At 39.0% G+C, this 58,292-nt stretch overlaps 1 protein-coding gene across 1 annotated transcript; it reads right to left on the bottom strand.

The window, feature by feature from the left end:
* Positions 1-3,353: 3,353 nt before the first annotated feature.
* On the bottom strand, positions 3,354-56,862 carry olfm3a (olfactomedin 3a). The gene is made up of 6 exons (XM_041814430.1): positions 56,740-56,862; positions 17,864-18,007; positions 14,684-14,839; positions 8,438-8,657; positions 5,892-5,998; positions 3,354-4,132 (listed from the first exon to the last, which is right to left on the bottom strand). Exons 1-6 carry the CDS (start codon positions 56,860-56,862, stop codon positions 3,455-3,457), a joined length of 1,428 nt encoding a protein of 475 aa, XP_041670364.1. The 3' UTR covers positions 3,354-3,454.
* Positions 56,863-58,292: the final 1,430 nt, after the last annotated feature.

The following is a 58,292-nucleotide window of genomic DNA, read 5'->3' as shown; positions in this document are numbered from 1 at the left end:
GGACCACACAGTGACAGATTCACAGCTCCACATCAGGTACCATAAAGCAAACATGTCCTGAAGATAGGGACACGACGGCGAAGAGAAAATTACAGTGAGCACTGTGAATCATCTCAGCAGCTCGTCGCTACTTCAGTCTAATTCAAACACCAAATAAGACTCTGAAAACATCACAGAGATTCACACTGAGAGCCAGGAAATCTCTACTTTTCAGATATACTGTCATCACCATTGATTTTTCAGTTCTAGTACTGTCACTTATAGATCACAAGAAGGCTATTATGTGCAGATATTACTTTAGTGTTTTTATTCTTGTGTGTTTTATGGGCTTCTCAAGTGGTTATTTCTTTTCACTGAACCGGCAGAAGCTTCATTGTGGTGTAGAGTTTTTGGGAAACTAATAGCAGATGCAACAGCAATAAGATTCTGGAAATAATATAATGTTAGAGCGCTAATGTGAGTCAGTCAGTAGAACAGGTGGTCCATGAACAGAGCCGTCAGTCCTTTGATTTCAGCCTTGGCCTTTTGATCAAGCAGCAACCTTCAGGGTTGAGGGATGAAACCAATGCAGAAGTGCAAAGACTGCAGTTCCTCAAGAGTCCACTAGAGGCTGGCTGTTAAAGTACTGGTAGTAGCACACTACCCCAGTGCTAAAATGCTGATTTTTACAGCAGAAATAAAAATGTTTAAAGGGTTCTTTCAGGGAATAAAAGTCAGAAAAAATACCTCAGCTATATTTTAGATGAATTTCAGTACAGTATTTCAGTATTTGGCTATTTTCTTCTAAACTTGGCACAAAAATAAGGGAATTTGTGTTTGGTAGATTATTTCTTTGTTATTGCAATGCTTCTTGGGAATTAATCTTATACAACTGGAGAGCCTGTTTATTTCCTTTTCAAATGGTGCCAAATTTGCAAGGGTCATGCAAAGAAGAGCCCCTCCAGGGTGGAAACCAATGGTATAGCCCTTCCTCTGTCACAGGGAATAGGTGACTAACTTAGTGGACAAATTCGCTCATGGTGCAGAAGTGTTTAACATCAACAAAACCAATAATCCACCTAAGCACGAGCCAAGGAATCTCAACAGAGTTCACTGTTCAACAGGCAACATCCAAAGACGTCTAAACATGTTGCCCAAAGGCATGATGGGAACACCTCCCCAGTTTCGTATGGCAGTCAGCAAAGCTTAAATCAGCTCTCTACAGAGTTAGATTAGCACTGAATAGATCAACTCTGTCAAATAAATGCAAGACTGGAGGTAGTATAATTCAGAGAAGATTTAAAATAACTCAGAAATGTTTAATGCAAAGATATTCAACACTACAGGTTTTGCTGTGTATTTATTTAATGAAAAACTAAACGCCCACAAATGCAGCTATTGACAGTCCACTAAAGTTCCCAGTTTACAAAGTCCCTTTTTAACCTATACAATGATCTTTTCCCATCATTTAATGGGGCTTAGTACTGCTATTTCTGTGCTCATGATGATTAGTGCTGGTCTTTATTATACGAGGGTATGGTCTTTTATAATAGTATGATTAACGCTGGTCTATTATTGGCCATAACAGAGAGTATGTTCTAGGCCTGCCCTTTGTAAATTGTCTTGAGAGAACTTTGGTTATGAATTGGGGCTAAACAAACAAAAACAGATTGATTGAATGATATAAACTTGCCACCAGCTTGTTTGTCTCTATGCAGTGATAACTAGAAAAGCACTCAGAGAGCGCAGACCTCTGCAATTAGCCCTATCTCCAAATAGTGAAGAAGCCTTTAAAAAATTCCTGGATCCATCCCCATGTGCCCCCCACCACGGCATCCACCGATTACTCCCTCCCCAGACGCGCAGTGAGGCTTTGCTACAGGTGGACTGTCATGGTGGAAGCATTGCCTGCCGATGCCAACAGATGCGCTGACAGTCTCACCCAGGGTCTCACTGGACGACTGGAAGTCATGGCAGAGGGTGAATATTCCTCTATTCCTCCCAGCATTGTGAGTATTCTCACTACAATTTGCTGTCTTTCTCTCTGTTAAGATCCGACTCATCTCCTCAACTGGGCGTGCGTCTTTCAAACTCTATAAACTCCAAAACTTTGAATAGAAACACACCCAAAAATGCTGCTGGGATTAAAGTTACTCATGTCCGCCATCTCCTGGTGTAAAGTGGTAACAGCGCAGACCTCCGCCATTAGCCCTGTCTTCCAATTGTACAGAATCCTTTAAAAAATATCTGGATCTAGACGGTGATCCGGATCACTCCCAAAATCTAATCAGTTCTTCCTTATGCCATCTCTGACATTTCCTGAAAATTTCATCAAAATCTGTCCACAACTTTTTGAGTTATGTTGCTAACAAACTAACAAACGAACAAACCCACCTGATCACATAACCTCCTTGGCGGAGGTAATGATAATACATCCTAAAGATGTGGATAATTGTAGACTTGGTTCATCAGTTTATCCAGCAAACTTTCTGACGCTGTGTTGACCCTGTTGTGTCCGCTCTGTCTCTACATCTCTCTTACCTATCACATGTATGTGGCATGTCCCGTCTGAAACCAGAAACAGATGCAGAGGACACATGGCAGCCATGGTGTGTATCATAGTATACAGTAAGTATACCGTTGGCCTAAGATGACTCCATTTTTGCTGCTATCACTAGTCATTATTTTAGTTTGTCCTCCTATCCCTCAGGAATAGAAGGTAGATATATTATCAACACATTTTTGTGATGTCTTGTGTCTGTGTCAGTTATTCCTCAAGGAAGACAAAAGAAAGATGACAGATTTTGTGCTGTGATCTGAAATTTGTGATAAGAAAAGGCCCAAGTCTCCCACAAGGGCTGCCTGTTTCTACTTCTTATAGACATGTACCAGGACGGAACCAAGTTAATGAAATGTACAATCATTTAATTTTTAATGAAAATGCACAGATTTTCTCCCATGATTTAGTTTATAAAAAATACAAATGTTTTCTTACACAGAGACATACATTACAGCAATATTTACAGGCCTATCTTTGAAAGACTGGCAACTTTATATATTATACAATCAGTCAAGTTCATGGTAGCAAATATGCAGAAGGGTTTACATAGTTTGAATAGATTAATTATACAAAAATGCAAACACAGATTTGCAACAAAAGCACAGATATTGGAAATCACTGCAGACAAATTGTGAACATTCATGCAGAATTATATAAAGTCTTACAGACTGAACAAGGAGCAAATAAGGCAAAGCAGTCTGATCAGCAGCAAAGGAAAGGTGTAAAAATGTAAAACATGTTTTTGTATCAGTCTTTGCTCCATGCTCTGTTCAGCTCAGAATCCAGAGCCACAGGTCAGAAAAGTTCAGGAGTGGGGAGTAAAGACCCCGCAGCCCATAAGAAAAGAAACCATGGATTATCTGGTCCTTTCATTCGGAATGATGGTACTCGAGTTGTTTTTTAAATGTCAGACATTTAAGAGTCGTCATCAGTTTTAATGACATGAAAGAGTGTGACGTTAAAAATGACCTGGTGTCCGTTGTTCCAGGCGTACAGCGCCCTCTCTCTGGCATTGTAGTCGAGCATGGAGATGTGAAAGTACTGGTTGTGAAAGGGGATGTCGATGTACTCATAGGTGGACGTCTTAGTGGAGAAGGCGTAGTACACCTTTGCTCCTGACAGGTGAGAGTTGGTGATGTAGAGCGTCCCACAGATCATGAAGGATTCACCTGCATTCCTTTTCGAGTACTCCGTGTTCCAAGTCTTCAGCACCTGCAGTGTGTCTGGGTCAATCTGAGAGATGACCACATTCCCCGCATTCTGATTGGTCGCGTACACCGCCCACATTCCCAGCTCATCGGCCATGACGTCGATGTCAGAGTACCCACCCCAGGTGTACGGGTACATGTTGTGGAAACCGGCGAACTCCAGAGCCCTCTGAGCTAACACACTGCCTGACTCAAAGCTGTACTTCACGATGATGTTGCTCTGGTATTTGTTGTAGTAAAGAGATCCGTTGTAGACAATGTGATTGGTTCCCTCCCATTTAAATGGGAGGCTGTAGGTTCTTGAAACAACTCCAGCTACAAAGTCATCCATAGTTTTGTACTCACGTACAATCTTGCTGTTGGTATAGCTGTCCATATACCAGACCTAAATCAGAGAGGAAGACAAAAAGGAGTGAGAAACAGCCTCAGCCATCTAAAATAATCTTGATCTCTGATCATCTTTAAAGCCCCATTCACTGGATGTTTGTCAAAACTTTATAATCCCATTGGCCTTTGCAGTTTTGCAGAGTTAGTGCTATTATTCTCTGTTTACAGCAAACTTTCAAGAGTCTTCTCCATGTCCTTCACTGTTCTCCCAAACTGCTTTTACTTGTCTCTTCTCAAGAAATGTTTTTAACAGACACAACAAAAGACCATATTTTTTTAAATCAGCCTTTTTGAATAAGAAGAAATCTCCAGTATAGCATTTAAGCCTGAAGCAGAAGATTTTGTTTGAGAACCTGGAGCTGAAAGTTAAGAAAAACTGGGGTGACTGAAAAAGCCTTGATGTGTTTTGCTGTATTTATATTTATTCATGTTGGTCCTAGTGATTAGCTACAACTTTAGTAAGATACTTTTTTCACACTTAAGTTTTTGTGCAAAAAAACCCCAAAAAACCAAATTATCAAGCAATAAAATGATATAATAATGAATGACTATGGTCAATCATCATCCTCCCAGCTTGTGGATAAACAGTGACATAAACCAGTGTCATATATAAAAGACATTTCAATGGACTCTTTCAAACAGGCAAATCCAAAGAAGAAACTGGAGCATACAAGTCCCTTTTTTGCAATTTAATAAGGTGCAGAGGACTAACACTGCGACACGCTCTGTCATCTCGGGTCACATGTACAGTCAGGTCAGGTATGGGGGCAGATGCCACTTTGGCACTTTGCCATGACCTAATCTGGCCTCCTGATGGCCATCATCCAGGCCTGTGCCAGGCCTATTCTCCATCCAGTGTTAATTCCGGCAGCTATTTTTAAATTTTAGTTTTAGTTTTAGTCTTGAAATGAAATGCATTTTAGTTTTAGTCACATCTTAGTCATTTCTATCCTTTTTAGTTTTAGTCTAGTTTTAGTTGACGAAAACTCAAAACATTTCAATTTAGTTTTAGTCCATAAAAAGTCGTCACATTTTAGTCTTTGCTTTTAGTCAAAGCGTTTATTTTCTTGTCTAACCTGCCAAATCTGGCATCCCTGCTACAACTGCATTGTTTTTGGACAGATTTACCCACAGTGGAGAAATATCATGGATTTTGAATATCAGACAAAAACTACATTACATTTCAGTCTAGTTTAAGTCATCTTGATGAAAACTAAACTTGCTTCTTGTCAGTTTCAGTCATCACAGATCTATTTTTTTTAGTCTTATTCTAGTTTACAGCCATTTTTCTCTGGTATTAAGGTGATGTAAGCATGCAATGTTTTCATGAAATGAGGAATTAAAAGGTCAGTGCAGGTAAGGATTTGCAGGAATCCTCCATTCAACTTATACTGAGCGACTGAATGCATGAGTGAAAGTCTGGTTTCCATGCTGATCATCACCAGATTATCAACCATGCCTCCCATATCTGTTTTCATTAGAAAGTCTTTCTGGAGTTGGACTTTAAAGCCATAACCTTTAAATTATTTACATTCTTCTTTAAAATCACAGCTCAGCAGATCAGACAGTATATTTCTAATCCAGACAGAGCAGCCCTTTTTTTATTTTATTTTATTATAATATAGAGCGGTGCTCAACAGTCGGTCCATCTGCAGCTGTAGAGAAACTGTGCCTACTTTGAAGACACAACATAAATATTATACACTGCAGAGCCCTAACCCCCCCCCCCCCCCCCCCACCCCAATTCAATGACTCACCCTGTTGTTTCTGGTCGATGCCAGAGGATCAGTCATCCATGCCCCAAACCGGGTTCCAGATGTCTTTATTGTAACAGGTCCAGTGATTTTCATTAATTTCCCACACGCTGTTAATAGAGAAATGCAGCGATAAGATGTGCTGTGCTGGGTTTTGTCTCTAACTAGATTTCTCAAGCCAATTTCATGCCTGTGCCACCAGAGTGTTTGCCCTCTGTGCATACTAAGATAGCACTGCATGGCAGAGAGTGGCTTTTTTCACTGGAAGCATCATGGTGCAACAACTGTAGACTAAATAACTTGTTTAAAAACAACATGCATACACAGATATTCATGTATCAACAGAATCTTGAGTTATGAGCTGATTATTTGGCACAGATTGGGCTTGAGCATAATCAACAAAGGACTATAAGCAAGAAGAAATGATGACAATGCACCAGCAATGAATCAGCATAAACTTTGTAATACAAACTGTGTCAGTGCCATTCACATTGCTCTGACACTACACTTATTAAAGCGAATGTCCTTGCTTGTCTCTTTAAATGTGACGCCACTATATATACAGAAAATGAAAAACAATTAAGTAAATGAGAATCCTGCTAAGCCAGAAAATCGTCTCTGTAGAATAAGCTGGTGCTCTGAAGGAGGTTTTTAGTCCAACTTTTCCACCCATTAAGAGGCATTTAAGAACAGTTCATGACTTTTAGATGATGTTTTAACATTTTAATGCTTTAACAAATCAAAATATACAGTAAAACAGATGCTAATGGCTTTTTTTCTTACAAAAGATCAAGGTTCAGATGCTGCAATTTATCTCAAGTTTTAAAAAATTCTGGCTTCCTGTTTTTGTAGCAGCAAAACAGCGAGTGATGCAGGCTTTTAGCAGTAGCTTGTTTTGTAATGGTGCCTATTAATAAACATAGACCTGGTAAGTTTTGTGCACTGAAGTGTTTCAGACTAAAAGGAAAGCACTTTTTGCCTCATTATACCCTAACAAGTTTGACTTCATGAACTTCGGAGAATAATCTAGTGGCTTCAATTAAACCAGCTAAAGATCACTCTTTACATCTGTGCCTGGATAAACTTTTCTGCGTCTCCCAACTCCTTGAAGCTGTTAGCTAGGACCTGTAGGCTTTTTCTGATGGACACCAACTACCGTTTTAGCTGTGGAGCTCTTCTCCGTCTCCACTGAGTTATAATTTCACTTTATCCGACAAGTCACACTAAAGTCAGCTTAAATCAGTCTTACTGCAGCATTATGAATCCAAACAAACATTTACATTGTCACTGACATCTAATTTTACTTGCATATGTGACTGGTATCTGTACTGCCTTCCCATCACAGCTTTCCCTCTGCAATTCATCAGTCGTCAAAATGAGAAGCTTAGCAGTTAGCATGTCGTAGAACCGTTTATTTTCTAAGTAGAACATAGAAATAAAGTGGTATGATGGCTATCGGGGGTTACTCAACCAAAGTGAGAAGAGGTCATATGTCAAAGCATGAGACTGGCAGGGCTAGCTAATAATGTTAGCCATGCTCCTCAGTATATCCACAGTACAGGCTCACATCACACCTGCTGGCACAATGACCCTGTGATGAATTTGTCTGTTTTCTCAATATTTCCTCCTCTTTAGACTTGTCGGTTAAAGCAGTTTAATGGGCGTTTAGTCAAACAAGGAAATAGATGCTTGGGAACGTCCTTAGTTGTGGCACAATGGGTCCTTCAGTGGATCCTTAGCACCCTGCATGCCTAAAACTTGCACAGGACTGTAAGTAAGGTGCAAATATTGACTCTGTAAGTTTATTGCCAGTAAATTTTGGCTGTCTACGAACATGTTTGTAGAAATTTACGTAGCTTGAAAGTCAACTTAAGCCTTTTCTTGACTTCTTAAATTTTAGAAGAATTTTTAAAAATTTCTTTGTTCATCTTTAAACTTCAAAGTGTATTTAAGGAGTGAAAATAAAATAAATACTAATATATCAGTAGCAGTATGAGCAAATTTGTTAATAATGGCCTACTGAATATCATCAAAAATTCTGCATCATGCATCCCTAGAAATGAGGTGTCAATTACAATAAACAGACTGAAAGGATGTTTAAAACACTACAAGAGGATGCAGATTTGTGTTAGAACATATTCAAGCTCTTTTAGCTCTGTCTGCAAGACAACAAGACAAAAACATTTTTTATTTAGGTCCAGGCTTGCTGTTTCTAGTCTGATGGGTTCCAGGCGAAATGTCCTTGCTCCTCTTCACTGACTTTGTAAAAATATGTTTTCAAAAAATGCTTTCCTTTTGGTCTGAACACACTCTTATACACTAAACCACAAAAAGTCAGCCCACAAAGTTCTGTTTATTACAAAATTGTATTTCTACATGGGTTTTTTCAACACCAGCAGCAAAACAACAGCATAATTCAAATAGTCATGGACAACTATAGAAGTTATATAAAAATGCTGTAATGCAATGTTTGATAAAACTCTACATTATTATTTCTATCCTATCTCTTATGTGGATAAAAAAAATACAGATGATGGGTTAGGACTTACTCAGTTTGCCCATACAGCTACGGAGCCGGCTGTCCAGTCTCAGGACTCTCTTGTAGAGCTCATCATAGTCATATGCGCCGAGCTCCTCCTGGATCCCTGTCAGCACCATAGACAGGTTCTTGATTTCCTCCTTGAACTGAGAGATGAGCGCTGCATCCATCTTATACTGCTCCAACACGGGGATCAATGGCTTCAGCTCGTCCATTTTATCTTTAAGCTCCTGCAAAGTGACGGTGACACAACAGAAATGTAAAACAGAGGCAGGTGGATGGGTCTGTGCCAAAGGCAAAAACTGCTTCAGTATGTAAGTTTCTGATTTATTTATTTATCCTCTGCTGCTTCAGTGCTCTCTGATAACAGGGTCCCTAATTGAGACATCATGAAAAAGAAACTGAATTTGCATGGATCATGTCATGGAACTAAAAGCCATCTTTAAAGCAATGAACGAATCAGCCATTCATGCATCTGTTCATTCACCAATCCATGCATTCATGTATTTAAAATGTATGACAAAAGAAGCCATTTCAGCTTGTCACAGACCTAATACTGTTTATTTTTGCAGTGTGCCCTCAGTTTTCAGAAGATATTCATACTTGTTTGTGTTAGCTTCTCTTCCTTTAAACCCTGGCTTCTCTTAATGAGGTTATTGCCATGCGAGTCGTTGTTCCACAGTTATTTTTCTAACTCATGCAGGGTCTTGTAACTTGCCCCACTGGAGGTATTTGTACTCCCAGACAAGCTGTCCCTTTTTAAACCACACAGGAAAACATGCAACACAGCCTCAGAAACAACCAATAAATTTAATATTTTCTGGGTGAGATTCTGAATATTTTCTTCACTTTTTATTCTAATATATACCCAGAAAGCCTGTACAATGGAAATTTGTTTTGGCTCTTCGGCTTGTGTCATAGCTTTAGTCAAAACCTTGCCCAAAATGATGGAAAATATCCATTTACTTATTTGTCATGATAAAACAAAGACTGCCATACCAAGGCTGTTCACAAAACACTCACTTTGTGTTTGCTGGATTCTGACCAGCCAAGTGAGCTCTGAATGACCGGCCTAAAGTTTCTGTGATATTTGTTTCTCTGCCAAGATCCTGATGAGGACAAAGGGCCTCATTCACCAACTGTTCTTAGGAAGACATTTGTTTTTAAAACCCATGAGAACATTCTGACATTCACATTTTTTTTTTATATCTGGGATTTGTTCTGCGCTATAAACAAAATATCATATCAGTCATTGCAGTTACCTCAGCATTCACATGTAATGAATTAATAACTGACCCATAACAGAGTGTGAAGACCTTAATGAGATACATAGTGAAAACCTCCTTATTCTCATTATCTCCCCCTTCCTTTCAATTGAATTAACTCTCTTTTCATGCTTCTTTTTCTCCTCCTTAAACTGTGTAGTGTTTTCTTTACCCCCCTCTTTTGTTTCTGCAGGCTTTTTAATGTGTCCCACTTTTCCACAATTGTGACCCCTTTCAATGGCCAACCTGCAGTCTTTTGCCAGGTGGTTTTCTCCACCACATCTGTAGCACTTTTTAATGTCAATCTGGGTCTTTGATCGTGTGTCCACCTTGTGACCTTGTTTACAGACCCTGCCGCTCTGTTCCATTTACCGGGTTCTTTCAGGCCATGCAAATCCCCAATGCCTGCATTGCTTATGCAAACTTGAGCGCTGTTTTTCAAAAGTCAGTATGTCCTCTGACAGCAGCCTCCACTGTATCCTATCTTCATTAATGGCACAGATCGAACGATCTCTCAAGGTCATTGTCAACGAACAACCAAAGTCACAGTCCTGCGCCAGCTTTCTGACAGACATAGTTCTTGTTCTGGCTCTGGCTTCGTTCTGGAGTCTCAGAACGTTGGTGCTTTCTGGCGAACCATCCCACATTCACACCAGTTTAAGCAGTACTAAAGTATGTGAAGGACACATAACACCACGTCCAGCTCTACTTTTGCCAAGTCTGTCTTGCTGTCTCGGTATACCTTCTTCAGTTTCTTGAGATTAGTAATTATTTGGTTGAGTGTTCAGATAAACCCAGCTTTTGCCATTTCTTCCACAAGTTCAGCATATAACTTGCTCTTCCTTGTACTACTCTCTAGCTTCACCTGGCATTTTGCTGATGCCCAGATAACAACCAAACATTTTGTCTTCACAAACTAAAATATGACATGCCCACTGATGATGTCCCGGTTTGCGAGGAAGAACCAACTTCTTTTTGGCTCCAGCTGGCCAGTTTGAAATTAGAATTATGAATCAATACATTTTAGGCTTTTATTGAAAATCTGTACATAATCAAACATTTTTTATGGCAACATTTTTGAACCAGTGCACCCAAGAAGTCTTCTGAGAGGTATAAAGAACAATTGGAGTGACAGTGTGGCGTGCAAATCAACACAGACAGACAGACATACACTTCAAATGATGGTAGTAAGATGTGATATCAGTGCAATAACACTACTATAAATACAATCTAGTCAAGCTACATTGAAGAAGAACTAAAATATGTGCATATTTATAGAGATCTTTTCAACAACAGCCTTAGGGAAAAACACCAAAGTTTAAAAGATGCTTGAAAAGCATCATTTCAGCTCTTATCAACATCAAGAAATACAATCCTAAACACTCAAGCATTGATTTATTCATTATGCCATATCAAATGCTGACCACAGTGAAACCCAGACTGAACGCAGAGATTGATTTTCGTCCTTTGTAGCTGATCTGTTGCATGAAGTCTCTCTACAGTGGTATTGTGATAAGTGTCTCTGGTCTCTAAAGTCCTTTGTTTGTGTGTTTACTTTCGCTCCTCTTGTTTTTCTTTTCCTTGTTCCTCCATCTGCTACTCCTGTTTCAGATTTGTCACCCGTGAGCTCACTTCGGCTCAGATGTTTGCAATTATCTGGTACTTAAGGGAAAAGTAAGTGCAGAGAAGAAGGCTGATTGTGTTGCTACTCAGCAGTTGTTACCTAGCCTGTTTTTTAGCATGCATTGTTTAAGCTTTTAGCATTGCTCCAAGAAAAAGGCAATTGAATCAAAGCTTTGTTCTTTATGCCACAAGAGTGCCTTTCTCCCTCTCTCTCTTTCTCATTTTTGAAACAACAAAGAGCACCTTTATCACGCTTTGTTTAAAATTCACAGCACTCAGGAGTCTTTTTCTCTGCAAACTCATCACCCCTCTCCAAAAGTTCACTTTTCTGATTACATTTTCAACAACCAAATACATTGAATACATAATTTATATTCCAACTAGAAGCACAATACCTCAATCAACTTTGCCATTAAGAACCTTCATCCCTGCTCCACAGATATTACTGATACCAAAAACCAGCCTAAGGTCTCTTAGATCCCTCTCAGTTCACTTCTTGGGTCTATTATACTTAAAAAAAAAAAAAAAAAAAAAAAAAAGAGGTATTTTTTGGGTAACGTCAAACTCTACTCTGCGAGCAAACATCTTTATCCTGTTGCAAAAAAAAAAACTTCAATTGCTTCTTTAAAAAACAATCAGACTCAAATAAATGAAGTAACCACAGACTAATATGAGATCTCACCTTACTCAGTAAACACTTTGACTGCCATTAGTGCCAATTTACAGATCATGTTTACGAAAAATAATCCAGGTCTAATTGCAGAAACAGCTGTGTGAAAAGGTGTAAATGACATGAGGATGAACATTGAGATAGAACACTTAGAGGCACTTCTCCATTGTCATATTTTACAATATAATGCAGGAAATGTTGGTGTTAAAAATCACAGATTCTCTGCTGTTATTTGGCTTTTGTAGTTGGCAGTGCTGCATAAACATGACAGCATCACAGTGTTATTTCTTGTTTAAGCTCCACAATAAAGTCCACCCTCTAAAACATAAGTCAAAAGGCACAGCGTTAATGCACCCCTCGTTATGTTGTAGGTAACCTGGCAAGCCAGATGGATTTGTTTCACACATTTATCTGGAAAAAACACTCATACATAGCGTTTGGGAAAGGGCAGAGCCTTTGAAAAAATACTCATAGGGTGATTGGATGAATGTTCTGTCTATCACACCTTTATTGGCCAATCAGAGCAACAAAACACGTGATATAGCCGCTACCAAGCTGCGCCCCTACCGAAGGAATAAACTCCTTATAGAGCTGCATAACGTGAACCATGGCGACCGTAGACATGTAAGTGCACAACTTTGTGATTTTTAAAAGGAAACATGCTGTTCTTTGTTCTTCTTTTAACAAAGAAATGTCATCAAGTTCTGATAAAACTGGCGCTTTAGCAGCATCCATGCTAATGTCTTCTGCCATAATTGCACTGGCCTCTTGTTCCTGATTGCATACGTCATGACTCCACCGCGCCTGAAAGTGCTGCCCCTCGACGCTGACTGGTCCCGTCACTTTCTAACCAGGTCCACACAGTTCAGACGGGAGCTTTGCAAGATGGATTCACCAGTAAGAAACACAGAAAGGGGCATATTCATCTGCGCTGTGAGGTTATGCAGTAGACCAGTCACTGCAAATCCACACCACAGCGAGACGCTGAGCCATTACGCAGTTTTTTGGGGGACCTTTCCATGCAAAATAGCCTTATTTTATTAAGCATCTTACAATGAGGATGGTTACAACACAGCGTAAATAGATTAAAGATTAGCCTTCTGTCTGTGAGAGCTGAAGGAAGTGCGCTTCAGTTTTTATGATGCATAAACTTTCCAGAGATCAGGAAACAATTCCACCTCTGTATAACTTTAAAATAAACAATGATAAATGATGATGAACGGCACATGCTGTGGAGTATAGAGTGGGTAGTAATGGTCAGAAATCCAGTGGATGTGGGATTAAGAAAAGAGTCCTGCGCAGGGCTCCACTCGAGATGATTCCCAAGGTGCTCATGGTGGGAGAATTCCCATGTCACTTGGTTTGTAGGGTACCTCTGAAAATTCTCTTTTTGAAGGGCCATGCACTCCGAGTACTTCATCCTAAACCTCTATTCCTACAAGATGTGACTGTGGCTCAGCAGGTGGACTCAGTAATCTCTCAACCAAAAGTTCTTGGGTTCCATTCCTTAGCTCATGCTGTCAGGTGTCAGAGTAACTTTGCCAAACACTTAACCCCAAATTGAATGTAGCAAATGGGAAGTCCCCTTAAGTAGTCAGACAGCTAAAAAAGCTCAAGTGAGTTTAATATTGGAGAATAGGACACCCCTCCTCATGATGTCCATCCATCCATCTATGTTCTTTACTGCTTATCCTGCTTAGAGTAGTGGGGGACTGGAGCCTATCCTCACTGTCCCCTGATGAAAGGCAGGGTACACCCTGGACTGGTTGCTAGTCAATCACAGCGCTGACATTAATGGAGACAAACAACTTGGCAATCATTTCTTTAGTCTGTGGGAGGAAGCTGGAGTACTCCAAGATGTAAATCTGCAAAAATAGGGGTAGGTCTAAGTAGTAGGGGCAAGAGGTGCATTTAGATTCACCCATAAAGTGTTTAGAGATGGTTTATGCTTTACAATGATTTTAAACCAAAGAGTTCATTGAGAAGAACTAAGAACTCAGCTGCATGAGTCATAACCTGGAGAATGAGATCAGAGAACTTAAACAAAGTATTCTGAACCCTCATTGGTCACGTTTTGCTTGCAAGTTTTAAAACAAAATCCTTGCTCTGATACACTTTTGCTGGTTTTCCTACAGAACATCTCAGACATGCTGTCAGTTTGCAAATTCAGACCCCTTTGTTCACAAGGTGCGAATCTCCTACATGGACCTGAAGTGAGACTTTAAAGTGTAGTAGAATGACATTCAGAATAAATGCACCTGAAATAGGAAACAGTCTGCATACAGATTTCTCTCTTTGAAAACTAAAGGGCTTCTTTTATGTGGAGATTTTTTGAATTCACAGCGTTTGTACTGTTTGTCTTAATGTTTAAAAATGTTTTCATGTGTGCGTGGATGTCTCTGTTTATTCGCACTCTGCAGCTGCCTTTAGTACTTTTATGTAAAACACTCTGAACTGCTTTCCTATGATAAGGTGCTTAACAACTCAACTTGAATTGTGAAGAACAAAAATAAATGAAAGAAGCTGGGGAAATTTAAAGTAGAAAAAAAATCACCATTTTCATCTTTAATCTAAATGCCTTTGTGACATAAATGCTGCATACATTTCAAGGGATTTATAACAGAAAAATTGCTGATTAGAAAAGATCAATGCCCAACGTGATTAAACCAGGCTTTGGTTAAACCAGGATATCAATTACCTGGAAGTTTCTGGCCATGATGGATTTCCTGTCGTCCTCGATCTGTCTGAATTTGGTCCTCAGGCCTTTCATCTGACTCTCCATCTTCATGACGTATTGGAAATCCCTCTGAGTCCTCAGGTTTAGCACCTCGATCGACTGAGACATGTTCTGCACCTGGAATACAGTGGTAAATAATCAGCTGAAACAGTTTTAACATTTGCACATTGAATATTTAATAGAGCATGGTTATGTATAGTAGAGTTTAGTGTCATGCAGCGCTATAGTTTAGTTTACTCAGCAGGTGAACAAATGATGCCTTTGTCCTTCCATTCTTTCACTGCAGCTAATTGAAAGGCACTTTGATGGCGTTTCCCCAGTGAGTTTTTGTGCATGTGTCTGAATCTGTAAAAAGGCGAGTGATGGAGAAAAAGAACAAAAGGAGCAAAGCCTCGCAGCGCAATACCTGTGTTAACGCGTGTGATGAAACATGTAGTGCTAAAGTATTTCACTGCTGAAAAGGATTTTGAAGTGGGAGAGATTTCTTTCTTGTCATTTCCATCAGGCGTTTTGTGTGCTTGTGTGTTATTTTACATACTAGCATGTTATTTTTCATGGACATGGATATTTTTATCATCAGAATTCAGCTTTCAGGCTTTTAACCTGAGCCAAAAACATGAATATACAGTAGCTTTTTCCCTGACTCATGTCAAAGAATACATTTGTTTCAAAATGATCACTTTAAAGGCTTTTCATGGTCTTTCCCTCTGTATCTGAGACATGTTAGGACTAGATGTGCGCTAAATGATTAAAGTTGCAAGCCTCAGTTGTTGGCAGCAGAATGACTTGCCAATTAAACTAATAGATTTTAAATCAATTCAGGCCTGTAATTCCAGCCAAATGCTCGGCTTCACTGGAGCTCCAGTTGATGGCTGGTGCCATACTGTCACAATCCTCCACTACCCAGATGTAAACAAGCATAAACAGAATAATAGCATCAATAACATCTTACAGGAGTAGCATGACTTGGCAGAGTTTTTCTTGCATCTTCCATCGAGTTTTACAGCCTTATCTGATGACAACTATGCGTACCCTGACATCAGCCAATAGGATGGTATTTTCTCTCTATCTTTGAATCTTCATGTACCAGACTAACATCATTTGGTTCTCCATACCCAATCTTTTTTCCATCCAGGGATATTCTGTTTACATACAGCAAAGCTAGCATAGCTTAACTGGGCTAACTGTCTTGACATATTAGCACATTCCTCCCTCAAGCTCTATTTCAAAGGTGGTCAGTGCATATTCTCCTCTTACTGACCCAAAGGACCGAGTCCACAGTCTTCTTTCTTATTTGATGTTTCATTATTTTTAGAGTAGAGGGAGACTTCGGAGAGGATTTTCATTCCTGTGACATCCCACTCCAACAGAAAAAAATGGCACCCCACCCTAATTCAAAACCTGAGTTAAAAAACAAAAAAAAAAAAAAAAAATGTCCCATACACTGCCCTTTTTTGGTCTTACTCCCGTCCTATCCCGCTCATTTGAATAACTTGCTCTGCCTCTGGAGCTCATAGAGTTGCTGGTGTACTTTACTAAAGTTAGACATGTTTTACAGGTTGCATGAAGCTTGTTAGCACCATCATGCTTGACTTTCATGAACTTCTCTAAAATTTGGGACATCCCCACAAGTTCTGTAAGCTTGAGTGGCAGACCGTTCTGTTGGTCAATACTCAGAGCTTCTATTTTCCACTAAAATAACCACACCAAATGAACATAAAACTGCATGTGCATATTCATATATAAAAACTGGTGTACTATTATGGTGGTGACCTCTATTTCAGAGTGAGACTGTTTGCATCACACACAGTGATGCTGTTGTTGCTACGATTAACAAGTCTTGACCTGTCATCTTGATGACCTATTAACCTGTTCACAGTTGTGAAGACAGGCATAATGACAGTTTATGAGGCCTGATTGGATCACACTTGTAGTGTTGATCAAGGAAACAAGACTGTTAAACAGCATTTACCCACAGTGACTATGATCCTGTGTTAAATACACAATTTCTACTGTTTCCTGGATGTTTTTAAACTTTAGACCAGCCCAGTAGTCTAAATTTAAGATCCATTTGACCAGATTTTTCAAACTAATTGTTGAACCTCCCTAGTTTGGGCCTAAGAGACAGCTTTAGTTGTATGTGAGTCTAATCCAAATATCAGAGTGAGAAATAAGAGGAAGGAACATTAGTTGTCGTAGCGCCAAGATTTAGCGATCTGCCTGACCCTCAAATTCCACATACTCCACCTGCACTGTGCCCAGGAGGTGCGTTCCCGCAGTGCAATGTGAGGCAGCACAGTGCAGCCCTGAGCAGCTGGAGACTCAGGATCACAAGATCAGGGAGAAACTACAATTTCACATGTGAAGAATTGATTCGACTTTATTTCTGATGCTTTTTCTCCTTCTGCCATGAGTGTGTACATATGAAAGTTAAACGGTTTATGTTTGCCACAGAGGATGTATTGATTTATAAAGTTTGGTGATTTCCCAACTCAAAAGTCACCTTTGTTTGTCAATGGCACTGTAGTGGCATTTTATCTATCAGTGATGGGAAGCATTACAAAGTAACTGGTGGAGTTATAAGATTACCGTTTTCTATACCAAGGAAATTAAAGCATCAGTTCTGCAACTTAAGTAATTTGCTGAAATGGAAAATGTTTGCCCAGTCAATTAAAGCATAGATCTCCAGACTGTAGGTACAGTTTCCAGAGTGTTATTGTATGGGTGTAAATTTTCTATGACAGCTCCCTACAGCCCCATGTTGTTTTCAGACAAACCCAGCACTCTGACATAGACTTTAATCTAAACAAACAGACACATCTGTCACATAATGAGAATAGACTGCATAACTGAGCAGTGGAGGATGAGTAGGTGGATCTGCATGGTGCACATATCACACAAAGATTAAATGTTTTCTATGAGCTCTCTGTGTCTTCTTTTTTTGTAAATAGTTATCTGCCCATATTTGCTGAACGTCTGCTCCTTGAGGCTGTTGACCTAGTGTCTCATGATATCAGGCGCATGATTTCAACAGAGATGTGTATATTTTCTTCTCTACTTTTACTGAATATCAGTTTAAAGATTTAGTATTGTGAGGAGCCTTTATTGTAGCAGTAAATGTCTCCTTGTACAGGCTCTTACCTTCTCCAGCAGCTGACGAAGCTGTCTGCTCTTCGCATCTCTGGAGCACAGACTCTGTTCTGGCGCCACCACAGTGCAGATACACCGACCATCAGCATCCTGAGCTGAGCTGTACACCTGCCAGCCCTCCTTTGGGCCAATAGTCTGCAAATGCAAACAAATACACAGTCACGGTCATGGTGATTGATTTCATCTTTATCAAACAGGGCTTCTGTAGGAGAGCTGATGACCTCTATAAATCTAAGCACAGTAAAAAGGGAAATTTAGTGAAGTTGTTTCAACTTTTGCCTAAAGTTTTATCATTTACAAAACTAAATTGAGAACAGGGTGAGATCTTGAATTCTCCTGAGGTTCAGGTTTCAAAGGGATTTCAAACCAAGGATCAAGGAATAAGTTCAATATTTGATCCACTCTAGTTTAGTGTTTATAACCTTTAAGGAGGGCTATCAAGATAAATGGCATTAATCTTGATTAACTAAAATCCACAAATAATGCACTAACACCCTAAGTCAGGATTAATCATGCTTTTTTGGCCCTTTTAAAACACTTTGGTTAAGCCACTGCAGCCAAAGTAATGTCAAAGAAGTCCACCTCTGCTCCTTAACCTCCTGAGACCCAAGCTTTTTTTTTTATTATATATTTTTAATTTCTCCACTTATCTGGGAACCTGATAAGTGTCAGACTAGAGTCTTGTCTCTGAACAGAGGATTTTCACCTCAAAATTACATTATGTTGTAAGAGGACAGCAGGCTTATCTCACCACACCACACAAAAATGTGGATTTTTTTAATTTCATTATATTTTGAGTGTGTTTCAGCCAGTAGGTAGGGTGACATTCAGTTGGTGAGAAATGGTGTCAGTCAATACGAGACATGGTCTCGTCTTTCTGATGATGGACCAAAAGAACTTGTTAAGGCCAGGTTTTAACTAAATTTCCACTAAAAGCCTAGGAGGTTTTTGACAATTCCCTGTAGAATTTTGAGGGACTACCAAAACTTAGAAGTCCCTAATTTTCTAAGACATTACCAAAAATGTGGTTTCTTTAGAAGACTATCCCAAAATGTTCCAAAATATTCACCAAATGTTTCAGTTAACGTTTCTGTATAGTATAAATATTCATATTAAAAGTTCACCAAAAATTCCATGAAAACTTCAGAAAAATTTCAAGGAAATTCCTAAAAGATTCAAAGCAAAATCCACCCACAATTAACAAGTATATTACCCTGGATTTTCATTGAAAGTTATGGAAAATTTCCAAAATAATTTCTCTCAAAAATCCAAATAAATTTCCAAAAAAACCTGTGAAAATTTAGGAAAGAAAAGTCCCCACCCAAATTTCCAATGCCGTTCTCTCCTGAATTATATGCCCCCCCCCCCCAAAAAAAAAGTTCTAAAAAGAAAAATATATAAAAATCCCCAACAAACCAAACCAATTCTCCAAAGAAATCCATAAAATTTTAGGAAATTCCCAACCCAAATTCCTAATACAAATCTTGAAAATATCTACAAATAAATTCCTCAATTCTCATGAAATTACCAAAAAAAAAAAAAAAAAAATCCCCCCTCTCTGAAATATAAAAGCCAACATATACAAACATCAAACGTACCCCAAAACAGTCAAACACTGCCTGAAATTTTAAAGTGAGTTCTCTAGACAATACAAGAAAAGTACTCTTATGGAAATTCTGGACAATTATCTTAATAATTCTAGTGAAAGAATTCACTTTGTTGTAGAAAAGCCAGAAAGCCTGAGGACCCAAGGATTAACTGGTTTGATTTTGTGGGTCATAGGTCAAGGGTCAAGGTCATTGTTGTGTAATTTTCATTCCTTGCTTGTGAGGATGGTACCAGAAGAGTGCTTTGTGGGACTCACTTCAAAATTTGGACATCCACCATGGCACAAGAATAAAAATTGGAGTTGAAAGATCAAAAGTCAAGGTCATTGGACCTCATGTTCATCCCTAGCTTGTGAATATGGTATCTTGAGAAAGATGTCAGGTGTTCCCTGCACTTTCAGTCTCCCACTTATCTATATCATGCATACCTCAGCATGTGCAAACAGAGCTACTGCCAAGAGGTAGGGGAATTTATTATTTTAAAAACCTGCATGGGTTTGCTCTTGTTCAAATAACCAAACGTTTTAAAAGGCAGAGCAGGATTGTCTTTGAACCTTTTTTGTATTTTCCAGACATTTTTCCACTCATCTTCAAAACTTCAGAGTTATTTAAAGATAATTCAAAGCTATTGGCCTCTCAGAATCCTGTATTTTTCAATGCCATCACATAGTCCTCTTTTAGAAAGTGTTGCAAAACTTTGAAACTTAAAATATGAACTCTGGATTGTTATTCCAGATCTTTAAACATGTGGCATTCTTACGCTGACAGTTCCATTGTGCTAAAACACAAAAACATTTCTTAAGATGCTTCCTTTTAATATTCATGTACTTTCCCACCAAAGACTCTGCAGGTAAACCTTGTCATCCACCATAATCCCAGTGACATATCAGTGGAGAGAAAGGTAAGTTTGGAACAGAGGGGGTTTATGAACAAACAGAGGGATTGAGGAGGTTTTATGAAAGTAAATAGTAGCTGAAAAAAAGAGAGAAATGAGGACAGTGCTGACAGAGAGTCGAAAAAGGACCTGACTGTCAATTAGAGGGGAACAGATAGAGCTAGGAAAGTAGGTACACAGACGGATATATCAGCACAGAGAAAGGCAAAGACAGCAGGTATGAGAAGATGAGATGAAGCGAGGGATAAACAGAGAGAGCATCAACATGTGCAGGGGAGAAAATCAACAAAACAAAAGGAGAAGTAAAGCAAAGGTGAGGGCTTCAGAGGTTGTTTCAGGACAGTCCATCAAACTGATGCTCAATGGCTGAATTAATATGAGCCACTGATCCATGATGGCACAAACACAGATATGTGTGAAGCAATGACTGATTTTACTTACTCCCTAAACACTGACAAGCAAGGCCGTCTATAAGAGGGGGATAAAGGGGAGAGCTTTCTGGGGCCCAGCCAAAAAGGGGGTCCATGGAGGTCAGGAAAATCATGGTTCACTGTAAAGTTAAGCTGTGATAGCCATATTTGATCTTTTTAAGCTGAATAACACCCATCCTTATTAAACAACAAAACATTCATTAATTTATTTATGCAGTAGTTTATAGCCTTCTTCAAAATGTACACCCATTTTCTTACCGAATACAACAGAATAAAAATAGGTTTGAAGTGGTTCAGTGTGTTTAAAATAGCACAAATGGGTTAACAGAAGCAAAATAAATGTCAGAAAGTCACAAAAATGGATTATGAACTGTTAAAACAGGTGGGAAAAATAGAGAAAAGGGATTATAAGTGGCAAAAACAAGATTACAAAACATGAACCTCTGTTCAAATATGCAAAAAAATGGCATAAAATGTGGTGTAAAGGGTCCAAAAAGTGGCAAAAATGGTTAAAAGTGGAAAAGAGGTTAACAGGTAAAAACTAGTTAGAAAGTAGCAAATTGGGCGAAAGACGCAAAATGGTTTGGTAACGCAAAAACATCAGATAAAGTGGTGAAAGGAGGTTAAAAAGTGACAAAAATTAGAGAGAAAGTGCCAAATATGGGTTAACAGACACAAAAATTGGTCAAATGTGCACAAAACTGATGAAAAGTGGCAAATAAAAGTGGCAAAATTTGGCTGAGAAAGTGATGAAAAGAGGTTAAAAAGTGGCACAAATTAATACCTTCAACATCAGACCCAATAATAGCTTGAAACACTTCAGCTCCAAAATGAAGTCACTGTTAGCCAGGATAGCTCAAACTGATACTGATACCTGACTGATCCAACGTGTTGACATCATCAGTAAATCACAACTGGGAAGGACCCATTCTCTGGGTTTGTCAGGGGCCCAAGCCAAATCTGTGGGCAGGCCTGCTAACAAGAACTTCTGTTCTTGAAAAACAATGCTGCCAAGTTTTTCATTAGAAATTAGTCATATCTAGTTCAACTTACATTAATAAATTAATTCATAAGTGAAGAAATAAATACGCAATGGTGGTTTGCACTGTTCTCTCACAGCAAGAAGGTTGCTGGCTCAAATCCCTGTTGAGCAGGGCCTTGTTGTGTGGAGTAGGCATGCTCTCCTCATGTAAAGCTTCTCTATTCCCACTTCTTGGCGTGGGAGTGACCTGTAGTCTTTCTCTGATTTTGACTGGCAACCAGTCTAGGTTGTACTCCACCTCTCACTCACTTGGATCATGTCCAGTCCCCTGTGACCGCTAACAGGATAAATAGCATACGTAATGGATGGCTAGACATTGTAAATAAAAGTACAAAGCCTACTGGTGATCATTAATCAATATGAAAATAAAATTATTTGCATGAAAGCTGTTAAGTAATCTAAAAAAAATATTCAATGTCTGGTTGGACTGGAAATATTACAGTTAATTACTTGTTAAAAATTTGCAACATCTGGTTGGACTTCATAAATTAATCAAAGTGAGCAAAAAATGTCATAAATAAATAAGCATCATCTGGTAAGACCCACAGTGAGGGTTTATCAAAGATCACAAATAGACGGTTTTTCCATGTTACTATATGAAATACACGATTACTACATTTTCTTTATTAATGAAATTAAAATGCTTTTTCATGCACTGACAAAGCCGATTAACATTTATGTTTTTTAGTGACAACTTGTGTCAAAGAATGTAACAGCAAATGTGACTACTGGTCAGCTATAATAGGCACAGATCTGCACTATTTAAAAAAGTATCCATTTAAAAAATGACATGAAATTGATATTATGGTACTTTTTGCTTTCTTTTGATAATGGTATTGTACAGCAGTACTACTAGATAAAAAGGGAGTATTTATTAAATGCCTGCTCAAGCACTATTCCCCTTTCTTTCTCTAAAACAAACATGTGAATGTAAAGATGTTTTAATCTTGGGACTTTATATATGAATTTTGGCTACACTGAGCCAAACCAAACTAAGCAGAAATTTCATGGATATTTTTGAGGAAAATATTTGAAAATGGTAGGTGATTTTGTGGGAATTTTGGGAGATTTTTGTATATTTTGGAGAGTTTCATTGAAGTTTCTTGGGGAAATTTGCTAGGAAATTTGGGGGTATTTTCATGGAAATTTGTGATTTTTTGGGGGTGGTTTTTTTTTTTTTTTTGGAAACAATTAGACATTTTTGTGTAAATTTGGGAAAAGCATTTGTAATTTTGGTGAATTTTATTAGAATTTTTGGGGAGAATTTGATTTGAATGTTTAAGCATTTTCACAGAAATTTGGGAAATTTATTTGTTAATTCTGAAAATTTGATTTGGAACAGAAAGGATTCCCTTCAAATTTCCAGATTTTTATGGAAATTTCAGGGGATTTGGTTGGATGTTTGGGGGAATTTTCCAACAGTTTTATAAATCATGGGAATGTAGGCTATTTGAACATGTTGGGGCATCTGCTTTGAAATTTTATGGGCAATTTGCTTTAAAATTCCCCCTAAAATTGAAATTTGAAATTTTTCTTTTCTTTTCTTTCTTTATTTTTTTGATTTTCAGAAATATGTTTTTTTGTTGTTGTTTTTTTTGTGTGTTTTTTTTTTTTGGGGTGATTTAGCATTAGTCTTGCCCTCATGTTCATCATATTTCTGCCTTATTTTATTTTTATACAGCACATCTTGCAAACCTCATGTGCCATGTCCATCTCATTCGTGTCCTGCTTGCATTCCTAATTTTCCTTCCCCTGGTGCTGCCATGTTTGTTTCTAACTCTCTCCTGACCGTCACCTCTGCTGACCTCACTGGACAAACAATTGATTTTATTTTTCCACTATCATAGACTTCAGTTTATAGTAACAATTTATTTGAAAAAATGGATACTTGGTGGATGAGACGATATGATATGTCAAGCAAGACAGAAAAATATACTTTTATACTTTTTGGGTTCAGCACCCAGTGCTCAACTTTATGGGATGTGCGTGCCTTTGAACTTTTTTGGACGATATGATAGGTCACGAGACAAAATATCACAATACTATACTGTATAATTTCTTTTTCTCCCACCCCTAGGGGTTACTGGAATGTTTAGGCTTTTTGCAAATGTTTCACAGAAATATTTGGGGATTATTTGAAGTAATTTTAGAGTACTTTTTATTGGAAACTTTAAAAATATGTTTAAGAATTTTCACAGACATTTTCAGATAGTGTCCTTGAAATTTTAGGGAATTCATGTTCATTATGGACATTGTTTTTGGTTACTTAACTCCTATTCCTACTTAACCCAAATAAGTGGGAGAAACTATAAACGTATTCCAAACAAAAGCCCAGGTCTCAGAAGATTATTCTTGAAGACTAGCTATGATTGCTTTGAGCAAAATGGAAACGAGCCAAATATTGCTCTTTGCCTGTGGCCTCTAATAACTAAAACAGCCCCTGGCTTTAAATGTCAGTAACTTAGTCTATTGGGACCAGTGGGTTGCTAGTTCAAGTTTCAGTGCAAACCAAATGAGAAAATTGTGTCCAGCTGCAGGAGAGGTGCTGGTTCACTTGCTTGGGTACCCTTCAGCAGGGAACCGAATGCCTACTTTCTCTTGCAGCCCCCCTCATTCTAACATCTCTCCATCGGTGCATGTCCATTGGATTCTGTTTGAGCATGTATGCATTCCTGGCCTTTGTATGTTTGGTGTGATCATGATTGATCACAAACTGAAAAATTGGAGTCTCCACTTGGGATAGACTCCATCCTCCTCTCTAAAAAGTATGCTCATATGCAATAAATGTGTCTTACATTACAGAAGACATTATTTCCCCAGCTGCCATGCAAGCTTTTATAATATAAATGCTATTTTACCTTATATAAATCAGAAGTGACTTGAGGCACCTAAGCATTCTTTCTGTTACACTGGGTTAATCAAATGACTGTATTTGACCACAGGAGAATTAAAATGGACTGAAGTATATGACGCATAAAAATAACATGATTTAGTTTGTGCAGTTTGATGGTTTTATATTTTCTTTTTGGGCTACATTGTTAATGGGGCAGAGACTAATTTTTCATCCTCTCCATCTCTCCGCGTTGTATAGACGATCAGACTGTGAGGCTGCGATTGTTTCACCGAGCTGAGCACAAAGTCTGCTCATTAATCATCCTCACAAAACAGCATCCAGCACCTCAAAGCTTTCCCCAGCCACCAGTTCTGCTCTCTGCACAGGCGTTACACCCACACCCACAAACGCATGAGCGCTTACTTACTGTATGTACCACACACAGACACGCTAAATCATAAAGGGATGCCAGGACACATTCATGTTCTCTCTGTTGTTTCTGTTCTTGATCTTCTCTCTGTCTTTTTTCAGGGTTTTACTCAAATACTCCTACAGACTTTCTCAATATTTTAGGTTTCCATTTTCTAAAAGCCAACACTTATTATTCTTAAAGTCAAACTTGAAAATTCTGCTTAAAAATGTATGTGATTTCAAAATACAGTGGCTGCAACCACACCTCCCCTTCCCCATGTGTTGGTGCATCCTTCCATCCAAAGCTTGGCTGGCCATCACTTGGGCACAGCTTTGTTCGGCTTCTTTGTTTTATTAAATGTTCTTTTGGCTGGTTATACACGATACATCTTTCAAATTTTAACCAATGTCAAAAATATGGGAGATATAAAGACAATTTCAACAATTTTGAAATTCTAATCTTGAGAATGCAGACTTCTGATGAATCAACCAGACTCAACAAATAACTTTTGGCCTCAGTCAAGTAAACTAGATGTTGTGTGTTGCAATTTACAAAATATTTTTCAAGTGTTGTGCACTCACGCTTGAGTTTAAGTAACTTCAGGTTTCTAAAGTAATCCGAACTGAAAAATAGTATTTGGTAAGTAGCATGTACTTAGCAATTTTAAGTTGTATCAACTCAGTTTAACTTGTACATTGATGTTAGGTTAACTTATCTCATCCATTGTGATTTTCACTTTAGTTTTTCACATATCTTAATTTCAGTCAGGATCAGGATGGTTTTACTGCCAAGTTCATTTTCACATACAAAGAATTTTACTTGAGGCTAATAACAATAAAATAAAAATACAAAAATATTTATGGGTTAGACTAAAATAGATTGTTACATAAAAATACATACATTAGCAGCAATGTAAAAATATAAAAATACAACATAATATAAGCATTGCATTAGTCTTTGTGACTTCAAGTTCTAATGAATGAAGGGTGCACTCTAAATCAGGAAGCACTTTTCCATCATATTAAGTGCATGCCCTACATGTAAGTCATACCATAGATATCAATACATTGAAGTTTTTCTAAGGATCAGATCAATATCTTTGGCTATGCTTCAGACAGAACGCATCTTTCTTTTATTTTTAAACTTAATTTGTGGTTCCAAGATTATAGTCTTCTTAACTGGGAACATGAATTACGATAATTATCGGTACCGATAAATTATCGGCCGATTTTTCATATTTTTCACATATTTTTATTATCCAAATATTAAAATATTAACTGATTAAATCCATCAATAATAAGGGAGTTTGTACTCTTTCTCACGAAACTGCACGTTCTGAAACAGTAGGTGGCGCTGCAGTACGGTACGTAATGTTTAACACACAAACAAAAAAAAAAAACAGTAAATAAAGTCAGAATATTTTTTTTTTGTTTTTTTGGTGTAAATACTATTGATGTCAGTTAGAATTAGTTATAAATATCTTTTCTAACTACATAAATACATCAAATAAACTTGTTTTGTTTTTTTAATCAATAATTTAAAAAAAAGATCAGTTCTTATCGGTTATCGGCCATGAGGAGTAGGAAATTATCAGGTTTAAAAAAATACTTATCGTGCATCACTAATGAATTGTATTGGTATTTAATGTAATATGTTCCCAGATCAGTTTGCCACGTATAATGGCATTTCAAATACATACATTGCTGTTTGTTAATTGAGAATCACTGGAACCTCGTATCTGATGAAGAGTTTTGGTATTAAATCCTTTTTTCCATTGGATCAGGCATCCTGGGCCATAGATTCATGTCTGATGTCTGCGACAAATCAAGTGGCTTGAAAATCGGCTCATCTTTCAGTGAGCTACAATCTTTTTACTGTGGACAGACCTCCCTCCGTCATTGCTGAATGTCATCAACAGCCATGACTCACCCTTTTGAAAATGGCGGCCACGTGACACAGTCTCTAATGAAAGCTAGTATCCCAGGCGGCATCTTCTCATTGGTATCTATGAGTCCCATGCCCAGCGGTGATTAGCTAAGGATAGGTCCCAGTTATCGCATCCCAGCTTCCACAGCCAATCAGAGCTCTTTCTGTCAACACAGCAGTCCATTTAAATATGCTGCACTACTCACTGGTCCCTGCTTCATAGTGCTGATGCACCACACTGCCAGAAACACTTCATTTTGAGGTAATTTTTACTCAGTATTTATTTCAATTGAACATTAGCAAGCTAGCTGGCATGCTTAACTAGTTCTTCCTCATTTTTTAAAAAGTTTTCTCTCCGTTTTCTTATTTCCCTCCAACACTACTTTAGTAACTCCAGTGTTTTTTGCTCGCTCACTGACTTGGCTCAGGAAAGCAAAAAATCCAACACCCAACTCTAAACATTTGGAGTATCAGCTGTTAAATTTGCAGGTCCTGCAAGCACACCACCAGACTTTTGGTGAAAGCTTGACAGGCCCCCGGTGCATGGTTATGGTTGCTTATGTGGGATTGGACGGTGGCTATTTTAGGGAGAGGGTTAGTGAAGAGTCAATTAGAGCAATTTCCTTTATTCTGATTTATTTTCACTGATTAGAAAGTTAGAAGCTAAACTAAATAAGTCCTCTTTTGGCAACAATGTTTAATTTGGCACTTTCAAAAACATTTTGTCTCACCTTTTTGTGATCAATAACCGAGTTACCAAGACTGTTTGGTTTGGTGCTGCTTCATGAAGGCATGATTGCTGCATTGATTGTTAGATTTTAGTCCTCAAAATATTGTTAGATGAATGCATTTGTGCTGAGGTAAGGCAGGCGACTTGGAGGTGATTGTGAGTTCATCCTGATGTTAAAGCAGTGTTTTTCTCTTGCAGGGATTATTTTTTCGGCCTTTGCCTTTATTAAAATAGGAGAGCTGAAAAGTACACAGAAGTAAGGAAGAGATGGGTGAGTTAAACTAGTCGCCACTGTGTCAAGGTTTTCGCCTCTAGACACAGGGAGCCTACCCTACTAAGTGTGTGAAACAAACTTTTTGTAAACAGTGTTCGTGTATTAACAGATGAGAAATATCAGTGCTCTCTGTCTCCAAGATTTTCTCCTATCAACAACAGTTTAACTGTTCTGTTTTTAATTAAAAATAAGTGCACTGTGGACCCACCTATGCATTTTACTAAGTGATGCATTCATTTATTTATCAGGAAATGCTGCAGCACAGACTCACAACAAGACGAGGTAAATGCATTTATAAAGCACATTTTATGCATAAAGCAATTCAGAGATGGAAAAAAACCAATAACGGTGACTGCATTCAAATACATATAACACTGAGCAAAAGCAAGTCATAAAAATAATGGCGGTGTGAAATCTGTTCTGCCTGTGTTCCAGTGTTGAAGTGGTCCAAAGTCACTGACTGCAAACTTCCCAATAGACACTGAATCACCTATTAGTGGTCTGAAGCCCAGGTGCGTGTTGTTTAATTACCCATTCCCTCCCTGCTGCCCTGAGATAGAAATTTTGCCCAAAAACTCCTCTGAATACACCTTGTTTTTAGGTCGCCAGTGTAGCTCAGCTGGTAGAGCAAGTGCCCATGTCTGTCACGTCCTGATCCCAGGATTGATACCTGATCCCAGTGCTCTTTGGAGCCTGTTGTCCCCTACTCTACCCACATTTTCGGTCTTCCTCGTGCTTTCTAATTAAGAAATAAAGGCAAAGCCCCCAAAATAGTCTTAAATGCCCATGAAGTCAACTGTGTACTAATAGGTTCAAGTGCATTAGAGACATTAAATGCAATTTCCAATTAAAAACCTAATTCGCTGTATCAGTGACTTGTTTTTTTTATTTATTTTTTTTTTATATTTGCTTTAGATTTCATCTGGTTGCATGGACCCACATTGTTTTTCTGATGACCCATTTTTTACAAGGTAAAAGCCATTGGTACCCTACAACATTTTTCTATACATTATAGAATCCTGCTGGCTGTTTGTGCTGATGTCTGGTGCTAGCCAGACTCAACCTGGTCCTGATCTGGGGCTTTCTATTTTAGCAGCCTGGAAAAAACCCCTTCACTTCTGTCTCATAAAATGTCTTTGCATGCTCAACCCCTTCAGCAGCTGTCTGGTCTGGGGGGTTGGTCTTTTCTGGACATGCATCAAGAACCTGATGAAGAATATGCACTGTGTCCTTTAGAAACAACAAAGGTCACAGGAGAGGACTCTCACCCAGTGGATAACTTCACTCATGGTGCAAACATGTCTCACATAAAAAAAAAAAAAAAAAACATCCACCAGAATCATGAGCTAAAGAACCCACAGAGGGATCGCTGTACAACAGGCAACATCCAAAAGCAAACACATGTAAGACATTAAATACTCTTCCCAAGGGCATGATGGGGATTACTCCCTCACATCCCGCCAGATTTGAATTTGCAGTAGGCGGAGCTAAGATCAACTGGCTCTTCAGAGTTGAACTAACACTGCTGCATCACCACTATAAAAATAACTCAAACACTGAAGACCGTTCCACTCTGAATGGAGTTAGAATTACACTTTGGGAGTTAAAAAATATTCTGGTCTAGTTAGCATATTTTTGCAAGAAAAAAGTTCAAAATTAATGAACTTTAAAGCCTTCAACAGTGAGATCAGTCCCTATTACCTATACTGCAGGCAGCCACAAGGGGGCAATTGAGATATTTTGCTACATATTTCTCGTGATGTCTATCACTGAGTTTGATGCTAATATTCTGTCGTGATTGGCCAAAAACACATGCAGGAAACAGATCTTCAGAGAAGATTCTCAGGAAGGATTCTCAAAGGACCTTATGTGGAAAATTGATGGAAAAACTGCAGCTTTAATCAAGATAAGAACAATAGGTTTGCATTCACAATGCCAAATCAGGAAAATACTTACATGCTTCTTGTTTGATAAGTTGCAAGGTTGAATGTTTTATTTAACCTTGAAGAAAAAAGTTACCAATCACATGCCACATTTTTTCCCTTAAAAACTGTCTGAATTTAATAATCCTCCAGGGGCCGGATCAGAAGCCACTGGGGGCCTGATGTGGCCCCCGGGCCTCCAGTTGATCACTGCTCTAGGATATAAGATCATTCTAGACACAAATATATTACACAACAGCAGAAATACCTCATGATATGATGCAACAAATTCAGATGATTTCCTGCAAATGAAGCGTTCAGTAAACCTGTTTGTGTTATGTTTCTTCACAGGGTCATCAAACAGTGGTCTTTGTTATCGAATGATCTAATGTAAGTCAGAGAGTGAAAGATGCTCAGACTGCATCAGCCTCTAATAATGACTCATCATGACTTTATTACTTTTATTGCTGCACCAAAGGTCAGCCTCACTCTTGGATCGTGTTAATGTTGGACTTTATGAGGCGACCTGATTGAACCATGAATTAGCTCTCAGACTGTTCATGCCTCAGTGAAGGCAGGAGTGACATTAACAGAGCTTATAATATGACTGTATCTGTCAGCCAGCCTGGGAAGACAGAATGGAGTTATTGGGAATGTTATACGGCACAAAATACTCAGTTTCATTCATTATTATTCAGAAACAAGATCATTGTTTTGTTTTATGTGTTTACTGCAGCTCTAGTTTACTGTAAGTGCTTGACTTACAGTAATACACCTGAGGAAGCCAGTTTATTCAATGCTTTATAAGGCCTTTATATCTGTACCTTTATGATATTTTACCGGCCAGTGTTCGCCTATAAAGCTGCCTCTGTTCAAGCTAGCTGCAGTCACGTAGGAGGAAAGCTTTTATAGCATCGTTAGCAGCATGGCTCTTTGGATCTATTTCATTCTGCAGTTTCTCTGCTTTAATCCAGACTAAACATCTCTACATCACTGGATGGATTGCTGTAATTTTTTAGAGACATTTAATGGCCCATTTAAATTGAATCCAATGACTCAACTGCTACAATGGTTACATATTTGTTTTAGAGGTATGCATCAATCCAATTTTTTGTCAACAATAACAGCGATACCAAGCACTATCCCTAAACCTGTGCTTAGATGAAGCACTGTATCTCACTGAGTGAAGAGGCCAGGCTCCATCTTAAATGTGTAAAGCAAACCAGGAATATATAAAATAGTTTGACCAAGCGCTGAATTGCCAGTTATGTGTGAAGCTTAACGACACAGTAGTCAGTTTAATCTGTCTTTCTTCTAAAGTTGGTATAAAGACCCTAAAATAGGGGAAAAAATATCTAGAAACCAAAGTAAGCACAAGGACACAACAACATGGCCACCCATAAAGCACAAAAAACATTCCCTAATGCACTGTCAGCACATTAGTCTTGCCTTAAAGAGCCCATGTAAAAACTTCTGTTTTACTATCGCTTTTAATTCCTCAAAAGGAGTCAGGTTCTTGCCCTTATTTTTTCATCATGAACAGTTTTTTCATTGTTACTGCGATTGTTTTGGCAAGAGTTAGCGGCTGGATTTTTAAGGTGTGGGTGCTATATGTGTAACTGTGAAAGCAACATAAAACAATGTTAACTAGATTTGCGTTCTGACAGTTATACGCCTTTGCAAGCTGTACGAGGTATGGCTATTAAAAATGAGACTTTTGCTTTAACACAATTTTATTGCACAAACATTTTTTAGTGCTGCATTCAGGTCTGCACTCATCAAAGCAGTGAGACAGTTGTCTCTAAACCTCTGTTGTTTTTTTCTTAACTTCTGACTATGACTCAAAACGTGATCCTCTGAGCAGAGATTTGATCTTAGGACGAAGGAAAACAGTCACATGGTGCTAGATCAGGTAAATCAAGCACTGATTTGTTTTGGGGCCAGAAACTGATTTGCCGAGTGTCGTGTGAGCCTACGAGTTGCCGTGGTGGAGAATGAAACCATTTTCCACAGTTGAGGTGTTTTTCTTCACTTCTTCTTGGAGTTTTTCTAGTCTGTTTGTAATATTGCTGATTCACTGTGGACCCTTCTGTAACCCACTCCTCAAAAATGACACCCTTAATGTCAAAGAAAGACATGGCCTTGAATTTGTACTTGCTTTGCCATGCTGTCTTCATCCTTGGTGATGATGGTGATTTCCAATGCACTGACTGCCGTTTTGTCTCAGGATCATACTGGAAGATGCCAGTTTCATCACACTCCTACAAAATGTAAGTTTGCTTCAATTTCTTTCCAGAATGTCTACAAGTTTGCTTATGTTGTTTATGGACAACTCTTCCACACACATTGTCATGTTCCAATATTCATGCAAATATTTTCCAAACAGACTCTTTATTAATGGAGGCCATTTCTGTACTTATCACTGTAGATGTGTGTCCTGCATATTACATGGGTCAAAAAGTTCCATGTGTATGACTCATCAACATGTGTTTTAGTTTATAATCCATTAGCTTTGTCCTCATCAACCTCTTCTGCGATTGAGGTAGAGATGCGGGGGGCTGATGAGAGTGAAAGTGAATGAAAAGGTTAATTTGGATAATCTGTTTAAGATTGAGTTGGTTAATGATGTTGTGAAGAGTTTGCAGCTGTCGTCAAATCCAAATGACTTCCTGTGCCCTCCCGTGTACCTGAGTAATTCATAACTTAAATTATGAAAAATGCCACTGATGGCAAATATTAGGCTTCTGCTTATTGTTAAAGCTCTGTTTTCAATCTTTTGACTCGTGTCCTTTATCCTTGCCATCTTGTCCTGTCAGTGTTAGGAAATTGTGGGTAAATAATTTGGGGTTTTTTTTGGAATTGAGCAACACTTCTTTAAAATCTCATCACTTAGAATTTGATTTAAAAAAAAAAAAAAAAAAAAAAGATACATTGCTGCTATTTGCACCCTTGCATACAAAACCACTCTGACACTAGCAAAGAGCTAACACTTGGGATTGAAATTCTGTCCATTTACTGTATGTGAGTGTGTGAACTGTAAATGAATCTCCACCCTGCAGAGTAGAACTGCACTCTTTTGATCTAATTTCTTCTCACAGTCTCCTTACAGCTGATTTCATTTGCTGAGCTGCAGCAGTACGAGTGTTTGCAATCTGAGAAGCTGCCCAGGAGAACACCAGGAGGGGCGATTTGGTGCAAAGATAAATAAATTAACAAAAGGGTGTCAGCTGCAGTGGCAGAAATCAATCAGTTATAAATACAGTTCTGATAAACGGAGCGAGAGGAAACAGACTCCCTAAATAGACTCAGCTGGAGCTGCTGAGATACAACTAACGGACACAAATGGTCAGCCTGAAATGTGGGTTTTGTTGGAATTAATCAATCTTCATGGTAAAAGCAATACCCTTGACACAAAACCTCCAATGATCATCTCCTCTAATGTAAAACCATTTTCCAGTGAAGTGCATGAACAACACTGCAGACTTTAGTCTCTGTTAACATGTTTTCAAAAATGCATGAGTGCACATCTTGTTAACATCACAGATAAAATGATGGATGATGATGATATCTACAGACAATGCTGCAAGATTTATGCACAAGCAAACATTCTTGCACGTAGGTTTGGTTTTTGTTCAGATACTGTTAAGTTGTCTCTGTTTAAAGCATATTGTACGCCTTTGTTTACTGCACACTTATGGACAAACTATAAGAAATCAAGTATGCGGAGGCTACAAGTAGCCTACAATGATGCTCTGAAATTACTACTGAAAAGACCAAGATGGTGCAGTGCAAGTGAGATGTTTGTAGGTGCAGGAGTTAATACTCTACGTGCTGTATTAAGAAATCTTGTGTATAAATTCATGTGTCGACTTGACTCCACTGGGAATGAAATTATTTTGGCCTTAACGAACACCAAACATAGTGCTGTTAAATACATGTCTCCACTATGGAAACACTGATACAGATGCCTGTTATTAGTCTAATTTTATTTTTTGTGCTTATATTGAATCTGATTCATTAACTTATTGTGCCGTTACGGTAACATGCATGTATTGTTCTGACCTTTTTATGTGTTTTGTATTGTTTTGTTTGGTTTTTGTTCTTTTTTTATTCTCTGGACCTAGAGTCTGTAATAAAGTTTTGAATTGAATTACCCTAACTACCCTAACTGCCCTAAACATTCGACTGCTCTTAGTTGATGCCTGTTTAAACTTTTTATGTAAAGTTTGTTGACTCTTCAAGCATAAAATGATCTGCAATCTGTAGTTGCTTGTATTTCTTGAAGTATTTATAATCCAAAATATAACTGAGCAAAAAATGATAAACGATAGAGTTCAATCTCAGAGTGCAACTTTTCTCTGCACTCCCTATTAAAACTGACTTCCAGTGAGCCTGCTATCTACATTCAGATAAACTTTCTTGATACTGCAGAGTACCCTGTTCTTATTGGACAAAGCTGAACAATTTAAAGTAATTTAATCCTGCCTTGAAAAATTTAAACCTTAATTATATACATGGATCTGAGTCCACACATTAAAGGGTAATATCCTCTTTTTTTAGACTTCAGCATATTCAGCTTATATTTAAAGTAAATTGAATTTGAGACTTACTCTGTGACTCTTCAGATCAAAATAAATGCTCCCCCTGTTCCCTCCTTTTTCTAGGCTTATGCCACCAATATAGTATTTCAACTGTCCTTTAAGATCAAATGAAACCTTTGCTTTGGTTTGTAAAGTATCTTGTTATCCTTTAGTCACATTTTTTAAATTTTTTTTTTAAACTCCATTATGCCTCTAGAAATAATGTCCCTGAGTGGGCAGAGCTCAACTTTCCTGATGAAATAGAAGAGCAAATGTTCAGTCAGCAAGTGATGTATAAAAACAAGATTGTGTCTGTGGGAATTTGTGCCCATTCATTCTGTAGAGCATTTATGAGGTAAGACACTGATGTTGGACAAGAAAGCCTGGCTCACAATCTCCATCCCAGCTCACTCCAAAGACGCTCGATGGGGTTGAAGTCAGGGCTCTGTGCAGGCCAGTCAGAGTCTTCCGCACCAAACCATGTCTTTATAATCCTTGCTTTGTGCACTGGAGGACAGTTAACAAATAAAGCATTTTACAGCATTTCATAGTTTACCCCTTTAGAGTAAAAATCTCTAAAATAGCAAAAAATAAACACAAGCTGACATAACTCAAATACATTATTATTCCTCTTGAGGATTTAAGAACTTTCTTGTGTCAGTAACATGGAGGCATTCATTTGAATAGTGCAAACAGACTTTTAAATGCCCCATCAAACATTGGCACTAAATGTTTTCTACCAAATAACTTACATCAATATTTGTCGATTCAGCACTTTAATTTAATTGCTAGATTTTTTCTTAATCTGTCAGCATGGCTCTGTAAGATATCTTCATTTGAATTTTTCTGACTCTTTTAAACATGAACATTTTACTCTGGGACACAAGGGCCAGCTTTTTCTAGACAGACACTGTGGAGGCCGGACTAAATAAAATCAATATTTTGGTCTAGTTACAAAGTACCCTGGATTTATTGGAAAAAGCTGATCAATTTAAAGTAATTCAATCCTGCCTTGAAAAATTTAAACCCATTAATTATATACATGGATTCGAGTCCACACATTAAAGGGTAATACCCTCTTTTTTTAGACTTCAGCATATTCAGCTTATATTGAAAGTTACTTGAATTTGAGACTTTGCATTGTAGAGCATTTATGAGGTAAGACACTGATGTTGGACAAGAAAGCCTGGCTCACAATCTCCATTCCAGCGCACTCCAAAGATGCTCATTGGGGTTGAAGTCAGGGCTCTGTGCAGGCCAGTCAAAGTCTTCCGCACCAAACCATGTCTTTATAATCCTTGCTTTGTGCACTGGAGGACAGTCATGTTGGAATTGAAAAGGGCCTTCCCCAAACAGTTGCCACAAAGTTGGAAGCATATCATTACTCAAAATGTCTTGGTCTACTAAAGCATAAAGACTGCCCTTGACTGAGGATAAGGTGCCTAGCCCAAACCCTGAAAAACAGCCCCATAACCATTATCCTTCCACCACCAAACTTCACAGTTGGCACAATGCAGTCAGGCAGGTAATGTTCTCTTGGCATCCACCAAACCCGGACACGCCCATCTGACTACCAAACAGAGAAGTGTGATTTGTCTCTCCTGGACTGTTCCATAGTCCAGGGTCAGTGTACTAAGCACCAAGCTATCTGACACTCTGCATTGGACTAGGTAATATGACACTAGCATTCAGCTTCTCAGCCATGGAAACGCATTCCATGAGGCCTCTGTCACACAGTTTTTGTGCTTCCATTGCTAAATGATAAATGGACTTCAGCTTGTATCAGAGGTTGTGCTGGACTTTTTTTGTTGTCCGTAAGGATCAAAATGTCATACTGTTTTACAGTCTGTCAAAATTTCTCTTTAATATCTGTAATATAATTTATTAGTAGTGTTCAATTAATGAAGCACCCTTCCCCAACCAGTATTTAAAGAACAGTCTTTGAGGTTCTGCATTTCTAATGGCACTGAGAGACAGATGGACACAGCAGCACAGCGTTTACTCCTCAACATTTTTGAGCAGTGATGTCTTCAAGCAAGCAAATATGAACTGCACCATTTCAGATCTCACTTACAGTTTTAAGAATATTTTTAATGTCGAGATAGTTTAGTTTGAGGACCATAGCTGATAAGGTGTGAAAAGGCTGCACTGTGGAGCCCTGCACATTGTTGTTTGCTCCACAGGATTTCTTATCATTACCTCACAGGAGTTGCAATAATGAAACAAGAAAGGACAACTTGTGACAATCACATCCTCCTCCACCAGTTTCCCAGGCTCCGTCTGCAAATGTGCATTCAACAACGTTGGACTGATTCAACTCCTCTAATAATGGTAATGTAACAGTTTTTATTTAGGTTTATTATTTTTTAACTCCTATATGAAAATACTTATAAAAGACGAATATAATGAACTATATTTAGGTTAAGCATAGTGAATTCAGCCAGACTTCTGATCTGAAGTTTACTGTATGATCTTATAAAAACTACAGAGCTCACCAGCTGCTCTCATGATCATTGTTACACTGCAGGAGGCTTTTTGATAAGATGAATAGTATATAAAGAGAACGCTTTTTCCCATAAATGGTTGTGTAATTGCTCAGCCTTGTTTGCCCATGATCCTTTAAAGTGGCTGCTCACAGATGTGTGGGGAAAAAAATCATGAGAAAACCTATTTCTTCACTCTAAAATTAGAGCCACCATAATGAGACCATGTCTTCATTTTGTGCAACATACTAATCGCTTAACACTCTGCATGCCAACATGCATCCCTCTGTGACGTACTAACCTCCAGCAGCTTCTTAGTGCACTGTCAGCATGGAGACTGACACACTTTCACTAATCTATGGTGTCGAAGTCAGTGATAGAGCCCACTGGCTACAAGATTTTTCAATAGATTAAGTAACCTCCTTGATAGTCCATGTGTGCAAAATGGAAAAGGTCTATGCATCTGTCTGTGTGCATGTGCTGAAACGCAGGCTCATCCTCATCATTCCAGTCCTTAAAAATGGCAGACAGCCTTCAAAATTCTCCGTCATCCTTCAAAAACATCCGTCAATGAGGGAAAATATTCGGTTAACGCCACTTCTGGCTTGTATAGCACTTTTCTAGTTGTCTAACTTCTCAAAGTGCTTCTATACTGCAGCTCTATGTGCTGTGAGGAATTGGCCACTAGTATTGGCGAATCCCACCCACACGCCTCCATACCCGTTTAAATGCCACTGGCTAAGCAGTGGGAGCAAATTGGGGTTAAGTGTCTTGCTGAGGGGCACATCCACATGTGGCTACAGGAGCTGGGGATTGAACCAAGTCTTCCGATTGCAGGACAACCAACTGTACCTACCTACTCTTCATCTATGGAATCAGCAGAGCGCTGGTGACTTTTATTTACTTAGCAGTGGTTGAACCTGTTTTGTGATTTTATGTGGTCTTCTGCTTCATGGCTGAGTTGCTGTTGTTCCTAAATACTTCCACTCTCAAATAATATCACTTACAGTTGACTGTGTAATATCCAATGGGGATGAAATTTAATTATTGCAAAGGTGGCATCCATCACAGTAACGCGCTTAAAGTCACTAACAACCCATTTTGTATCACAAATGTTTACAAATGAATACTGCATGTGAAGATGTCTACATTTTGTACACCATGGCAACAGGTCTGATTGACATAGGCATATTGAAACATTCAATAATTAACAGATGTGTTCAAATACTTTTGTCCATATAGTGTATATAAAACATGATTGAGCCACCAAAACATTAATAACCTAAAGGAATCACCATCCTGTCAGTGTGAACACAGAGCTGAGAACAACAAATCAAGAGTTTTATTTCACTCTTTCCTTACAAGTCATTACTCCACAATACAAATAAGGTGCAATTTATTTTTTGAATGTAACTATTAAGAATGTGACATAACTGGACAATGGTGTGGTTAGTGCTTTGAATCCCACATTGAACAGGGCCATTCCTTGGCGGCTCCAAAACTGTCCATAGCTGTAAGTGTGACAGCTTGTCTGCCACAGGTCAGATCAGATTTGTTATCAATGGTCAATCCAGGGTGTACTCTGCCTCTCACCCAATGATACCTGGACGTGCTCCGCTCCCCCTTCAACCTCAACCAGGATAAGGGATATAGAGAACAATCGGATGGACTTACAGACCACTATTTAAGTGGATTTAAGGAACATGCAGTATATCATGTAAAATTGATGGATTATCAAAAAGTTATGGTCGCAGTGTTATAGTGCATGGCAGAAACTGTTCCATGTCAAACAAGGGACATTTAGTGATTACAAAAAATACCATCTAACTAAACAAAATCTAAATTTACTGAAGTCAAGCCATGTCTGTTAGACAGGCTTAATACACACATGGACAAAATTATTGGTATCCTCAAGAAAGAAAAACCAACACTGGTCATTGAAATAAATTGATACCCCCAGAAGAGATTGAAAATAATTTGACCATAGGGACATGTTAAACTAAGGTGTGTCCTGTAATTACCATCACAGATGTCTTCAAAGTTATAATCAGTCAGTCTGCCTATTTAAAGAATGAAAAGTAGTCACTGTGCTGTTTGACATCATAGTGTTTACCACGCTGAACAAGGACCACAGAAAGCTAAGGAGACAGTTGTCCCAGAAGATTAGAAAAGACAGTTATAGACAAGCATATTAAAGGTAAAGGCTATGAGACCATCTACAAGCAGCTTGATGTTCCTGTGACTCCAGCTGCACATATTTTTCAGGAGTTTAAGGTCCACGGGACTGTAGCCAACCTCCCTGGATGTGGCTGCAAGAGGAAAAATGATGACAAATTGAAAAGACAGTTAATTCGAATGGTAACAAAAGAGCCAAGAACAAGTTCCAAAGAGATTAGAGGTGAACTCCAAGGTCAAGGTACATCAGTGTCAGAACACACCATCTGTTGTTGTTGGATGAGCCAAAGTGGGCTGAATGGAAGACGCCACTGCCGAAAGCAAATCATAAAAAGCAGGACAGGAATTTGCCAAAATGCATACTGACAAGCCATAAAGCTTCTGGGAGAATATCCTTTGGACTGATAAGACAAAACTGGAGCTTTTAGGCAAGTCACATCAGCTCTTTCTTCACAGACACAAAAATGAAGCATACAAAGAAAAGAACACTGTTTTACTGTGAAACATGGCGATGTTCCGGTGCTGCTTTGCTGCATCTGGCACAGGATTCTTGAATCTGTGTAGGGTAGAATGAAATTTCAAGACTACTAAGGCATTCTGGAGTGAAATGTGCTGCCCAGTGTCAGAAAGATTGGTCTCGAAGGTCATGGGTCCCCCAACAGGATAATGACCCAAAACACACAAATAAAAACAGCCAAGAATGGCTAAGAGCAAAACACTGGACTATTCTGAAGTGGCCTTCTATGAACCCTGATCTAAATCCTACTGAACATCACTGGAAGTAGCTGAAACATGTAGTCTGGAGAAGGCACCCTTCAAACCTGAGACAGCTGAAGCAGGTTCCTCATGAAGAGTGAGCCCTAAATACCTGTCCTGTCGACAGGTGTAGAAGTCTCATTGAGAATTGCAGAAATCACTTGATTGAAACAAAATGTTAAGGGGGTACCATTATTTTTGTCCATGCCAGCTTCATTAGTTTTTTTTTGAAAATGATTTTGTTGAAGCACAGCTCAAAAGTAGTGGCAAATTGTCATTAGTTCATTTTTGTTAATTATTTTAACAGTCTCCAGTTATTTCAGTGACCATTGTGTTTTTTTCTTTCTTTATCATAAAAGTACCAACAATTTTGTCCATGTGTGTAAATGTGGCAAATAATTCTGAGCTTCCAAGGCAGAACTGTGCTGTTAAAAAACTTATAAAGACCTTGTAAATAAATGTAGAAACGAATCCATGTGCCAGTGATGTTTATAAATCTCTCATATCGCTGCAGTGCTGCTATCCTGATGCCAGCACGCAGAGAGCGAAACAGATGCTATCTTTCCACCCATCGATCAACCTGTCCAAACAAAGACCCACCAGAGGATTACAGGCATGTCAGGGCTGTAACTGATGAACATTCAGCTTGAACAAGTTAACATTTTAGCTCCAACAGTGGGAAGGAGATTAACTTCATGTACAGGCAGATCTGTATGTAAACTAAATAGAGACGTGTAAGACAGAAATGACAGACTGTGAAGCGTCTAAACGCTGCCAGAAATCAGGCGAGTGAGGTCCTGACAAAGAGATTCCGCTCACTTTGAAGGGACAGAGAAAAGGAAAGAGACAGCAGAAGACAGAGCCATCTTTTCTCTCTGGTGTGACTGTGATGAAAGGCATGAAGGGAGATTAATTTCCTCCAGGCGTGACACTTTCTCGCCTCCTTTGACCCCAGTGAGGAGCAGATTGAATAGATAATTCTGCAGGAGCTCGGCACATCCTGCCCTGTGAGGAGCCTGAATGAGCTGCGGAATTATCTGCCTCACACCTCTCCAGGTCTCCTTCGATGAGTTTCCTGACTGAACATGAAGACATGTCAGTCAGAGGCACCACAGAGGATGATAATGAAACAGTCATCAAACATCATTGTGGGAGTGAGGGCCAGTGGACAGCTCCGGAACACACTGAATGACACAAACACACGAGGAATCCTAAGCGGCTGTGACAGACGTTTAACTGCATTTATTTTTCTGCTACGCTGAGGTAAAGTCAAGGATGTATCACTTTATGGAGGCCATATTTGAACTCATATTCCTTTCAGTGAAGAATGATACACACTAAAAGCTGCCAGAGCGAACAAGTTAAATCACTGGTGCCTAAGTTCAGATTCAGAGCATTACTGTATATTTGCTGATTGCCCCCACCTGTCCTCACGCCCCTTATTGAGCAAATTTACACAAAACTCTTACCTTATTACAACCAAACCAATGCACTTTTTAACAAACTCATTGATTGTCCAGATTTCCGGATTCAGAAGTAAGCTGAAACTACTAAAACACATTTTTTTTTACCAGGATGTAAGCATGTTTATTTCGGCTGTTAAGTTTGACACTTTAGCATGGAGCTCTATGGAGATTGGCTCACTTTAAAAAGCCAGCCTCAAGTGGACACTTAAGGAACTGCATTTTCTGGTCCTTCATATCTTAATTGCTGTTGAGTAACTAGTTAAATCTAGCTTCATGGGCATTACAACATGTCCCGAGAAGAAACGATCTGATCATGAAAGAGAAGGAAAGACAAGAGACACAAAATTTATCATGTGTAAATTATTTTTCTGTTGCAATTGGTAAACATATTGACAATGTAATCCTTCATAGCTAAGGAATGTATATCGCACTGGGAAAATTAGATTAAGCCCAAGTTTTTCATGAATTTCTAACAGCAATGAAATGCAATAAATAAGTGTATTCATAAATATTTTATCTTTAACCACAAAGATATTGCATGCTTTGTTTCAGGAACCTACCCATGGCTTGTATCGTTTGAGTGAACAGCATCCCTTCTCATTTTGTTGTTGATTCTTGTGGATCAGTCTGCAGGGATTAGAGGACTCTTCTTTGATGTCTCCATGATCAACAGCACACGTCTCTGTAGTCGCTCAGGGTTAAGTGTCTGAGCATGCTCATTACAAACCCTCAACAGCTTCCACTCTGGGAAAAGGACATTCCTGCCATATTAATGTCACAGAACACTGCTACAAAGGTAGTTCACCTGATTATCTCTGCTCTTTAGCGACCTTTGAATTTCCTCCCTCCAATTATTTTCTGCAGTATTGTCAGTGTGTTGTGATGAAAAGAAATCCCACTCCAGCTTCCAAAGTAAAGGAGTCTGCTGACAACAGGGTCATGGAAAACTTCTGGATGAATGAGTTCACACTGGTTTAGTATCAGAAAGGCAGTAAATTGAATTGCAATATCTACTTTATATAAAACTAATAACATCAGAAAACTGCTTTAAACTCACTGCCAGTACATCCCATTAATGTATCCATGCACCCAAGGAGCTTCTTTGAAGTTTTACTCAAGTTTATTTCCTGTAAGTACTTTCCTTACACTCGTATCCTTACCCGGGACTTCATGTTCCCTGTTTTTAAAGTGCCTTTCAGCAACTTTGTAAGAGTATCCAAAACGTACTGACCGAGAGAAATGTATGGCATATGTAGTATAGTTTTTGTGCCAAGCCCCTCAAAACCCACATGAAAAAGTGCCAAAAACGACTTAAAGGTCACCTATACACTTGTTTAGGCTTTTTCTAGCAAAATATGTGCCCCTGACCTTTCCACAATCCCCAAAGTATCAAAAATACCCCCCCCCCCCCCAAGTTTTCTAAGTTTCTAAGCTCTAAGTTTTCCCCTCATGATTTCACGTGGGGAGTTAGTACCGCCCTCCTCTAGTTCTGCCCTCCTCTCCCGATCCTCCTCCCAGCTGGCAGCTGAGGTTGGGAACCAATGGTCTAGAACAGTGATGATCAACTGGCAGCCTGAGGGCCACATCAGGCCCCCAACATCTTCCCATCCAGTCCCAAGAGCATTATCAAATTCAGAAATATGCAGAGGGAAAATATGTTGCGGATATCAGGTATCTTTTTTCATACAGCCATTAAAACAAACCCCAAAATAAAGGAGACTGAACTGATTTATCCTGATTGGTTCAATGGTTGATCCATTTGAAAGAAATCCACCTGTTAGCCATTAGTAGCAAATGTGATGCATAATTAACACATACTTATCAGTTCATTCTGTATTAAAACTGTGCTTTTCTATTGACCAGCCATTTTCCTTTCTGAGTTTCAAAACCAAAGGCCTTTTATTTGCATGAAATTTTCACCAATCAGGGCACAGTACATTAGCATCAAAGTCAGTGATGGACAACGTAGCCCCAGGAACATTCGGCTAAAATATTTCAATCGCCCCCGTGTGGCTGGTGACTGTGCATGGACTGATCTCACTTTCAGAGCCAAAAAATAGTATACATCAGAAAGAAAATATTGTTTAGTCTAAAATGCTTCTTTATTTTAGTTTATTAGAAAGTCCACTTTAAGTATTAAGAGACAATAGCACAGTTATATGGACTTTAACTTGCAAAGAGAATTGAAGGCCATTTTCTGTAAACCAACTTAACATTATTAGAGTGAAGTTGTTTTACAGAATGTATTTACTTGACCTTATACTAGTTGGGTGTACAGAATTATAATTTGCATTCAATCATATGGGAAATCGTTTAACAAGATCACTTTTTAAGACACTGCCATCCACTGAGTGGTCGGAGATTATCATACATCACTGGAAGTGCTACAAGGGAGATGTCCAGCACTGGAATTCAAACCCTCTGATTGTGGGCTTTGTACTGCTGTGTGACCTTCCAGACTCTTCTGTAGTTTTCACTCGTTAGTATTTTGTTTTACTGCTTGCAACCATTGCTTGAACTAAACTTGGACTTCTTACTATTATAAGAAAAAATCAAAGACTAACTGCCACGCCAATGCCCTTCAAGGTATTTGTGTTGCAGTTTTGTGTGTTTTGTGTGCGAACTGAGAAATATATTCACTATAATGGAAAACAGAATGCATGGCACAAAACTGCGTTGAGCTGGAACCGCCTATGGAAATACAGCATTAGAGTGAAAGAATGTGGAGTGACTTTCAGTGTCGACTCTTGAAGAGCGAGGATAAGAGCTGAAGGCTGACAACAAGATACAATTCAATCTTCACCTCTTCGCATTTAAGTCACAACTCCTGTCACGCAGGCAAACTTGCTTTTCTGTATTTTAATTTTGCTCTCAGCAAACCAATCAGTGTTAGGATAATTTAGGATCAAGAAAGTTAAAGTGTAATTTAAAACATTTTGACTTGGTAACTGTCTGAACTTCAATGAGTTATCATAATGTTGTTTAGATATAGGACACAGCGATGAAAGCCTGAGGTTTTCTTTGAATAAACCGAGTCCCACATCTACAGGAAACAAGTTTGAAAACGTGCAATTCTAGGTAACAGTCTTAAAAATTTACCTAAAAAAAGGAAAAGGCACTGTTGGCACAGCATGTACCACCAGTAAGTAAAAAACTTGGGTCTCTCTGATGAATATATTTTACTGGGTAATTCGGCTATTTTTTAAACCCTGGGCCCGCTCTTATTTGAAATCATTATTTCTCCGCTTCCTGTTATTATAAGTAACAGAAATACAGATTTGATCAACCCAATCAAACTATTGAAACAGTCAAGTCAAGAGATGTGGAGACAATACAGGGATTTAAAAAAAAAAATCATTTTGGATAATCCTACTCTTTTTGCTTCTATAGGCCCCTTACTTACAGCCTAATACATTACATTTGTGTAAAACTAATGCACAGCTGCTGTCATTAAACATACTTAGGATGAAGATTAGAGTTGCAGAAGAAATTAAAGTTGTATGCATTCATATCTTTCTGCGTAAATAGGTCTACTTATGACAAAGGGTGTCAGATGGGCTAAAGTTTGTAATGTCTGCACTCTTTGCCTCATGTTACTGATCCTGCTCCCTCTCCTTTCTCTATTCATCATCTGATGGCAGCTGTGTGTCCGTCTGTATGAAGGCATTGTGTGAGCACGCAAGTTACGATCAAAGTTACTCACTGCACAGAGATGTTTTTCTACCAGGATATATGATTACACTGACACCCCTGCTCTGCTCTCACTGTCCCAGGGTGCTGAGTGAGGGCACGGGTAAAGAGAGAGAGAGGGGGAGGAAAGTGAGCTGAAGTGAGCAGAGGAGAAGGAGAGAAGTGCAAGAATAGACAATCTGTAATATTACAGTATGTTGCAACTTCATTCAAAATGTTGAAGGTTCATTCTGGCACCTTCAACAGCGACTGTCTATGTTGCCTATGCCAAGAACAGACGCTGCCAAAATGTGTTAACAAAGTGCCATTACATAAATGACAGGATATTTACTCATAGTGTTTTGCTGATATTTGCAAGCGTTGCACTTAAATTGATAAAAATGCTTTTCCATTGAAAAAAAGGAATACAAATGCACTCATTTTTTAAAAAGTGTGGTATGCTTTGACTCAGAAGTGGCTTATAAGAAGCTCAAGCTAAATTATTCTCCAACCCCTAATCACTGGTTTAACTTCCTCTCTGTTTAAAGCATCTTTATGAGCTATATTCTATTTTATCTTCACTGGTATTTCATTAACAAGCACAGCCTTTAATCAGTCACTGCTTGTGCCAGTACAGTATGAATTTATTAAGACCACAAATGTCTCCCACTCCTCTCGAGTCCCTCCTTTCAGCTCTCATCTGCTGATCTGAGTCTGATGTGGAGACTGTCCACGCTGTAATTAGGGGAAACATGCCTCTGTTAGTTTCCACATCATGTCACTACTGCTGTAATTACACTTAGACTATTATTAATTCAGATACATTAACCCGCTGGAGAGACAAAAAGCTCCAAACAAGAGACAGTCACTTTAAAGAGATATCATCATCATAGATAAAATGACTGTGATGTAAAGCATTTCATTATGATACTTTTTTTTTACTGATTTGTCTCTTTTCACCAAATTATATACACTAGCAGTGATATCAAAGGTTTAAGCTGATCAATGCAAGAAGACAAACAAGAAATATGGAGAGGTAAGTGGTGATTATCTGTCTGTGTCAGTAGTTAAAGCTCTCACTAATGATCATTACAAATGATTCACAGCCCTGTTAATGGTACACTTTAGTTCACAAGCATAAAAAAAGACAAACAGGTAGGAAAAATATACTTTTCTTGAACTTTTATCAAACCAGGAAGAGCTTGTTGAGATGTAAAAGGTGTGCTTTAAGGATGGCTTAGCAGTGCAAGCAGCAATGAAGTTAACAGTGTTTCAAAGGCAGTGCCTATAAGAAGTATTCACCCCCTTGGATGTTGTAACCTTTAATTGATTTTATAAATCAATCATGGTCAATATTATTTGGCTTTTTGACAAAATTGATTTAAAAAAAAATAACCTCTTTAATGTCAAAATGAAAACAGATTTCTATCAAGTAATGTCAACCAAAGGCTGCACCTTTGTGTCCAATCACAGCAGTAACTCTGTGTGGATAGGTCTCAATCAGGCTTGCACATCTGAAGGCTACAGTTTTACTCAACTCTTCTCTGCAAAACTGCTCAAGCTCTGTCAGGTTGCACAGGGATTAGGTGTAAACAGCCTGTTTCAAGTCCAGCTTGACATTCTGTTGGATTGAGGTCTGGGCTTTGACTCAGCCACTCCAGAACATTCCCCTTGTTTTCTGTAAACCATTTCTGTGCAGCTTTCGCTGTAGGCTTCAGGTCATCGTTTTGCAGGAAAATAAATCTTCATAGCCGCAGATTTCTTACAGACTGAATAAGATTGTCATCCAGGACTTTCTGCTGCATTCATGTTCCCCTCTACCTTTACAAGCCTTCCAGTTCTGGCTGTTGAGAAGCATCCTCACAGCATGATGCTGCCACCACTGTGCTCCAATCTGGGGAGGATGTGTTTGTGGTGATTTGCAGTGTTTAGTTTCCATCAAATGTAACGTCTTGTCTGATGGCCAAAACGCACCATTTTGGTCTCATCAGACCAAATAACTTGTGTTTGTCGGAAAATACAAAACATGAAGAACATGAAGAACCCAAATCTTTAAGCCCTACATTATATTGTGTAATTTGGTATGTATTGTGTCTTATTGTATCATACTGCACATAAGGGCATTTTGATTAATATATTCATGAAGTGCAACTAAACCACACCTTGATTTTCCAAGGCTTTCGAGCTCCATCCATCTATTTTGTACACCACTTATCCTGTTGGGGGTTGCAGGGGCTATCCCAGCTGTCATTAGGAGAGAGGTGGGGTACACCCTGGACTGGTTGCCAGTCAATAACAGGGCTGACATATAGAGACAGACAGCCAGGCACTCTCACACCTATGGCTAATTAACCTAACGAGCATGTCTTTAATGGTGGGAGGAAGCCAGAGTACCTGGGAGAACATGCAAACTTTGCACATAAAGGCCCTGACAGGGAAGTGAACCAGGACCCTTCCTGCTGTGAGGCAACAGCGCTAACCCCTGCACCCTGTGCCGCCCGGCTTTTGAGATGATGATTAGCATTATCTTTTTAAAAAGAAGTTCAAACTTTTCACAAATCTGGATATTACTTGGGTGCTTGGTTAGCTCATTTGGTAGTGCAGGCATCCATATACAGAGGCTGCAGTCCTGCATGCACTGGCATGCTGTTGATTTAATCAGGATGACTTTTGTGCTCTTTTAATCAGGTTACGATGCCCCCTGTAGGAGGTCTCATTAACTAAAAAGCTAAACAGAGCTACCAACCATTAAAAAAGCTGCTCCATCAAAACACAAAATATGATTGGTAGGTGATTGGCTGATCTCACTCATACATGATTGGTGGTGGTTGCTGCAAAGGACCTGATCTGCATCCCTGATGATATCCGCTGTATAAGACCTTTGTCCAAACCTCAGCCGGGCTCAAACATTTTATTTACATTCCAGCAGAAAGCTCCACATATTCCCTCTTCTACTGTGAGAAACCATCCCCATCCATCTTCAGTGGACGTTTCTTCTTTATTTCCAGCCCATCAGCTGCGACTCCCCCTCTCTCTGCCTCACACATGAGACATGCAGCGTCACAGTAACGACCGAGCTGTCAGACATGCGGCTTGCTGTTTGCTTTGTTTGTGTTGACACACAGTAAAACGGTGTCATCTTTAATATGGCGTCCAGCGTGAAAAATGAGTCTCGGCATTTCTTACCTCCTCTAAATGTTTGTGTCCATGTGTTTGTCAGTCCCTGCAGCATTCTCTGATCCCCAAGCATGGTACCTGTGCCAGACAAATGTTCCTCTAATGCAGGTACACACTAATGAAAGCTGAAAACGGATCTCTAACAAGCAGGAACCATGAGCTGCTGGCAGAGGAGCCCCTCAGCTGTACAGCACACAATCACTTCAAAGAAAGCTCCCCTGCTTTCTACATTAATGATCAACAGGAGGCCGTATCAGTGAGAGGATAAAACATTTTTCCCAGCAGGATTTCCCCCATCCTCTGCAGCTGTGATCACATTTTCCATGTATGATCAAAACTTAGATTATCACACGGCCAAATATAAAGCTTCAGAAGGAGCTGTAAACAGAAAATTGGCAAAACTGGCTTTTATACAACAAGTGGATAAGACTTGTGCATGTGATAGCGTGTGGGTGTGTATGCTCGCCTACCACCTACTCACATCCGCCTTCTCAGTGATACAGCACAGAGGGCGAGTGCCTCCACATCTCTCCATCCCACTGTGGGTATACAGTATCCTCCAGAGAAACTGCTCAAACACATCATCACATTATTTACAATAAATTAAGTTTCATTTCAAGCACCCATGCATATTATTTGTTTTTCATCAACCAGACACGGACTAATTAAAGCTTGTGTAATCAAAGAAGGAAAATATTTTGTTTTTCATGCCACCACAAACCATGAAAACAACATGTAAGCATGTGGCACAAAGTCACGTCTATCTAACTAATTAGTTCTTTAGCAGAGCTGAAACAATGAAGATAAGTCCTGGGCTTTATTCTCACATATTCAGGGTCTGCATGACTTAAAGGTATTAAAAAAAAAATTTAAAAAAGAGATTTACAACATCACTGGCATGATACTGGTATCGGCCGATAATAACCTGAAAAGATTTTTGCAGCTGATACATCAGTGAATATCTGCAGTAAAAGATTTTACAGAAAAGGAGATGCTGAGAAAGGGAAAAGTACAAGAGAAAGGGTTGCAGCCAGTCTCGCTGCTTTGCCCCTCTTGCAGCAAGGGCCGGGAAGAAAACTTCATGTGTTATGCTGGCTACTGTACTTTCTGTTCTTTGTTGGTGGTTCAGCAGCAGTTAGAAAACACTCACCAGCATTACTGCTACCAAGATGAGCAGGTAAAAACTGTCACATTTGTTTTATTCTCTGTAATTTTTTCTAATGGTTTGGACGTATTCGTCGTGTGACTATGTCCGTGGAACTGTTAACCCTGATTCGTCACAGTTCAGGACTATTACAAATAGGGCTGGGCAATTAAATCACAATATGGTCTGCTGCAATTTTCAAATCGCTACAGGTGCAAAATTTTTTTGACCTAGAATTTGTGTCAAAATACCAGTTTTAAACTCTTTTTTTGCAGCAGAGATGTAAAGAATGACATATCATGTAATCATTCAGGTTCCATTTTTTTTTAGAATAGTCTACAAAAAAATCCAACCATCATTTTTGTATTTTTTTCTTATTAAATAAAAGAATGACAAAAACCTTTCAATGCAATAATTTATATCCAGTTATGTAATATGAGTCAAAATCATTAGAATTAGACAAATTTAAAGAATTGTTCATACCTTGTTTAGGAATAAAAGACAGTTCAGGAATAATGGCATATCAAAAGAAAAAATCACAAAAGAAAAAAAAAAAAATCACAATTTGATTATTTTCCAAAATTGTTCAGCCCTGTATAATATATCATTATACCCCAAGGGTTGGGTATCGCTTCGGTTAGTTCTGATACTGGAGCTAAACTGATAACTTTTAGAGGGTACTCGTGCAAAAATGGTACCTGAATTGATACTTTTAGGAGGGAAAAAATGATAATGGTCAATGGCACTATGGAAAGAATTTTGTAACTGCAAAGGCAACTTTAAATTTTGAACTAAGCAGTACATTCAGTCTTAAAATAAAGATCCACTGTGAACAAACAATAAATAGTGTTTTTCACTGAGAGCTCTATTATGACACAGTTTTTAACACTCTTTTAAATATGTTAGTCCTACTAGAACTTGCAAATGCCACTTCACAGTTTTTACAACTTATTTGTTAATACTACTTTTTGAATTTCATGTTTTTGTACATTTAAATCATAAAGTTCAATATTATAACGATTAAGGATGATCTGTTGTTTGTGTGCACACAAACTTAATTTCTATCTAGCACAAATAAAAGCCTTCACAATGAGCTGCAGGACAAAGAGGGAAACATTAACTTTTTTTATAGAAGGAAAGGACTAAACTACCACTGATGATTTAACTTACAGAGGTTGTAACATTTGAAAACGCAAATAGCATATTAATTCAACAAGCATCTTAGCCCTGCTTAATGTAGAATAGCATGAACTGTCTCTTACTGCTATACTATAAGAAAGCTCACTGTAGTAAAAGCCTCACTTCACATGCACATTTGCACTCATTAATCTATAAACTGTAACTTAAATCACTGCGGTTAAATGCCTCACCTGATATTTGAACTAATCTACTTACCATACTGATTACTACTTTAATCAGTACTTAAAAGCTCAAATGCACATTGTACTACTCAACTACCTTATTGACCTAATGTAAATCTGCCCACATCCTTACATGTTTGAAAATTCTGATCATCTCTAGTCAGCATCCTTGCACCCTTTGCACATCTTGCAACCATACTAATAACACACACAGTCTTGTATATACGAGAAATAATCCCTACAAGAGCTTATACGTAGTCTAATTCTTTATACGTTTTCAGTTTATTTATCTTTTGTATTTGCTGTTTAATTCCTGCACACCAAGACAAAAGCTAACAAAGTCAAACTCCTTGTTGCATAAGTATACTTGGCCAATAAATCTGATTCTGATTAAAACATGCAGTTTTGAAAAAGTATCAAAGTATCTGACAGGTTAAGAAAGCAAGAGAGAGGCATCTAAGTTTTTTAAAGAGAGAGATTTCACAGCTGTTTGTGGTTTTAAAAAACATCTTTATGAAAAATTTCCTTTCTGTAATGTTGTCAGACTTCAAATAACAATATGAGCTGGTCAACGACAAAAACAACCTTTTTTAGTGGACACAGTATAAAATTGCAGACATTACTGCCTGTTTCACCCAAAGCAGGCAGAAGCACTCTATTCTTTAAGATCCAAAAATATAATAGGCACTATTCTAATAACTCTTAAATTTTCCTTTAAGTCTCTTTACTTGTGCATACAAGTGTTATCAGTGACTGTAAATGCCCATAGCTTTCAGTTTTGTGACAGGCACAAGGCCCTGGTGGGCAAAAAGAGTTAAGGGAGGTGGTGGCCACCACCCAATACTCATGCTGCATGGCCTATTACCTTTAAACAACAGGTGTACATCATATAACAGATGGAGCTTAGCGAAAGTTAAAGCAGGAAGACTCATTCATTAGTCACCACTTGTTTATATCTTTCTTCTTTCACTCTTTCTCTCTTCCTGCTCTGGTGATCAGCTGATTATGGGCCTTCACTCTCTTAAATATTAAGCTAATCAGATTCTGTCACAACCATGTTGGACCAATTACCATGCACCTGTCATATTTTAAATCTGTCATCCTCTCCTTCACAATCAAACGGTTGTTTCAGTGTGGACGCTACAACCCTCCTCCACCCTAGCCACCTCCATTCAGTTCATTGGCATCTAGCCCAGATCCTCACAGGTCCTCTGCTCATCTCATCCCACATACATACGTCTCCACTTCTCAGCCACCTCTCTGGTTTTCTGGCCCAGCTTCTCAGGAGTCTACTCCTCATCTGATCCTGCAACCCTTATCAACACCACCACCAGGCTCTAGACTCCATGTGGGGTATCCTGCTCCTATTTCTGCTGTTTGCCTCACTACCCCTGCAAGTACATAAAGTCATCATAATGTAGTCCAACCACCAAAGACTTTTCACCTTTCTTTGATTCTAATTTGTAAAATAAATTGTTGTTACCCTCATACTAAGTCTCTTCTGATTGAACTGCACATACATAAGTGTTAAGTTAAACTGATAGTTTTGACACTTGGGACATTATTTCAATCTCCAAAAGTAGCACTAGCAGAGAATCTTTTCCACCACTTGGACAAAAGTACAAAAGCTTTATGTAATTTTGATTTGTCTGGGTCAATAATGCTTCTCCAAAGAGTACAGACCAAGGAAGCTTTCCTTGCCAGGTGGGCGGTTCCAAAAGTGAAGCAATAAAAAGCCTGAATGAGCACACACTTTTAAGATACTGGAGGTGCTTTAGAGCACTAATAGCAAAGGATCAGCCTATTCTTTATCAAAGGATCATAACAGAAAGTAATATTGATGGACAATGTTGATAGAAATAAAATATTACTGGGATAAAATCGATGTGATTCCATCTAAAATCTCCAAATGGCAGTAAGCCATTAGCAGTGACGTCTGAGAGAGCTCCTTCATGTCTGTATTGAGTTTAAAGTGGACAATTGAATTGTGGCAGTGCTCTGACGTCAGACTCCACAAGTCTATTAAGTCTCTGCGATCGATACGCCCTCCAGGTGCAGGATATGATGTGTAATCATAAGACACAGATTCCAGTCATCATTCTGATCATGATGAGAGGAACACAGAGCCGTTAGCAACCGCCGTGTAATTACCCGGCTGGCACAGACCATCAGGGAAAACTACACTATGCAAATATTTCATTTTCTCACAAAGGCTCCTCTGGGATCTGTTGTGTACACTGCAGAGGTAATATCTGTCCAACCGGATAATTCCACTCTACGACAAAGGGAAATCCATTCCATTAGCCCCAGCTTAAGTCTGTTTATCTACAGCAGATCTGGGTTAAATCAAAGTTACTTAACTGAACCTATGGGGAGAGATGCCTCCATGTATGTCTTTCTTGACTGTACAAATCTTTAAGGAAAAGGTCTGACAGCCTTTAACGGACAGATTAATCATTCCCAGCTTAGTCTAATACCACAAACGATTTGCTTTCACATCATTTTAAACTCTGAAGGCCTTCAGGGCATCTCATATTACTCAATGACACTGATTTTTATCACAGAAGCAGATTCAATTTGACTGACTGCAGAAGCATAATGCAAATGTAAAAACAATGCCAGGCTAGATATCAGGGATCTCTGTTAGTGCTACTATGAAGAGTGTAGACAGCTGATGCAGCTGTGATGATCCTTTTCATGCTTGGTTAGTTTACTTTTCCCTGAATTCCTGCACTGATAAAATGTTAGAAATATCAAAACAGATGCCATCAAAAAGCTTTAGTTATGAACAGCTATTAAAGAAAGACATTTAAAACCATTAAAACAGAAGCAACCATGTTGTTCCTTATAGGCCATTTCACTCACAATTTTATCAAAAATTTTTAAAGGCACAAGATTGAAATCATTTTTAGTGATGTTTTTGGTACAATATTAGAGCCCGCAGACAAAAGCTAATAAAATTACCTGTATCAGAAGGTATTGGAATTTTTGCAAGTACAAATTTGATATGCAGTTCTTCTAACCTCTAATTTCCACATAAAGCACCCGCGCCGCCATCCTCCAGCAAATCCTACTGCGGAGCAAATCACTCCCTCTCTAGTCTATCAGAGCATTTCCACAGCCAGCGCTCTAGACCGGCAGAGGCACGTGCCTGGAGCGCCACTTCACTCCGCTTCGTTCGAGATATGCTGCAGGTCTATTTTCAGCCCCGGCCGCTGCCAAACCGTATCAATACCTGTCAATCAGAAAGCTCCAAAAAGGAAGTCACAGGCCTAGAATATGCGGTTCTTTCAAAATACAACACAATGCACAGTTGCAAATCATCACTATATTAACATTACATCTCATCCAGCAGCAAGAGCAAAGGGTCACTGAGAAGTCAGTGGGTCACAGAGCTACAACGGCACCATTGACAAGGAAAAGTTAACTTTTGAGGACATTTAGCCAAAGAATTTTACATAAAACCACAGATCCTTTAAGCAAACATTAACCTTTTAACTTCTAAATGTACTCACCCAATGGCAGGAGCAATAATGCCATGGACTTATACCGGAAAGGATGATAAATTAACCCGAAAAGGTAAAATAGCTGCTGACATACTATTCCTGTGTGAACTCTTAACCTTGTAAAGCTGATGGACTGGCCTGACTCCATGTCTGTCACCAGGCAAACCCATCTTGAAAAGCTCCAATCCTAAACACTGGGGTCAAACCGAAAGCTGTTCTGACCAGTCATTTGAGGAGAGCGAGGCGATAGCTATAGGCAGGGTTAAGTTGTACTTAAGGCTGTTAGCAATGGCTTCTGCCTGTAAAGCAGTTATCTCAGATGTACGTAGCTTTCTTGTGGCAGCAGTTTTATCAGAACTGGACCACATTTCTTTATAAATAAAGAGCAAAGAACAACACTGAAAGCTTTTTATGATGGACTAGATGTTTTTGCTCTTTTTCTGGCCTGCTTTGGCATGAGTTTGCAAGAGTCAGAGGGGGAGGGTTGGGGGGGTTCTTGTGCTGTGAGTTGGAATATATAAGCTCAGGTTAGCTATAGTATAGTGGCAGTAATAATGGAAAATATGTTTTCCATCTTCTCTCGACTTCTCTCGACATACATTTTTTGGACATCAAAATCCACTGTTCATATTCTACATTTGCCTGTCAGTGTGAAGCTGCACATGCATACAACTTTAATTTGTCTTGTCGTTCTGATTGGCCAGTAATGAATGTGACATGGTATCATGGTATCCACAGTAGGGTGACTGGATGTTCCTGATTTCTGGGGACAGTCCACATTTTAAGATACCTGCCCCTGGGATGTGCAGTCCCTGGAAATGTCCCTCATTTTTCCTATGATTTTTTGAGAAAAAAAAAAAGGCTTCTTCTTGTTACACCATAGACTGATCATATTTCAAACTGATCCACCGCCAAAAAAATAAAAATTTTCACTGTCTTGTCCGTAGTTGGACGCTTCTTGATGAGCAGTTAGTGTGCTAACGCTAAACTCAGACATGTCCTCTAAGCAGTCCTTAGAGATGTTCCTTCAAAATAAAGGCCACTTGCCAGTTAAATGTTTTTGCAGCTACAGCAGGAAATGTTTGGTATTTAGAAGAAATAGTTCGACAAAGTGCCAAGCCAGCTTTTTGATGGCGAATATTCAAATAAAAATAAATTCAAGTAAAATAACACTGAGAGAGGGCACATCCGGAGTACACAACACAGGCAGACAGCAGCACACAGCGACCTTGTGGAAACTGTGGGTAAAGACTTGAGAGGATCAAGGATCTCCACCCTGAAGAAGAGCATGGTTTCCCACTGTGTTTACAATTGAAAGTTTGGCTGCAAAACATTTAAAAAGCTGCAGGTTGAGCTGTGGATGTGCTCTGCTGCAGAGCCAGAGAGAGTGTGTGTTGAAGTTTCAGCACCACACAGGGTGGACAGCTCCACAGCATCACCAGCAGAGGACCCCGAGCCACACATTGATTCTCCATTAATCATACAGAGACTCAGAGACAGAGTTGTCAGCTCTAGTCATGCTTACTCCATCTCTCCTTTAATACAATGCAACAAATCACTGTTTCCTCAGATGCGCCTCAGGTAAAGAAGAAGCAGGGAGACAAATCAGCAGAAACAAAAGCACGAGATTAAATTAAGACTTAAGAGACATGGTGCTCTGAGCGGGAACGTCTCTGACAGAACATAACAACAGGCACAAATGGAGAAATCTGGATCCAGAGCATCACTATGCATTAGACAGAAAACAATCAATATCCTGAGCTGCATCTGCCTCAGTGTTGCCTTTCACAATTGCATTAAAACGCACTCAGAAGATCCACAAGTGGACAGGATCATGGGACAACAAGGGTGCATGAAAACCGATTTCTATAGCTGTTATTAGCGTAATTGTTCAGGTTGATTTAATGAGGCGTCTTTTTATGCCTTTTTTGACTGACTGTTGTAGCTGGACTTTGAAATATTGCAAGAAAACTGAATAAAAAACGCAACAGTAGTATGTTATCTATCTCTAAGGAAACGTATCTAATCAAAACAGCACTTAAATATTAAACTAATATTTTTTTACGTTTGCAAATGAGTGTTTTAGCAAGACCTGCATTTATAAAAACTTTAACTTGTGATTTATTCCCTTTGCAAAAGCCTGCATGAACATGAAGACTGGATTTGATTTTAAAATAATTAGGAGTGCGTAAAGGTGCACAGAACCGATACCGATGCGCAGAGCTTCCACTGCATTCTTGAGTCTGGTGAAGTTTTTTAACCTTATTCGTACTGATAGGACTGGTAAACACTGTGGCAATGAATGATTGGACTTTTGTTTGAAGTTTGGCATGTTCGTCTCCGTCATAGGAAACTGCTGGCACGTATCTGACCGAAGGTTAATGCAGGAAAAAAAGACTACTGGCAGTGTTAAAAGCAGCAACCTGTGATGTGGCACAATTGAGTGGCAGAATGGGAGTAGAAATAATCTGCACTCACCATGGAGGGGTATAATCCGAAGACGGTGAGGGAGAGGACGGGGTATAAAACACTCAACAGGAGCCGCATGCTGACGGGCTCCGGACAGCAGCCTCTTCTCTCCGGGGTGCTCTCCTCAAACATAGATCTCCTGTCCTCCTCCTGCGTCCACCTCAGCGCGTTTCTCCCGCACAGAGAGCGCTCAGACGGCGGCAAGGCGACATCACAGCCTCCTCTCCCCCACCGCTCAGACTGCAGGCAGAGCCGAGGAGAAAAGTTTGAGAGGGGAGCAAATATTCAAATGTGAGAGGAGAAGCAGACTGCAGGGGAGGCGCAACAAGGACGTGACATCACGTTACATCTATCTCCAGCATCCATCTACCTGGTTAATGACGCGGAGTCAGGTTATCAGGAGAAAGATGACCTTCACATTCTGTCCTTTTGTTCTCAGAGGGAAAGAAAGGCAGAGAAATGTGTGGCTCTTCTTAAAGTCTAAACCAGATACTATTCTGAAAATTGAGCTTGAATTCATCTTTTATGTTTGTCCGTTCATTACTTCTGTGGAAATACGTGTAATTTAAAGAATTTTAGACCATTTAAGTTTGCACACTGATGTAGACTGATGTGGGCGAAGCCAAACTGAAAGCAAAAAGTTTGCAAGTGCAGTGTTTTTTTTCCTTTACTTTTTTCGTCCAAGGCATACCAAAGATCATGCCAGATCTCTCTCTAAGACAGTGTAGCTCATAACCCTACTCTTAGATATATGCTCTGCAGACGGCTGCTGTCAGACACCTCCACTGTCAGGAAAGAAATAAATGTAAAAACTTTCAAATTAAAATCGGATTTAACTTCCGGTTATGATTAGGGCAACGGCCAGGATGCTTAAAGTTAAAACTCTGACTGAAAAAACCTAACAAAAAAATGATTAATATAGCAAACTAAACTGCATGTGCAGCGCCAGGATGCGGCCAGCCTGCCTAATTTTGGATGGTATTTGGGGGCGTGGTCATTTACTGAAACTGCAAACAGACATAGCACCCCCATTTACTTTGCTTGACAGATATGGATTAGACAGACGTTTTTGCACAAATGTTGTGAAGCTGTGTTGTACAGGGACCCAAAACATCTACCATTTCGTGAAAGCAATCAAGACAGACATAAAAACAAGTGCACTTAGAACCCAGAATTACATTTATTGTAATATCTGATGCTTTTTTATGCAGGTAAACTTCTGTTTTTAACATGTCTGTGCTCTTGCTTTTATGTTGCCCAGTGAGTCTTTGGCCTTAAAGTTCATCTCATATGTTCCTTCCTCCTTCATTTGTCATGAAATAGTAGTCTCAGGTACCTGCATCACACCTCTACCCCAGAATTACATGACATTGCAGTATGATCCAGATCTGTCCAGCAAAGTGAACGGAGGTGCTGTAGTTGGTTTACACCTCCAACAAAACGGTGCATGACCTGCGCAGTTTGCTACTTCACAGTAGACAAAAGAATTAATATCAAAAACTTAAACTGTACCCCTTCCATATAGACACATTTTTTATAGTGTACTTTTTAACGGAAAATGC

Source organism: Cheilinus undulatus, linkage group 19, assembly GCF_018320785.1.
Source record: "Cheilinus undulatus linkage group 19, ASM1832078v1, whole genome shotgun sequence".
Taxonomy (NCBI): domain Eukaryota; kingdom Metazoa; phylum Chordata; class Actinopteri; order Labriformes; family Labridae; genus Cheilinus; species Cheilinus undulatus.
Note: the sequence above shows the minus strand (reverse complement) of the source record. Positions and strands in the feature narration are given on the sequence as shown.

Coding starts and splice junctions, on each gene's coding strand:
- olfm3a (XM_041814430.1), bottom strand. CDS start 56,862: ATGTTTGAGGAGAGCACCCCGGAGAGAAGAGGCTGCTGTCCGGAGCCC. Junction 8,658..14,683: donor TCATGGCCAGAAACTTCCAG/GTAATTGATATC, acceptor GTCACTTTGCAG/GAGCTTAAAGATAAAATGGA. Junction 4,133..5,891: donor CATCGACCAGAAACAACAGG/GTGAGTCATTGA, acceptor TCTCTGATTTAG/GTCTGGTATATGGACAGCTA.